This window comes from Lissotriton helveticus, chromosome 5_1 (genome assembly GCF_964261635.1).
Source record: "Lissotriton helveticus chromosome 5_1, aLisHel1.1, whole genome shotgun sequence".
Classification (NCBI taxonomy): domain Eukaryota; kingdom Metazoa; phylum Chordata; class Amphibia; order Caudata; family Salamandridae; genus Lissotriton; species Lissotriton helveticus.
The window spans coordinates 545,115,878-545,187,966 of NC_136065.1; positions in this window are offsets into that span (position 1 = coordinate 545,115,878).

Genomic DNA, 72,089 nt, shown 5'->3' on the forward strand with positions numbered 1-72,089 from the left:
AGCAAAGCAACAGGGCCAGTGTCCATGGCAGGGTGCACAGCAAGCCCATGAGAGGCTGCACAGGGGAGAGTCCAACACAGCAGAGCAACAGGCCCAGTGTCTATGGCAGGGTGCACAGTAAGTACATGAGAGGCTGCATGTGGGAGAGTCCAACACAGCAGAGCAACAGGGCCAGTGTCATTTGCAGGGTGCACAGCAAGCTGCACAGGCATAGGGCAGAACAGGAAGGCCAGTGGGCATGGCAAAGTGCAGAGTCAGGACATGATAAGCTGCACAGTCAAGGGCAGAACAGGAAGGCCAGTGGGCATGGCAAAGTGCAGAGCGAGTACATGAGAAGCTGCACAGGCAAGGGCAAAGCAGCAGTGAAGGACAAGGTCAGTGGGCAGGGAAAAGTGCAGAGTATGTCCACGAGAAGCTTCACAGGCAAGGGCAAAACAGCAGTGAAGGACAAGGCTAGTGGGCATAGCACAGTGCAGATTCAGGACATGAGAAGCTGCACAGGCAAGGGCAGAACAGCAGTGAATGACAAGGCCAGTGGGCATGGAAAAGTGCAGAGTCAGAACATGAGAAGCTGCACAGTCAAGGGCAGAACAGGAAGGCCAGTGGGCATGGCAAAGTGCAGAGCGAGTACATGAGAAGCTGCACAGGCAAGGGCAGAACAGCAGTGAATGACAAGGCCAGTGGGCATGGCAAAGTGCAGAGTCAGGACATGAGAATCTACACAGGCAAGGAAAGAGTAGCAGTGAATGACAAGGCCAGTGGGCATGCCAAAGTGCAGAGTCAGGACATGGGAAGCTGCACAGTCAAGGGCAGAAAAGGAAAGCCAGTGGGCATGGCAAAGTGCAGAGTCAGGACATGAGAAGCTGCACAGGCAAGGTCAGAACAGCAGTGAATGACAAGGCCAGTGGGCATGGCAAAGTGCAGAGTCAGGACATGAGAAGCTGCACAGTCAAGGGCAGAACAGGAAGGCCAGTGGGCATGGCAAAATGCAGAGCAAGTTCGTGGAAGCTGCACAGGCAAGGGCAGAACAGCAGTGAATGACAAGGCCAGTGGGCATGGCAAAGTGCAGAGACAGGACATGAGAAGCTGCACAGGCAAGGGAAGAACAGCAGTGAATGACAAGGCCAGTGGGCATGCCAAAGTGCAGAGTCAGGACATGGGAAGCTGCACAGTCAAGGGCAGAAAAGGAAGGCCAGTGGGCATGGCAAAGTGCAGAGTCTGGACATGAGAAGCTGCACAGGCTAGGGCAAAACAGCAGTCAAGGACAGGGCCAGTGGGCATGGGAAAGTGCATAGGCAGGACATGAGAAGCTGCACAGTCAAGGGCAGAACAGGAAGGTCAGTGAGCATGGCAAAGTGCAGAGTCAGGACATGAGAATCTGCACAGTGAGTGTTTTTGACTGTACCCTTCCATGGCCAGCAACACACTCAGGTGGTAAACAATGGGCAGGACTAGTACACCTGTATGAGAGACAGGTGTGTGACGGGAACTACCCCTCACTCTTGGCTGTCAGGCGCACTTGGAACTGGCTGTGTGTTGGGGACAGCTGGACCATTGACTGGGGAGAGAGAGGCCCAGGTGATGTAGGGCTATCAGTGGCTTGGCAAGCTGAAGGGCTGTGTCGACCAGGTGGTGTAGTGGCACGTGGCGGTGGAGTCATACAGACCTGTGACACAGTAAGGGTGGGAGAGGTTTGAGGGTTACCTTTCCACTTCTTGGGAATTTGAAATGCCTTCCCTGTACTGGGGTTAATGGGAACTGGTGATGACACAACAGGCACACACACCAACAGACCCGCATCAGGTACAGACACTGGCACTCCCTCTGGTGACGTGCTGTATCCTGCGGAACGCTTTTGTCTGGCTACACCTCTGGACCACCTTCCCCTGTTAGCCAGGTGTTTCCCTACAGTGCCCTCCTTCCCCTGTTTGCCAGGTTTACCCCTTACAGTGCCCTCCTTCCTCTGTCTTACTGGGCTTGGAATGTGTTGAATCGGAGGTCAGCACCTCCGTAGCAGATAAAAGTGAGGGGAAAAGGCACAGCAATGGGCGTGAGGTAATGGGGTAAAACAAAGGGCACACGGACACCAGGGTATGGGTCGGGAGAGTGCTGCCCCCTTGCAGGCCACCTCCTTTTATTCTCTCCCCGCAGGCCACGCCTGGCCTGCGGATGTCAGGATGGGTGAGGGGTGACGTGTCACCAACAACTAGAGTGGGGACATTACATCCCTATCCAACTATAACTTTTTTTTTTTTAAATGAAAACAGTCTACAACAAAAAGTTCAACACATGCAGAGTCTCCCAGGTTGCTAGCATGTTGAGGGTGTCGCTGGTATGTCTCTTGTTGAGAGATCAGCTTCTCAGCAAACAGGCGTAGTCTCTAAATCTTTGACTAGGCTGCGGGCTTGGCGGCAATCCATATCTCTGCGACCGGGATCCTCCGGTTGGGGCGCCCTGGCTCACGCTGTTTTCCATGGCCGCCGGTATCAGTGGGCCTCCTGCTTCCTCTTTTTCCACTTGTTGTTCAGCCTCAACTATTTCGCCTCCGCCCTCAGCTGCCCGCTCTCCTTCAGCATTCCCTTGCCCCGGGGGGAGGTCCACGTTTTCGCTTGGGGTGATCTTTTTGAACCAGGATGTGTTCCGGGACACCTCTTCTTCTCCTTTCCGAGCTGTCACCATGGTTCCTGAGGTTGAGGCTACAGTCCAGGTGCCTGGTTGAAAACTTGTCTGAAATTTTCCTCCTGGCCGCCTGTTCTTGATGATCACACGTGTTCCTGGTTCTATCCTGTTGGGCTTCGCTCTCCGAGTGTGGCTAGCTCGCTGGTTTCCCCGTGCTCTTCTTTCCTGGATGTCTTCCACAGGAGCTGGAGTTGGTGTCCATCCTGGGTTGCTAGGAAGGAGGTCTCTTCGGGGTCCCTGAAACATGAGGCTCCATGGGCTTCTCTGGGTGGTGCAGTGAGGGGTGCTCCTGTATTCACGCAGGAATTCGTGTAACCTATGTTCTGGGTCGGCTTGTTCCACCAGAGCAATGCGAAAAGTTTTATTAAGGGTGCGCATAAACCTTTCCACGTCACCATTAGCTTGGGGCCATTGTGGGGTGATGCGGCGGTGATGGATTCCCCTCTGTTGTAGGAATATGGCAAACTCTGTACCTTGAAAAGGAGGGCCATTGTCACTGCGTATTTCCTGAGGATACCCAAACATTGCGAAGATTTTTTCGAGTGCCGGGCTCACGTGGCTGAAAGCCATGGATGCCACTATTTCCACTACCGGGTACTTTGAATAGGCATCGATGATTACTAGGGTGTGTCCACCTCTAGGGAAACTTCCAAAATCGACACTTATCTTGGTCCAGGGCTTCACACATGCTTCTTCAGTGATAACAGGCTGGGGCCTGTCTGGGGCGCTTGTCAGTTGGCACGGCATGCAACCCCGCACATGTTCTTCGACTAGCTTATCTAGGTCCATGAACCACATTTTCTCTCTTATCCTCGTCTTCATCTTGGTTACCCCTTGGTGCCCTCCATGGGCAAGTTGTATCACCCGATGTCGCAGAGTTTGGGGGATGACTAGTCGAGATCCTCGTAGGAGTATGTTGTCCTCAGTGGCACTTAGCTCATGTCGGATCCGCCACACTTTCGTAAGTGCTTCTTTATCCTCTACAGTCCACAAATTGGTGTGACGGAGATATTCAGCCCAGGATCTCTCCTGCACCGCTTTTAGTGTCCGAGCATACACAGCATCAGTAGTGGCGGCCTCTTTGATGTCTTCGAGTGTCATGTTCTTTGGGCATGAGGTTAGGGCTACCCACTGAGCGAATTCGTCACAGTTTTCATCTTCTCCCACTTGGTCTTGCTCCCCGGGGTGGCGGGACAAAAAATCCGCTGGGTTTTTAGCGCCTGGCCTGTAGACCACCTCCATTTCATAAGGTTGTAACTGAATTGCCCATCTCTCAATGCGCGGAGGGGGGTGTGGTGCAGTCCCCTTGAAAAGGGATACCAGTGGCTGATGGTCAGTGACCATAACAAATGGGTGTCCTCGCAGATACAGGTGGAAGTGACTGCATGCCCATTTAATGGCGAGCGCTTCTCTTTCAATTTGCGCATACCTCGTCTCCGTTGAAGTGAGGGCTTTGCTTGCAAATGCCAGTGCGACCCATTGTCCTGGCTCTTGTTCCTGTGTGAGTACCGCTCCCAGGCCTATGGGACTGGCATCAACCAATACTTCTGTTCTTTTGTCCGTATCGAAGTAGGCCAGGGTGGCTTTTTCCAACAGTGCGTCTTTGATTCCTTGGAACGCTTCCTCTTCCTTGGTTCCCCACCGCCAAACTGCTTCTGTTTTGGTCAGCGCACGTAGCGGTTCATTCCAGGTGGCCAAACCAGGTATGAACCGGCCACAATAAGTGGCCATACCTAGGAAGCTCCGGATTTCCGTCGGGGATTTTGGTGCTGGGGTGTCTTTGATGGCTCTCGATTTTCTGGGATCCACTTGTATGCCTTCTTGACTGAAGACGTATCCAAAGAATTTGATTGTTGGCTGAAAGAATTTACACTTCTCTCTGTGGAGTGTCGCCCCGTGAGCACTTAGTCGTTTCAAAGTGTTTCGGAGATGTTTGTGGTGTTCCACTGCTGTCTTGGAATGTATCAGGATGTCATCGCTGACATTGATGACGCCCGGTAAGCCGGAGAGCAGTTCTCTGATGGTGTTCTGGAACACCTCGGCTGCAGATGATATGCCGAAATTGAGCCTTTTGTAGCGCCGAAGTCCTAGATGCGTGCTGAAGGTGGTAATGAAACGACTCTCCTCTGCCAGTGGAAGTTGATGGTAGCCTGCATTTAAGTCAATTTTGGAGAACCATTTTGAGCCATTGACGTCTGCAATGATATCGTCCATGGTGGGTGTCAAGTGGCGCTCCCTTCTGATGGCCTTGTTAGGGAGGCGCATATCGATGCATAGACGGATCGCTCCGGGTTGTCGAGGCTTTTCAACTATTACCATTGGGGACACCCACGGGGTAGGTCCCGACACCTTTTCAATGACACCTTGGCTTTCCAGTTTCTCTAATTCTTTCTCCACTATTGGTCTCAGATGAAAAGGGATACGACGGTGTCGTAATGCAATGGGGGTGATTGTTTTGTCAATATGTAGCTTCACAGGCTCACACTTGATGCAGCCTAGGCCCCTGAAGAGTTCAGGGAACTGATCCAGCAGTTCATCAACCTGATTGGTTCGGATCCGATTGGCAAAAGATATGAGTTTCAAATCTTCAGCTGTGTGGCTGCTCAGTAGTGTGTCAGCTTCCCTGTCGATTATGTGGGTGGTCGCCATCACCTCCAGGTCATCCGCTTTGATCGGTACTGTAATCTTCCCTTTGAGGGGAAGTGGAGTGTCTGCCCCATAGGCGAAAATACGAGTTTTTGAGGGAACCACCGGCGGGCGAGGGCGCAACTTTTTGAACTGGGGTAAACCCATGACATTTACTGTTGCCCCGGTGTCAATCACCGCCTTGACTTCATTGCCTCCCAACTGGACGATACACGTAGGTTGTGGCCGTCTACATAGTTTTAATTCCCGTGCGAATGAGATTACATGTACCTCCTCATCTTCTGAGTCTGATGATTCATCTTCCGCTGGTAGGAACGTCCCCGCACTGCGATATGCTCCTCCTGGAGGGGTTGGGTCACTCACAGACAGTTGTCTCACCGCCTTGGACATCGACTGAGGTCTCCTTGGAGTTTTTGCATAATTGCGTCTCCGACATACTGACGCAAAATGATTTGGAATCCCACAGTGTGTGCATATCTTCCCTTGGGCTGGACAGTCTTTTGCAGCATGAGGTTCATGCCCACAGTATCCACACTTCTTTCCGGGACTTCTTCTTCGGGTCTCCTTAGAGTAGCGACCTCGTGTCGGCGTTCTCACTGAATCTGCTTGTTCTGTCTTCACAGCTTCAAGTTTTCCTGGAGGCTTGTTCAGTGCTTGGTCCATCGCCGTGGTTCTGACAGCTGAGAGCTCATGCGACCTCGCTAGGATTAAGATGTCTTCTAGCGTAATTCCTGGCTTCCTCAGGATGAGTCCTCGCAACGTCTTGTCTCTACACCCTTGGATGATTTGCCTTCGTATAGCTTTGGGTTGGTCTTCGTCAGTGCAGGTGCTGGCAAGTTCCCTTACTCGGGCATAGAATCTGTCCATGGATTCACCCTCGCGTTGTCGTGCTTGACCCAACTTGAATACCTCAAAGTCTTGGTTCAATTGCGGGTCAAAATGACCATTGAGTGCCCTCACCGCTGCGTCGTAGTCTCCTGCAGCTCCCGTGTCAGGCAGGTGTTTAAATAGCTTGAAGATTTCATCCCCTGCATAGTGGGTTCGTATCCCATCCTCGTCGCCAGTGTTGAATAGGAGGTCAGCACCTCCTTAGCAGATAAAAGTGAGGGGAAAAGGCACAGCAATGGGCGTGAGGTAATGGGGTAAAACAAAGGGCACACGGACACCATGTCATGGGTCGGGAGAGTGCTGCCCCCTTGCGGGCCACCTCCTTTTATTCTCTCCCCGCAGGCCACACCTGGCCTGCGGATGTCAGGATGGGTGAGGGGTGACGTGTCACCAACAACTAGAGCGGGGACATTACAGAATGGGAGTCGATGTGGTGGGTGAATGTGGCTCTGAGCCCTTCCTAGGTGTACCCTTTCCATACAACACCTCCTCAGTGGGCATAGAAACTGCATGCTAGCTTTTGCGTGAAGTTTTAGGGACAGGAGAGTCCTTCGCTAGTGATGCCTCTGAGGCATGTGAGCCTGATGTCTGCTCCCTTGCTTTTTCGGCCTTGCTCTTCCCCGGCCTGCTCTTGTCTTTGCATTCTGGGGTGACTTTGCTCTTCTGTGGGGATGGTTTCTGCGGGCAGGCCCACTTGGGTTGTTTCTTCTGTGTGCTTCTTGTGCTGTATTGTGACTGTGATGCATGTGAACCGTGGTCACTATCATCAGATGCGGCCACTGACTGGGGGGTGGACAAAGGCCCTGGAGCAGGAATTGGAGTATGTGCCTGTTGAAGGGCAGACGTCACTGTGGATGACAAAGCCTGGACAGTATGGTTTAGCCCACCCACATCAGAGTATATTCCCTCTATATAGGCAACCACCTGGCCTAATTTTTTGCCATGGTCACTGAAGGCATTGAGCAAGGCTGTCTGGCCCACACAAAGCTGGTGCAGGAGATCAACAGACTCAGCACTGAGGGCAGCAGGAGGGGCAGGGGCAACGGTGCCAGGTGTAAATGTGACTTGTCCCCTCCTACTGATACGGGCAGCACCAGAGGAAGTGGATGGGAGGGTGGGCACTGGCCGCTGTGTGGTAGAAGATGATGCAGAGTCCCCATCCCTATGCCTGTCAACATGGATGCATTCCCACAGGCATCAGATGAGGTTGCACTTTGTGTCTCAGGCAGGGATTCCTCCTGCATACTCCAGCCCCCCTCTGATATGCTGGTGACCTTTGTGTCACTGGGCTCCTGTGCAGCTATAATGCTATTCTCACCACCACTCCTGTCCCTCCTTGTTCACTGGCGAATCTGCATGAGAGAGAGATGCAGGGTTGTGTTAGTGTCATCAACAAGACAAAGCAATTCAAAAAATGCAGTACAGAAGATGACCAAATCTACCTGTTGACCACCACACTCTGCAATCACATTGCAGCAACTCTCTACATAGACCACAACAGTGCCTGTAACCCTTAATATCTGCCATGACTGAGCCATGTTAAGGCCACACAGCACAACACCCTGCCCGTGGATGAACTCTACCAGACACACAACTTGCTCTGCCCACTCTTAGGGACATGATGTGGGCACACCACTTCTTGCCAATGACAGAACTTGAGGGAACAGGAGGGGACAACACAGACACCTATTAAAACATGACCATCCACAATGGCAAGTAGCCCATGCCAAACACCATGTTGCGCTCTGGGGCACATTGTTGTCAGATGTGTAGGCCTCAACAATCATGGTGCATGCAATATAAGCATACATGAAGTCACACTCAGATTGTGGACACTGCTGTTCACCCCAAATAGGTTCCCCACAACATCCCAATTCTGAATGACCATAAAGATCCTAACACATACCGCTATGGGAATGCACAGCAGGGAGGATCACTTTTGTAAGGCCAGTTTGGGCTAATGCATGACACTTGCACCCATCCCAGCAGCCACTCACATGACACAGCACAGCACCACCCCACAAACATCACATAGGCCACCGCTGCCACAGGCCCTATACACATGCATCCGCTCCCTGCCAAATTCACCCTCCCCAAATACTCACCCCAGCCTTGCTGCCAATGCTCCTTCAGACGTGCATCCAGTACATGATGAGTCACTGCCAAGATACGGCCCATCAGTGGTGTCATGCTGTGCCGTGCCAGATGCCCAATGCGTGGAAACAGCCCGAAGGTCATCTCTGCACATTCTTTGCCAGCCGGCTGATGTCACCCCACCTCTTGTGGCAGTGGGTGCGTCTTTGGTTAGATATCCCCTGGGCTCGCACCTTTGCTGCAATGGCCCTCCACATGGCTTTACGCTGGTGTACCTTGAGCTGCAGGCATGAGAGAAAAGAGGGGGAAATGATCAGTGACACAGTTCTCATGTACGAACATCTATCAGTACAGCAGCAAGACACAGACTCATTACCAAATGTAATCTCTGTCCATCCCACCCTGGGGTACACCTCACATGGGCACTCTGCATGGGCTATGCTTATGTGATCGCATGCACTTATGAGGGTGTACAGGGTCCCTGCTAATCTCACACACATGCAGGATGACTGCACTGAACCCCCTCTGTGGCTTGCACACATCTCCAGTCCTATGCATGTCTGGCCACTACATATATCACATATCGACCTGTGACTGTGTGTAGACCCACTGTGTGCATGACTGGGCAGCATTCAGTGAGCATGTCCTGTGAACATATCTGTATGTCATGTATGTGGCATCAGGGTACATGGACTCACCAACAAAATATAGATCTACACAAGTGTGATTGTGTGCAATTATACAGGGCTGAGATGGTGCATATTTGGATTTCAGTGTGAATGAACAAGAGTAAGGACACAGTAAGTGCAGTGATGTGATCTCGTCTTGGTGGGCAGGCACTGTACAGAACATCTGGGTTCACACTGAGTCGTCCAACAGGGGCACACAGAGACATTCAGCCAAGCAATTACTGTCCTGGCACCTGCATGTCCAACATACTGTGTCTCTGTATGGCTGACAATGTAACACACTCCACTCAGATATACAATTGCAGGCAGGCAAACCTGTGACATTGGGACACACATTCCCCCTGGAGACAGCATGTTTGTCAGTGCATGACACAACCCCACACCCTCAGGCATATACTGCAGCAGTCCAACTACATGTGTGCCCCCCTGCCCTACACCTCCCTTTTCGATGACTTGCCATGACATTTGGGGCACCATACAGCCTTTGGTACTGTGCGAGCACCTCGTCCACCAGGACCTCCAGCTCCTCGCTTGTGACTGCACTGGCACAGATCTTCTATGTCCTTGCCATCCCTGTGGACATGGAATACCTGTGGTGGAATTGGGTGGTGAGGGGGCTCAGGCAGAAGGCTCTGGAGGCAGCAGCAGAGGAAGGTCTCAGGCAGCAGCCTCTGTGAGCAGTGGAAATGTGAGGCTCACCCCACACATATATAGCCCCCTGGAGTTGTTTCTAAGGGCCATTGGTTGTCCAGGCCTGCCTCTTTCCAGAGCATTCAATGACCCCCTCCACGGTGGCGGAGCAGGCCTACTGCAATTTTCAAAATTGATTCATGCCACCACAATCATCGCTCCCATTGGCTGTAGGCAATGCTCCATGGCGGTGATGCACTGCCGAGACTATGCGGTAGCTACCGCAAGTTGGGTGGCGGAGCATGCCCACCACCATTTGGGCATGTCTCCATGCCAATGACTACCACACTTTTGTGAATGGGAGGTGCTGGTGACACACCGCCGGGGTCAGGTGGTATGTACCGTGAGTTGGGTGGGGGAGCATGCCTACCGCCATTTGGGCATGTCTCCATGCCAATGACTACTGCACTTGTGTCATGGGGGGTGCTGGTGATACATCACCTGGGCCAGGTGGTAGATACCACGAGTTGGGTGGCAGAGCATGCCCACCGCCATTTGGGCATGTCTATATGCCAATGACTACTGCACTTGTGTCAGGGGGGGTCCTGGTGACACACTGCCTGGGCCAGGTGGTAGCTACCGCAATTTGGGTGGCTGAGCATGCCCACCGCCATCTTCACATGTCTCTCTGGCTAGCACTACTGCACTTGTGTCAGAGGTGTGCTGGTGACACACCGCTGGGGCTAGGCGGTAGCTACCACAGGTTGGGTGGCAGAGCATGCCCACCGCCATTTGGGCTTGTCTCCATGCCAATGACTACCACACTTGTGTCAAGGGGGGTGCTGGTAACACACCGCCGTGGCCAGGCGGTAGCTACAATTATTTGGGTGATGGAGCATGCCCACTGCCATCTTCACATGTCTCTATGGCTAGCACTACCGCATTTGTGTCAGGGGGGTGCTGGTGACACACCGCCAGGGCCAGGCAGTAGCAACCTTGAGTTGGGTGGCGGAGCATACCCACTGCCATTTGGGCATGTCTCCATGCCAATGACTACCGCACTTATGTGAATAGGGGGTGCTGGTGACACACCGCCGGGGCCAGGCAATAGCAGCCATGAGTTGAGTGGCGGAGCATGCCCACCACCAATTTGAGCATTTCTCCATGCCAATGACTACCGCACTTGTGTGAATGGGGGGTGCTGGTGACACACCGCCGGGGCCAGGCGATAACTACCGCGAGTTGGGTGGCAGAGCATGCCCACCACCATTTGGGCTTGTCTCCATGTCAATGACTACCACACTTGTGTCTGGTGGGTGCTGGTGACACACCTCCAGGGCCAGGTGGTAGCTACAATGATTTGGGTGGTGGAGCATGCCCGCCGCCATCTTCACATGTCTCTATGGCTACCACTACCGCATTTGTGTCAGGGTGTGCTGGTAACACACTGCTTGGGCCAAGCGGTAGCAAGCATGAGTTGGGTGGCGGAGCATGCCCACCGCCATTTGGGCATGTCTCCATGCCAATGACTACCACACTTTTGTGAATGGGAGGTGCTGGTGACACACCGCCGGGGTCAGGTGGTATGTACCGTGAGTTGGGTGGCGGAGCATGCCTACTGCCATTTGGGCATGTCTCCATGCCAATGACTAGTGCACTTGTGTCATGGGGGGTGCTGGTGATACACCACCTGGGCCAGGTGGTAGATACCACGAGTTGGGTGGCAGAGCATGCCCACCGCCATTTGGGCATGTCTATATGCCAATGATTACTGCACTTGTGTCAGGGGGGGTCCTGGTGACACACTGCCGGGGCCAGGTAGTAGCTACCGCAATTTGGGTGGCTGAGCATGCTCACCGCCATCTTCACATGTCTCTCTGGCTAGCACTACTGCACTTGTGTCAGAGGTGTGCTGGTGACACACCGCTGGGGCTAGGCGGTAGCTACCGCAGGTTGGGTGGCAGAGCATGCCCACCGCCATTTGGGCTTGTCTCCATGCCAATGACTACCACACTTGTGTCAAGGGGGGTGCTGGTAACACACCGCCGTGGCCAGGCGGTAGCTACAATTATTTGGGTGGTGGAGCATGCCCACCGCCATCTTCACATGTCTCTATGGCTAGCACTACCGCATTTGTGTCAGGGGGGTGCTGGTGACACACCGCCGGGGCCAGGCAGTAGCAACCTTGAGTTGGGTGGCAGAGCATACCCACTGCCATTTGGGCATGACTCCATGCCAATGACTACCGCACTTATGTGAATGGGGGGTGCTGGTGCCACTCCGCCGGGGTCAGGCGGTAACAACCGCAATTTGGGGCACATACAAATGCAATGTCCATTGGGAACACTTCAACAGTGCACAGTGGCCACATGGTGAAGGGCACATCATTGAGCACACAATGTAAATGTTCTATCGACTCCACAGGTGCCTACATGGGCCATGGTTGTGTATGTGTGACGTACATTGGTCTGTAGTCCCTAACATGTCACAAATGCATTAGATGGTTGATGAGGTAGGACAGTGTTGTAGTGGACTCTACAATGTGTACACATATGAATGTGCTGTGGGGCAGTGATGACCTCAGCAAGGATTGTCTCACTGTATGATGTTGTTACTTACTTGTGCTTACCTGTGTGCTCATACACGCACTTGTCAATTCACCGCCAACTGTGATCATTGTGTTGTGGATGTGTGCCAAGTTTGAATGATGCATTGAGGTGTGATGAGTATGAGACAGTTGTGTTGATTTGTTGCACAATGGCTGGATTCCATGCTCCCAGGCGTTCACATGTGGAATGTGGGCATGAAATATGTGCATTCACATTGACCTATGTGGTGTTTTACGCACTGGTGTATTGTAAATGGAGAGGTGTGCCCTCTGTGTGGCTCAAACATCCACCCATGTAGCATGGTGTGTCAGATATCCCTCAAGTCAGTGTTTCTTTATTCTGTTTCATCCTGAACGGGATATGCAGTGGCCATCTCATGATGGATGTCATTGACATGTGCCCACCTTCATCTCAACTAGGAGGAGGCCTAGTGTGTTACGTCACTTGACACTGCTGGAGGACATGGAGTTTGTGGCGATCATTCGCAAATTCCGTCTCAATAGGGCTACCCGGAAGACCCTTTGTGATCTGTTGGAGCCCTACCTGCAGCCATGCCGCACATACCCAACAGCTTTCACCCCAACTTACAAAGTGATGACAGCCCTCAATTTTTTGCCACTGGATCGTTCCAGGAGACCATGGCCGGAGCTGCAGGGATGTCTCAACCCATGTTCAGCATGGTGCTGCAGGATGTTCTGTCCGCCATGATGATCCACAAGGATAGATATATAAATTTCCCCAGGGTTGCAGAATTGGCAGCTGTGAAGGGAGACTTCTATCCCCTTGGGGGCATCCTCCATGTTGTTGGTGCCATAGGTTGCACACATGTTGGTCTTGTGCCACCACAGCCAAGTGAGCATATTTTTCGCAATAGAAAACATTATAACTCGATCAGTGTGCAGGTGGTGCGCCTGCGGATATGACCATCTCGCATGTGTGTGCCAGATTCCCCGGCTCTGCCCATGACTCCTACGTCCTGAGGAACAGCATTGTGACCCGGCTGATGGCTAATCTGCTTCCCGAGCGTGCTTGGATTGTGGGTGAGTATGCCTAGTCGTATGGTGTTCTGGGTGTGTGACCTGCTGCCCTCTGCCTGTGCAACATTTCAATGTGTGTTTGTCATTCCTAGGTGACTGCATGTCCCAGCCATCCATGGCTGCTGAGCTCACTGTGTAATCCCAGGACCCCGGCTCATTTCAGATACAATGAGGCCCATGGCAGGACACATTGTGTGCTTGACCGTACTTTTGGCCTGCTCAAGTCATGTTTCCGCTGCCTTGACAAAACTGGAGGTGCACTGTCATACTCACGTGGGAAGGTGTGTAAGATCGTAGTGGCATTCTGCATGCTTCACAACCTGGCCATTCACAAGCAGATTCCCCTGCTCCGGGATGATGAGGATGAGGACCCAAGGCCCCCGCCTGCACAAGAACCTGAGCCCAGTGATGAGGACAGGGGAGAGGAGGAAGGAGGTGACATGCATCAACAGCTCATCACCCGCTACTTCACTTGAAGGTGGGTGACAAAGAACAACATGTAAATTGTATGGTGTGATTGCTGTTGTCGTGAAGGGCTATGTACAAATGGTACAGACAGCCAGATGTAAAGTCGCCTGTGTGTGGATGTGTGACAGTGACGTAATCTGTGAACGTAAACAGGACATGTTTGTTGACACTTGTTGCCCATTGTGTTCTCTGCATGTTGGGTTATGTAGATGATTTGTGTAGTGTAATGTGTGTGATGCCACACTCACACCAGTGAATTTTGGTCTGTTGTGTCTCCCTAGGTGCCTCAGATTTATCCATACCTACATGCAGGACATCTTTCTGATACATTATGGATATCTTGAAGACTGTACATCTTGCACTAAAGGCAAAGCTGACACAATGAAAGTGTGTAAGGTATTTTATTTACAAAGTTGACGTGAGGGGGGCAGGCAGATAAACATGAAGGTGGTGATGGAGCAGTGGGGTGACAGTCATGGTAAATGATATGAATGAGTGGACACCACATCGATGTGGTGACCCAGTCCAACAGACAGGTGCCATTCCCAGGGCAGTGTGGGGAAGGACAGTCCAAACAGTCAATGCAGTGGGGAAGAGGGTTGCAATCAGGGCTGGCTCAGTGACTGGCGTTTGGCTAGTGCTTTTCCTCCAGAGACTCCCAGGCTCTTCTTTGGACGGCCCCTGGTCGTTTTGCTGTGGTGGGCCCTGCTGTGGTGCCAGCGGCGTCTGAGGTCTCACCCCTCCCAGTGGCCGCAGGGGAGGATGGTGAACTGTCATCCGACAGCACAACAGAGGGGGGTGGAGTTGCTGGTTGGGACGCAGACCTGTCCCTCAGTAACGTCACTTGCTGGCCCATGAGGTCCACCATTTGTCCAATGCGGGTGTCGATGAACCTCATCAGCAGGATGAGTTTGCGTAAGAGTTCATCAGACCGGCCACTTTGTCCCTAGACCTGTTCATAGGCCCCAATGATTCTGGTGAAGTCGTCCAGGGATGGGGTCCCAACCTCCTGATATCTGGGGGTGACCCTGGCCCTCCCACCTGCCCTGCTGCCACGGACTTGTTGCCTCACCACTGTGGGTCTACGCACACTCTCCCTGCTGTCCACAGTTGTTGATGTGACCTGGTCATCCCCTGGGACAGGGAGGGTTTTGCAGGTAGCACTGGTGGTGGTGGTGGTGGTGGCAGTGGATGCACAGGCCGTAACAACAGGGCTCTGCTGTGCTGTTGTTGTTGCAGCAGACATAATGGTGGGGAGGATAGGGTCCTGGGACCTGGTGCTCCTTGGCACACCAGATGGGGCAGCCTCGAGCTCATTGTCCTGAAAATCCTGGGAGTCTACATCTGAGAGTCCATGTACTGGCTTTGCTGGTCATTGATGTTGTCCTCGGTAGTGAGTTCTTGGTCACCTGTGGATTAGGTGGGGAATGGTCAGTGTTTTGCACTCAGCAAGAATTCTATTAGCTGTGTGTCTTTCAGTGTCCGTACACTACACAATTGACTGATATTCACATATTTTGCTATGTGCAATACTGTGCCTCATGACATGATGCAGGGATACATACATTACTCGTACATGTTGTCAGATGTCGATGCATTGCATGCAAATCGTGCTGTGATCATGTTCACAGGGACCAGTTGCCATGAAGGGACCAGCACAAATTAAGTTAATGGTTCTCTCAATGTTGATTCATATGCCCTGGCTGACGTCACATCTGGCCATGGAGTGGCCATTGTATTGTACTGCATGACTTTGACCTGTAATGTACATATTAGGATTTATGAGCCCTCACATGCTTTCTGTAATTTGACATGCTCCTTACTGATTGGGCCACATGGCAATGCACTCATCAGTGTTTGTTGTGCATGGTTGTGCATGGTCTTCCTTGTGCATGTCCATTGTTCTGTGACTCTTTGTTAACTGTGACCGTTCCCTTTGCTTACTGTGTGCACACTGTGCGTGTCAAGCGGGGTCGGTGTGCATATTTGTGCATGAAGAGGGCTGGTGTTTGCATATGGCACTATTTCATTGGTGACAGATGTGTGGCTGCACGTACATGCTACCTATCTGTGAAGCAGAACAATGCAATGACTGCCACATGCTTGAGGGTGGGAGGGAGTGATCCATCCTGCTGGGGTGTGGGAGAGGGGGCATGGTGGGAGTAGTAGTGCAGGCCTCCCACCCACAAACATCCTGCCTGTGAAGATGGCTACCTACCTGTAAGTTTGATGAGAATAATGCAAGGGCTCCCAAGTGTTTCTGGGTGGGGTGGGCTAGGGATCCATCTTAATGCTGTGGGACAGGGTGCATGGTGGGAGTAGTGGTACAGGACTCCCTCTCCCAAACAGACTTCCCATGCAAGATGGCTACCTACCTGTTAGGTGAGGGTGAACAATACAATGGCTGCAAGCTGCTTCTGGGTTGGTATGGAGTTCTACATCCTGCTTAGAGGTGGGACAGGGGGCATGGTCAGATTAGTGGTACAGGCCTCCCACCCCCAAACAGGCCTCCCAGGCAAGATGGCTACCTCCCTGTTAGTTTGTTTAGTGTACTGCAATGGCTTCCAAGTGCTTCTGGTTGAGGGAGTGATCCATCCTGCTGGTGTGTGGGACCGGGGGCATGGTGGGAGTAGTGGTACAGGCCTCCCTCCCACAAACAGGCCTCCCAGGCAAGATGGCAACCTACCTGTTAGGTGAGGATGTACAATACAATGGCTGCAAGCCGCTTCTGGGCAGGTGTGGAGTGCTACATCCTGCTTAGGGGTGGGACAGGATGCATGGTAGGAGTAGTATTACAGGCCTCCCAGGCAAGATGGCTACCTACCTGTTAGTTCATTTGGTGTTCTGCAATGGCTTCCAAGTGCCTCTGGGTCAGCGAGTGATCCATCCTGCTGGGGTGTGGGACACGGGGCATGGTAGGAGTAGTGCTACAGGCCTCCCTCCCCCAAACAGGCCTCCCAAGCAAGATGGCTACCTACCTGTTAGGTGAGGGTGTATAATACAATGGCTGCAAACTGCTTCTGGGTTGGTGTGGAGTGCTACATCATGCTTAGGGATGGGACAGTGTGCATGGTGGGAGTAGTGGTACTGGCCTCCCTACCCCAAACAGACCTCCCAGGCAAGATGGCCACCGACCTGTTAGATGAGGGCGTATAATACAATGGCTGCAAACTGCTTCTGAGTTGGTGTGGAGTGCTACATCCTGCTTAGGGATGGGACAGGGTGCATGGTGGGAGTGGTGCTACAGGCCTCCCTCCCCCAATCAGGCCTCCCAAGCAAGATAGCTACCTACCTGTTAGGTGAGGGTGTACAATACAATGGCTGCAAGCTGCTTCTGGATTGTCGTGGAGTGCTACATTCTGCTTAAGGGTGGGACAGGGTGCATCCTGGGAGTAGTGGTACATGCCTCCCTCCCCCAAACAGGCCTCCTAGGCAAGATGGCTACCTACCTGTTAGACAAGGGCGTATAATACAATGGCTGCAAACTGCTTCTGGGTTGGTGTGAAGTACTACATCCTGCTTAGGGATGGGACAGGGAGCATGGTGGGAGTAGTGGTGCAGGCCTCCCTCCCCAAAACAGGCCTCCCAGGCAAGATGGCTACCTACCTGTTAGGCAAGGGCGTATAATACAATGGCTGCAAACTGCTTCTGGGTTGGTGTGGAGTGCTATATCCTGCTTAGTGGTGGGACAGGGTGCATGGTGGGATTAGGGGTACAGGCCTCCCTCCCCAAAACAGACCTCCCACGCAAGATGGCTACCTACCTGTTAGGTGAGGGTATGCAATACAATGGCTGCAAACCGCTTCTGGGTTGGTGTGGAGTGCTACATACTGCTTAGGGGTGGAACAGGGGGCATGGTGGGAATAGTGGTACAGGCCTCCCTCCCCCAAACAGACCTCCCAGGCAAGATGGCTACCTACCTGTTACGTGAGGGCGTACAATACAATGGCTGCAAACTGCTTCTGGGTTGGTGTGGAGTGCTACATCCTGCTTAGGGGTGGGTCAGTGGGAATTGTGGGAATAGTGGTGCAGGCCTCCCTCCCCCAAACAGACCTCCCAGGCAAGATGGCTACCTACCTGTTAGGTGACACATGAGCCTACTTCACAGTCAGTGCGGTCAGTGCGGTCAGTACGGTCGAGACAGGGCACCGGCAGGAGGTGAAAGTGCCAAGGGGCGAAGCAGCGAAGCAAGGAGCCAAGTAGCGAAGCGAAGCAAGGAGGTGGCAGGTGCCCCCCCTCCCGCCCCGACCTGATCCAACCCGAGCTGAACCGAGCAGCAACAGCGGCGGCAGCGGTGAAGCGGGAGGGCTACCCTTGTTACCGCGGACCACGAGCGGCAAACCTCGAACTCTGAGCCTCTGCTCCTGCGCCGATAGCCAGGCACCTAGAGCCACGGTAGGAGCAACACGGCTGGAACGTCTGAATTGACCTGTGTGCTTGGCTTGGTAGTCATGCTCCTCAGTTGTGCTGTGCTGGGAGCCACGTAACCCGCGATTCACAGCGGGAGGTGCACAGAATCGCTCAGCACAGAGCATAGAGGTGCTTAGCGGCTGCAGCTGCGTGGAGAAAAGACTGCAGGGAGGGATTGTGAGTCGCTGCATCAGTCCTTGTTTTGCTCCTGGACCCCCACCCGGTCTCCCATTACAGCTGACAGTACCTTGACGCTGTTCCCCCCGGCCACGGCGAGAGAGTAGCTTTGCTTCTGCTGTTCCCTCTCCTGTACCTGCTCTTTGACCTGCTCCCGCTGTCCTAATCTCCCGCCTTCATTAGCGGCCGGCGGGATCTAGGACTGTGGAGGATTGCAGAGGACTACAAGTGGACTATGGTGTTGCGGGGTTGTGGTGGTCTGTGCAGTGGCCCTCTCTTGGGACCCCTCCTCGTGACTCCTGAGCCCCCATTGTGGCCGCGGCCGTGAATTGTGGCTCATGGGGGCATGGTTGTAGTCCATCACCATTTCTTCTCGATCCCAGCCCCCTGCCCCTCTTCCACCTTCTTCCTCCACCCAAGCCTCTCACCCCATGCCCCCAGTAGCATCCACCGCAAGGCTGTGAGCTGGGCTGCGGCAAAGGGGGGCAGGTGGGGCGAGGAGGGGCAAGGCAAGGCGAGGGTGAGACATGAGGGGCCTAGGCGCTGCAGCCGTGACCTGGAAGCCACGTAACCCGCGATTCACAGCGGGAGGTGCACAGAATCGCTCATCACAGAGCATAGAGGCGCTTAGCGGCTGCAGCTGCGTGGAGAAAAGACTGCAGGGAGGGATTGTGAGTAGTTGCAGCGGTCCTTGTTTTGCTCCTGGACCCCCACCCGGTCTCCCATTACAGCTGACATTACCTTTACGCGGTGCCCCCCGGACACGGCGAGAGAGTAGCTTTGCTTCTGCTGTTCCCTCTCCTGTACCTGCTCTTTGACCTGCTCCCGCTGTCCTAATCTCCCGCCTTCATTAGCGGCCGGCGGGATCTAGGACTGCGGAGGATTGCAGAGGACTACAAGTGGACTATGGTGCTGCGGGGTTGTGGTGGTCTGTGCAGTGGCCCTCTCTTGGGACCCCTCCTCATGACTCCTGAGCCCCCCCCTGTGGCCGCGGCCGTGGATTGTGGCTCAAGGGGGCATGGTTGTAGTCCATCACCATTTCTTCTCGATCCTAGCCCCCTGCCCCTCTTCCACCTTCTTCCTCCACCCAAGCCTCTCACCCCATGCCCCCAGTAGCATCCACCGCAAGGCTGTGAGCTGGGCTGCGGCAAAGGGGGGCAGGTGGGGCGAGGAGGGGCAAGGCAAGGCGAGGGTGAGGCATGAGGGGCCTAGGCGCTGCAGCCGTGACCTGGAAGCCAAGACCCAGCAGGTGTGGCAAGACACTGCGGGACCTCTGGATCTCTGAAACTTCTACCATCCTCCACCACTCTTCACAAATTACCCCCAAACAAATATTGGAGAACAAAAAAGAATAAAAGCCCTTTGCAAATTAAAATCATCAACAATGGCCATCTGTTCCACCAGCATCAGCCCTAACATCACCTCACTAATACATAGGAGTGGCAGGAAGGAAAGAACAATAAAAAGACACATGCAAAGAATGAATAAGGAAAAACTAGGAAAAACGAGGTAAAACCAGGAAATATAATTCACCCCGTCTGTTCTGGACTCTAGAAAACCGGATACCCAATAATCTTCTAAGGACAACCGGAGGGTCGTCTGGTATTGGTAGACCTCTTCAAATCATCAACTCAGCGACTAACCTGTAAAAACAAGCCAATATTTAATAACATCAAATTCCAACATAACAGAACTACAGTAAAAAATCAAGGGCCCACATTAATTTAACTTGACTGCCCCGTTCCACTAATCTGGACCACTACTCAAAACATCTGACTGGAATTTCTAGGATCAATTGGGAAGCCTTGGGGCACCCGGGATGAGGTCAGGACGAATAAGGAAAGCCCCATCTAAACTACAGAAAAAAGGTGCAAAGAAAATGGACCTCTGTGATCTTCTGACTGAACCCTCTGTGGCATTGTCGCCTCACCAAAGGACAGTATCCAATCCAGGGCCTGCATACACCTATCCAACTGCAGAGGAACAAATATCTGGCCCTAAAGAACAATCTAAACCAACAAAAATCAAGGCCTCTCTAAGGGACTACTTTAGGACCACAGTCCCAGCTACTGCAAGGAAGAACCCTACAAGCACCCAGGACAAACAACAGTCACCACCCCCCGGCAGGTACTCGCCCCAGTAGCCTCCGAGCTATGGCCACACCAAATTACGGTTCTGCCAATGATCCACAGTGTTGAGGGAGGGCATATCGACCTAGGGCAATCTAGCACTTTATTATCAACAACAGAATCTCTCCGCAAAAGCGGCCTAGAAGCCCTGGATCTCAGTCAACCTCAACAGGCTCCCCTCCAACCTTCAGCCCATGATTCGACTCTGCTAGAACAAGCTTCATCCTATGTAACATCACGAAGCAAAGTCGATCCACCAACTTTTCAACCATTATTATATTTAATGCACGTTTTCTCCATCCGTACTTTACTCTTCAATCGATCCTAAATAGGACAAGCCACAAAAGAGTCCAAAAGCCTCATTACTACAGGCCGGGGCCCAACCACACAAATTTTTTAGCATCCCAGTTCAACGAGAACCAGATTACTCTCTGGATAAGGTAAATCAAGGGGAAGAAGCCAACCAGAAGGTCACCCGAGAAGGGTCAAACATTAACATAATCAATAACTCTCTGGACTTATCGTTCTTCAATACCGAATCAAAAGAGTCCGAAAGGCAGGACAGTTCTCCTTTGGCTAACCGTAATAATCTATGGTCCCAATTATTACAAACCTTTCAAACAACGTCATCTGCACTAACATATCACTCAGACAAGATGGACATGCAGGTGCACCTGCTAAATACACTTACGGTGTACACTGCCGGGATCGACCAAAAATTGGAGGCGCTCAACGCTCTTATCAAAAAAGCCCAAACTCAACTGGTGCAATCAGTGTGCTGTTGCTCCCATATAATCGACTCCCTCTCATCTCTGCCCCAATTCCTTTCAGCCGTCCTAACGGAAATAAAGAAACCCTCAGAGTCCAAGTTGCCAGACTCCTCAACTCAGGCCCCAAGCCAGGCATATGAGTCACCCTGCCCAAAAGTACACTCCAGTCCATCTTTACCAAACCCCACAGAGTCAGTAGTAGCTAAACTACCCACCATCGAACCATCTAGAAACCATAATTTACACCGGTTGTCGAAAAGGGAAAAGAAAAGACAACGAAAAAGCCGGAATAAACTAAAAATTTGTATAACAACCTCAAATATGAGCAACTCTCCTAGGAGCGACGCAGCACTTCCAAGAAACGTTCCATCGGCCGCATCGGCATTACTTTTGAAGAGAGATCTGACAAGCCCACAACTATTATTGAACCAGTTGCCCACTCAGACAGAACCCTCAACCGGGACCACTCAGCTGTCAGTGCTACCTCAAGTTCTGGGATACCCTCTCCAGCCATCCATACAAGTAAAATCTAGTTCTAAACAACCATTTCCCAAGCACCCAGTATCGGAAGCAGAGCAACATAGTCCTGCAACTATTCACATGCCAGCCTAGGAAACCAGTTTCCCTTGTCTTCTTATCGTCGAGGAGAACAAATTACATACACAGAGCACAGCTATAGAATCAGGTCGTGAGCACGATACAAACTCAGCAAGCTGTCGCAAGTTGGTGCTCACAAATAAGTAGTCTACCACAATCCTTAAATACCAACTATAAGGAATTGCCCCTTTTAGCATTCACTACACCCACATATTCAAGAAAGCACCCCGAGGAAAAACTAAAGCAAAAACCGCCAGTAATGGACAATGAGCCCAGTGAGTCACTAAGCAGCAACGAGAACACCAAATTGCTGCTTATCCCAGAATTTACTTTGAGGGGCCCTCAGGACATCCTTAGCCGAGGGAATATACTGAAACTTTTCAAAACCCTACCAGATCTAAATCATCTACAATCGAGAGATATATTCGCTATCAAATTTGTTCCATTTACCGGATCCAACACGGGCAAAGCTACACAAGTAACATAGGTATCACCGGCAATCCGGGATTTGGTCTTGACGAAAACCGACAAATTTAAAACCTGGGGTATAACAATAACAATACCAAGTGCCCCTTGTTACCCCTCAATATTGGAAAACAACCAGGCAGGTACTTTTAGCTCCTCCTCAACCCCCTATTCGATATTGAGGTCCGCAAGAAGCAGCTCTCCAACTGGAACCACTGAGCAAGCAATTGACCGTCTGGGAATGTGCTGGACAATAAGCATATATAATTTACTATTCCCACTCCAAACTACATTAAGTCAGGGAAGGTGCTGGAAACTAAATATATATAATGTACTATTCCCACTCTAAAGAACATTAACTCAGGGAAGGTGCTGGACACTAAACATATATAAGTTTCAATTCCCACACCAAACTATATTAACTCAACAAAAGTATTGAAAAATATAATTTTTAAATATATTACCTAAAAAATGGATATAAACATATACAATAATACACATTCTACATATATTTACATATTCCCATTAATAACTAATTTCCCCCAAAACATGTTATTTGTAAATAATTTTATATCATAATCAAAATCGTTTTTTTTAATTATTCTCAAAATTTGTCATTTAAAAACAATTATTTAAACATAACTCAACATTATTTACAATTTTCACAAACTAACAAAACATTTTTCATTTGCTTTTAATTGTAAAAATTATTTAAATTATATTGTATTTTTGTATACTTTTAAATTATTTACAAAAAACCCAGTGACCAACTATAACCACAACAGCCCACTCCAAATAAAAAATACTATTTTGTAAAATATTTTTTACATTTGTAAACAAATTAAAAAAATATTTTTTTAAATATTTCCCACCCCTTTACCCTATAAAGCCAACATCCTGCTCCTAAAACACACACACACACACACACACACACACAATTTAACATTTCATAAATATTTTTTACAATTTTTAAAATATTTAAAAAAAATTAAAATACTCCTCATCCTTATCCCTTATAACCCCAACATCCCACTCCTAAACACAATTTAAAATGTCATTAATATATTTTTATTTTACATTTTAAAAACAAGATTCTTAAAACACTTCCCACACGTATCCCCTATAAAACCAACATCCCTCTGCAAAAACACACATTTAAATTTCATTGATATAAATACAAATGATAAATTTAAAAATATATATTTCTAAAACACAATTTAAAATGTCATTATTATTTTTTAAAACACTCCCCACCCTTATCCTCTATTAACCCAACATCATGCTCCCAAAACATATTTTAAGATTTCAATCATAATTTAACATTTTTTTAAATATTTAAAAATAAATCTTAAAACACTCCCCACCATGATCCCTTATAAACCCAACATCCCACTCCTAAAACTCAATTTAAAATGTCATTAAGATTTTACATTTTTCTAAAAATGTTAAAAATATATTTTTAAAACACTTCTCAGCCTTAGTCCCTATAAACCCAACTCCTAAAACACAAATTTAAATTGCATTTATATTAATACATTTTTTATATTTAATTTTTTTTTTTAAACACCCCTCATCTTTATCCCATATAAACCCAACATCCCACTCCTAAAACACAAATTTAAATGTAATTTATATGAATAAAATTTTTTAAGTAATTTTTTTTAAAACACTCCCCACCCTTATCTCCTATAAACCCAACATCCCACTCTTAATACCTTTTTATATAAAACATACACAATGTATTACAAATTATTAATACATTTAAAATTATATACTATCTTAGAAAAATTCACATTTACAAAATCGATGTTTTTTAATAATGATATTTTAAAATTCGATATTTTTAACAAAAATATTTTATACAACACAACAAATTGATATACTGAAGAAGGTCAGTGAGGGTGTGCTTTGTCGTCGAGGTGGGAGATTGAATGTCCTCCCAAGGGGCATATAAGTGGTATCTGTGCGAGGGTGAGTGTGCAGAGCGGAAGCTCCTAGTCGGTAGGTAGAAGTACAGGCGGTGGTTCATATATGTGGGTCCATGGTCATGGTGGGCTTTGTAGGTGTTGGTTAGAAGTTTGAACTGGCATTTCTTCTGAATAGGGAGCCAGTGGAGGTCCTTCAGGTGCTGGGCGATGTAAGTATTCTTGTGGGATCAATCTGCTAGCTGCATTCTGGATCGTTTGGAGTCTTTGAATGAGTTTGGTGGTTGTCCCTGAATAGAGTGCATTGTTATTGTACAGTTGGCTAGTGATGAGGGCCTGCGTCAGCCTTTTCCTGGTGCTGATAGTGAGCCAAATTGAAGACTTTGTAGAGCATGCAGAGTATGTGGAAGACAGCTGAGGAAACAGCGTTAACCTGATGTTTCATGGAGAGTTTGCTGTCCAGGATGATGCTGAGGTTGCGGGCATGGTCTGTCGCTTTTGAAGCGGGTTGGAGCTGAGGAAAGTGACTCAACTAGGGTCACTCTGGTCACTCTTGATCTCCTCTAGCATTCCAATAATGAAAAGTTGATAATGCAGTAGAGAATGCAGGAAAACTAGTTTATTCACAAAGTACACTGCAGAGGAGTCCAATCTGTCCAGCCTCCTATGAGGGCTGATGAGGGACAGACTTTAACAAGCATAAAGTTACATTATGTATGTTGCAGAGCCCACAAAGACCCGCCTACTATGGAAAGATACTGCTAGCTGTCGTAATACAATGGGGGTACAGAACTTAAGTTTTGATTCCGCAACCTCGCACAAGTTATCTACTATCCAAGGTTGTCTGGCCTATCCTCCCATCTACACAGGTGGGAGAAGGCCTCTATGTAACAGAAAAGGCATGCGTTAATGAGCAAGTTTCAACAATGCAGAAACAAAACTTACCAAGGACCATTTCTCGTAAATGAGCAAGTAACAGTTTTAATTGTAATACAAAATGGCGTCTTAGAGAACTAAAATGGTGGCACATCTGCATCTACTAGTTGCGTCTACACACAGTATGAAAATATAATGTATTATCTAAATAAATGCTAACATAATATTGAGTAAAATACGAGTAATATGACAATGTTAAGTTTCAAATCTAACAGACCCTCCTTTTAGCATTATAAGCTAATACGGATACCTTTATTAAAAATACAGTCATACACACCACAATATATCAGGGACGAATATGTATATAGGCATAACCAACGTAAGAAGAAAATGACACTAAACATTAGCAGTACAAGTATCATCAGGAATAGAACCTGCAAGTAGTTGAACCAAAAACCCCTTCATCCACTACATGATAGTATCAAGCTTTTTTTGAAGCATTATAGTTGCATTTGTATCATGAACTGAAATACGTTTGGGAGTGAGATGAGTAGTACAATATGAGCAACATAAGGGAAGACACTGAATCAAAACACAGCAACAAATTAAAAAGACAATGAAATATATTACTTTTTCTAGAATCCAACCCCAAACACCAAACAAAGAACAGCTCCAATTACTGCTCTCCATCCCTATAACATTTTCCAAAATGTCCAAAAAATTTTGTGTAATAATATTTTCCATATTTGTGATACCAACCATACACTGCTCTCCTGCTATTGTGCTTGCACCACCATTTTTAGCTAAATAAAATCATCTGCATATCTTGTTTGTTCAGAGTATGTGTGCATACTCTCCAACTGAGCGGTGATGTCCCGTAAAGCTGCCACTGTAGAATTAGATACAATTTGAAACTTACACCTAAAATACTCTCTAGCGCGTTAGCCCCTGGTCATGGCCGTGCCACCAAATGTAATAATAGAAGAAAGGATATATCCAAAAGTAATACCATTATTATAATTATTAACTTCCAAATCGGTAATGCCCTCACAAAATTCCTTGGTCAATGTTCTTTTTACCCATCTTCTTTTTGGTTTGCTATATCTGCAAGGTACCCCAAGAGTTACACCATTCCCAAAGCCACGACCTCTATACCGTTATACATTTTAGAATACGCACCATTTGATAAAAAATAAACACCTGGATGAACATAGAGTGGACCTTGATAATCTAATGGAGCATATCTAGTATTGATTCCCTTCATATGGGATCATCCTTTCTCCCTAAAAGCATTACATTTTTGTACACTACTTCACCAGAACAAATGAGATACAAATAAGTATCAGTACTATTTATTACAGGGCAACACACAGGATAAATACCTACCTTTTGAGTGACAGTCAGATCTTGGTAGTGCCAACCTGTCAGGGTGATATTTAAGGTACAGATCACCACAATACATTTCGGGCATGCACCCTGGGTACACTGTCCGCCTTGGCTTGCTATAGTATAAACAAGGGCCGGGATATCCTAGGCCAAATTCAACTTTTGCCTCTATGAAATGGGGAGGACGAACCTATGTATAATTCACTAATGAAAAGGGATTAGTGCTCCATAAACTTGTAACAGAATAAGTTGGGTAACAAGCTGTGTTATCCCTAAAAGAATTTCTGGTGTGTGTCTAAGAAAACATGGCTCTTTTACCATGATATGAGGAAACAGCCTGATATAAGACACATGATGAGGTACCTTCAGAGCAATCCAATGCCCAGAACAGCCCCCCTCCCACCAATAGGAAGAACAATGTAACTACAGCCCAAAATGTTTTCAAACTGAGCAACCATTCAAAACTAATCGGCACCGGTCGCAGAACATCAAAAAACTGTTTGTCTTCTACAAGGGGACGACCAAACAGATACATGCTTGCTATAATTTTTCAAATAGTATCACCAGAGAAAGAGACATCATGTAATGGAACCAATGAAAGGAAAGGACACAAAAAAAGAAAAATATATAAAAATGTTAAGAAGATCAGGGTCCGTCACAAGCCTCTTTGGCAGGGTTCTAATATTCACTCCTCGGTGTGACTATTTCCTCCTTGGAAAATACTCTCAGATTATCCTGTCCTATGTCACAGGCAGTGCACCAAACCTTCCAATCCCTAGTTTTAGGACTTGGCCTTTTTGGTTAAAGTACCCTAAACCTTTTGCTTTCCCCTAGACCGTTTTCCTGACCTAGAGATGCCAATTTAGATGCTTTGGGTACTTTGCCACTGCTGATCAGTGTCAAAGTACAGGAGTTCTCTATGTAAAATGTAATGTGATTGGTTGGCCATAATTGGCATGTTTGCCTTACTGGTAAAAGTTCCTAGTGATGTGCACTGTGTGTGCAAAGGCGACTAATGCAAGGGCGCGCAGAGACGGGAACTCAAGCTTTCAGTTTGCCCTGCGCGCAGAATGCTAAGTTAGCAAGTAGACCTGACAAGTGCAACCACTTGTCAGGCCTGACTTTCCCTTTTACATACACATGGGGCACACCTGTGGTAGGTAACAGGTAACTCCTGGGCAGGGTGCAGAGTAGGTAAAAGGCAAAACATAAACCGAGGTGTGTGTTATGTTCTGACAGCAAGCAAGCATGCCGTTGAGCTCTTGGACCTGCTCGACAAAATATTCCCGGATGTCGCCTTCCTGACAGAGACCTGGTTTAATGACTCCTCTGCACCCGACATCACCATAGCCATCCCAGATGGCTACAAGATCACCCGCAGAGACTGCACCAATGGAGTCGGAGGAGGAATCGCCATTGTCCACAAGAACAGCATCAGGGTCTCGACTAGCACCGACGTCGCGCTCAGCACTGCCGAACACATGCATTTCCAGATCCCCACAGACCCTAACTCCGCCCTCAGAGGCACCCTCGTCTACCGACCCCACCCCCAGTTCAGCAACTCCATCGCCGACTTGATCAGCACACACGCCCTGACCTCCACCGACTACATCCTCCTCAGAGACCTGAGCTTTCACCTTGATAACAACAACAACAACAACAACAACTCCATATCCCTGATTGATAACCTCGCCAACCTCAGACTCAAGCAACTCGTCACAACGCCCACCAACTCTGCTGGCCACCCGCTCGACCCCGTCTTCTCCTCAAGCTCGTACGTCTCCGTCAGCCACACCACCAAACTCCTCTGGACCGACCACCGCTGCATCTACTTCGCCTTACAGAAGCACACCACACACCATCGCTCCCAACAGATCCCCGCCGCTGCTGGAGGAAAATCACCAAAGCCCAACTACACGCAAACCTCACTCTAAGCCCACCCACTAAACCCTCCAACACAGACGACGCTGCCCAGAGCCTGGATCGAGGACTGCGCCAACATCCTCGCCCTGCGGAAGAAACCCCCCACAGAGACACCAGCAAGAGGGCCAGCTGGTTCACCCCAGAACTCCCAGCCTCCAAGCAGGCCTGCTGGAAACTAGAGAAGAAATGGCACAGTGAACAAACTCCGGACAGCCACGCAGCACACAAGGACGCCATCCGCAACCACCACCGCCTCATCAGGGCAGCCAAGAGGACCTCCTTCAAAGGCCGCCTCAACAACAAGGCACACAATAGCAAGGAGCTTTTCAACATCGTGAAGTAACTCTTCAACCCCAGCTCCAACACCAACGACATCCAGCCGTCGCAAGCTCTGTGCAACTCCCTCGTCACCTTCTTCCACCGCAAGATAGCAGACATCCACGACAGCTTCAACACCCAGACAACCCCAACAGACAGCAACACAACAGACCCCCCACACACCATCGGCCAGGGCCCCCTGCTAGCCTGGGCCAGCATGAGCATCAATGACACCATCAAGAACATGCGGACAATCCACTCCGGCTCTCCGTCAGACCTATTCCAGCACCACGTCTTCAACAGAGCAAGCAGCTCCATCACACCCCACCTGCGCAACGTCATCAATCTCTCCCTCGAGACCGCGACCTTCCCAGAGATCTGGAAACACACTGAGATCAACGCCCTACTCAAAAAACCTAAGCAGACCCAAGAGACCTCAAGAACTTCCGGCCCATCGTTCTGCTCCCCTTCCCGGCCAAGGTCATCAAAAAAAACGTCAACAAACAGCTAACCCGATACCTTGGAGAAAACAGAATCCTGGACCCTTCCCAGTCAGAGTTCTGCAGCAACCACAGCACTGAGACTGCCCCCATCTCCGCCACCGATGACATCAGGACCCTGCTGGACAACGGCGAGACCGCAGCACTCATCCTCCTTGACCTCTCTGCTGCCTTCGGCACTGCCTGCCACCGCACACTACGCGCACGCCTCCACGCCACCAGGTATCTGGATTGGACCACCTCCTCCTCTCCAGCAGAACCCAGAGCATTCGCCTCCCCCGGATCATATGAGGCATGCCCCAGGGATCCTACCTCAGCCTGATGCTGTTCAACATTTACATGGCCCCGCTCGCACACGTAGCCCGACAGCACGACCACAACATAATCTCCTACACCGATGACACTCAGCTGATCCTCTCCCTCACCAAGGACCCCATCACCACCAAAGCCAACCTTCACAAAGGAATGAAGGCCATTGCCGACTGGATGAAGACCAGCCGTCTGAAGCGGAACTCGGACAATACGATGGTCCTCATCCTTGGCTCCAACTCTTCAGCCTGGGACGACTCTTGGTGGCCGATGGCACTGGGGGCAGCCCCAACACCCACCCACCACTCACGCAACCTGGGAATCATCCTTGACTAAACGCTCTCAACGACCAAGCAAGTCAACGCCGTCTCCTCCTCCTGCTTTACCACCCTCCGCATGCTCCGCAAGATCTACAGATGGATCCCAACAGATACAAGAAACGCAATCAAACAGGCCCCTGTCAGCAGCAGACTCGACTACAGAAACGCACTCTATGTGGGAGCCCCGGCCATGCTCATCAAGCGACTACAACGATTTCAAAATGCCTCAGCACGACTGATCCTCGACGTACCACGCCACGGCCACATCACCCCCACCTGAGAAACCTGCACTGGCTCCTCCTCAACAAGAGGATATCCTTCAAGCTCCTCACCCACGCACACAAGGCACTCCACAAGACCGGCCCAGCCTACCTCAACAGACGGCTCTCCTTCTACATCTCCAACCACCAGCTATGCTCGGCCGACCTCTCACTCACCACCGTCCCGCGCATCTGAAGAACAACCACCGGTGGTAGATCCTTCTCCCACCTCGCGGTCAAGACATGGAACACCCTCCCACTGAGCCTACGACAGACCCAAGACCTGCTGACCTTCAGGAGGATACTCAACACCTGGCTGTTCGATCAGAAGCACCTCCCTAGGGCCTTGAGACCCTCGCGGGTATGTAGTGTGCTTTACAAATGATTGATTGATTGATTGAGAGTGAAAAACTCTCCACTGCTGAAAGGCCATTCTGCCTATAGGACAGAATGGGGGAGGCTGGGTGTTGTGTTTGTTAGCCTAGTTTCCTGTCAGTTTATAATGTAGAGGTGAAGTTTAGTATGTATGGACTCAGTGTCATAATGCATCTTTCTGTGGAGGTGGTTTTGTCACTGTGTGTTTATAAACCATTCTTTTAGAAAGAGGCTGAGTTATGTGCTCTGAGCATTTATGTGTGTCTCTGAAATGTGGATTGTCTGTCTGGAACTGAAAGGTGAGAGGGGCTGGGAGAGGTTTTGACCCAGGGAGGGGTTGAGATGGTACCAGGCTGCCCTGCATCTGGAGAGTAGGGGGTGGAGAAGGCCGGAATGTGAAAAGGCCCGAACTGGTGCTATGAACCAATTGACCTGCTGAGTGATTAAGGATCCAGACCCCGAGTATCAAAGGGAGAGAGGTGACACTGGGAGGGAGACACCCAGAACTGATTTAGGGAGGGGTCAGGGACCCCTTAGCACATACAAACTTCAAAGACATTAAGGGGTATGACTATGAGAGGTGAAACCCCTGAACGTTGGAATTAAACATATATGGATTGAGACTGAAAAGGCTTGGACCCATTCTGTGGTCAATTGGAACCTCTGCTAAAGAAGGAACAACTGAAGAGACTGCTGTAGCTAGAACAATCCCTGCTTTGTGATCTGGGGCTGGTCTGCAGTTTGCTGTTCTAACTAAGGAAGAGGCTGTTGGGACGGTGCTTGGAGGTGCTGGGTCCCCCTGCTTGAAGAAGACTGTGCGTTGTGCTGTGTCTTGTAACCCCAAGGGCCCGAGGTGAGCTGGTTCCCTGTATGGAACTACAGGCTCATAAAAGTTTCCGGAGAAGTGCCAAGCAACATGCTTTTTGCCGCTTGAGACCCTCAGAAGTTGTGCCTTGTGATGGTGGGCAGGCAGGAGTAAGCTTAAGTCTCCAACGGGCAGAGTGCGTGTCGTGGACCAGGTTAAGGCGTTCAAGCGGAGCGTCTGGTAGAGGTGTGCACGGGGAGATGAGGCTCGGCTCGGATGCCCATTGGTGCGTGTCGTGGTGCAGCCAGGGTGTTGGTAAAGAGCGCCTGGGCCTCGAGTGCACCAAAGGAAGAAGTGAGACTCAGACACGCAGTGTGCGTGTCGTGGTGCAGCCAGGGCATTGGTTAGGAGCACCTGCGCATCGTGTGCACCAACGGAGGAAGTGAGCCTCAGATGCGCTGGGTGCGTGTTGTGGTACATTCCGGGTGTTGGTGAAGAGCGCCAGGGCCTCATAGGCACCAAAAGAAGAAGTGAGTCTCCGACAAGCAAGAGTGCATGTCGTGGGGCAGGCAGGGCATTGGGGAAGAGCGCCTGGACATCGTGTGCACCAGGAGAAGATGAGAGACTCATAAGCGCAATAGTCCATGTCGTGGTGCATCCAGGGCATTGGTGAAGAGCGCCTGGACATCATGTGCACTGGGAGAAGAGGAGAAGCTTGAACGCGCAGTGTGCATGTTGAGGTGCAAGGGTAGTGTTGGTGAAAAGCGCCGGATCGTCATGAGCACCAGAGAAGAGGCGAGTCTCAGGTGAGTGGTGTGTGTGTCGAAGTGCTACCTGAGGTGCTGGTGAGGAGTGCATGGTTAGGGTATGCACCAAAGTAAAGGAAAGTCTCCACAGTGCTGAGGGCGGGTCTTGGTGTGGACTGAGACCGCCGGAGTGAGGGCCAAGTCATTGGGGCCCTTGGAGTCAATCAGCATTGGCCTGGACCGGCAGCCATGGAAGAACTGAGCCGCTGGCCCGAGTCCATGGCAGCCAGTGACAGAGTTCAGCATCAAGGCTCAAGTCGCTGACATCAGGGAGGAGAGTGGCATCGCACCCCCCCAGGTAACATCCACCAACACCTGGGGTGGGGTGCAGGACAGGCGGGACACTCTCTCGCCTCCCGTTTAAGTCAGCTGCACGATCTGTTGCTTCAGCTCGGATCCTGCCCCATGCTGACCCAAGATGGGGCAGTACTTGGGCCGGAGTGGGAAGCAGTACTTCTTGTGTCATCATTTGATCCATAACGGGGGCACTGTTAACGGAGCATGTAAAACTATCATATTACACTTTGCATTATTGCTGCTAACGAACTTTCAAACTGTCGTATGACGCCTGACCTCATTTGTGCTGGACGAACTTCATGCTTGATGCGTTACGCACTGCATTACTTCTCCCTTACATATTACCTGATTGTAACATGGTGCATTGCATTATTTCTTCAGTGCACAGTATCTGAGTATAACGAGGCACAGTGTATTATTTCTTCATTGCACCGTACAGGATTGTAGCGTGACGCATTGCTTTGTTTCTTCCTGTTACAGGGCATTCTGGTGGTGATACACATTGCATTAGTCCTTCAATTGCAAAGTACATGACTGTGGTGCTACATATGGCATTGTTTCTCTAGTGCACAGTATAAGAGAATATTGTTATGCATTGCAGTATGGTTTCCTTTTGCAACATGTGTGATCCTAGCAATACGACGTGCCTAACCTTTTAGAAAACGGGTAGAAGTGAGCTTAACTGTTGGTTAGAAGCAGTGGTTGGGATTAGAACCTACCAACCCACCGGAAAGAATACTACCCATTGTTATATGTTGAATTTGCATTGTGTGGTTGTATTGTATAATTGCTTGTATAACGATTATACCCATTTTATCAATACTCGTGTTGAGTCTATTTATGATGACATCGTGGGGTTGCTGTGAGCATTGTTGTACATACTGAACACTCGTGCCTTGGAGATAAGCCTCATTATCAACAACAGGGGCATCCCAATGCACCTGAACCAGGGGCAATCAATATTTAGTCCGAACAGCGGTTCAAGGTAATATGAAAATATCCATTTCACCAACAATCAATAACAATAAATTGAGCTTTTTAGAAAAAGAGAAAACTATGCAATAAGCGTAAATAGAAGAAGAAATAGAAAAAGAAGAACCCATATGAGAACCAGAAACATGGCAAACAGAAGGGATTATATAGCACGGGAGGGTCAGAATATAGAATTCAGCTTTCCGTTGTTTTGTACAATTTTTGTACACCACTCAAACCTGTGAAATCATCTGGGGGTCGCAGTATATTATTGAAATAGATTTTCTTGGAAGCTCAGTTAAAATTAATGTCCTGATGATGACCATGTAATTATACAAATGTTTTACTTGTTCGCATTCTTAAATGCGTGTTCGTGAGATATTTCCCCCAAGCACACAAGCAGCGATTGCGAACAGTAAAAAAGCATCGCGAACAAGCAATTCTGCGAACACGCAGAATTGCTTGTTTGCGGAATTTCTGCGTGTTCGCAGAGATATTTTACCGTTTCGGGGAGATTTGCGTAGCGTGATTACGCAAATTCCACCCATCCCTAGTATGGATCCAATGCTTCCGGCCGTCCACTCACACTGCCGTCCTTGTCGTGTTGAGGACTAGATATGGTCCTTTCCACCTGAGTTCCAAGCTGGCTTGTCTCTGGAAATTTTTCACAAGGATGTAGTCTCCAGGCTGTATGTTATGCCCGGGCCCCTCTGGTGCTGGAGGCAAAACCTCATGAATAGAATGTTAACTTTTAGTGAGATCATATAAATAATCAACCAATAGAGGATAATCATTTTCAGAAAACCTTTTTGGTCTAGGGACGGCCCACACATTTGTGGGTATGCCGAAGACCACCTCATACGGTGATAATCCAGTTCTAGAATGAGCTGTCATTCTGGTGGACAATAGAGCAAGGGGTAATGCATCTGGCCACTGCAAACCAGCACTTTTCTTAATCTTGGCCAATATTAGCTTGAGAGTATCATTGTACTTCTCAACTAAACCTGCTGACTAGGGATGATTGGCTGCGTGGATTTGTTGCTTGATGTGCAAACCATCGCACACCAATTTGATCACTTTTGCGTTACAATGACTTCCATTGTCAATCCAAATCAAGCGGGGAAAACCATACCGCGGGAAGAACTCCTTCAGAAGAGCCATCCCGGTTGCAATTGCTGTGTTTTCTTTTGTTGGGTAAGCCTCAATCCATTTGCTAAATTCACAGAACACCACTAATACATATTTCAAACTATTAACTCCCTGTAGCTCTATGTAATCCATCTGAGTGTACCTCAAATGGGAAAGAAGGGGGTCCAAAATTACCAGAAGGTGTAGGGGTACCCTTCCCAGGATTGTGTTTCAAACAAACCATACCGTGTTTCACCAAATGAGCAGCAACCTTTGAAATATTATAATTTTGCCACACAGGATCTAGTAATTTGCTTATGCCTTTGGCGCTAATGTGAGCCGGACCATGTGCCATGGTAGCTACAGGAAGTACATATGCATCTTGTAGCACCATCTCCGTTTCTCAGACTTGTCAGTCCAACATCCTTCGTCATCTAGACCCCCTGTGCTCTCCTGCCACACTGCCAACTCCTCCACTGTTGCCTCACTCTGGATTTCCCTAACACTCTCCAGCGAATTCTCAAACATAGCAACATCTGGTACCCATCTAGAAGGTCCTGCCACAAACATTTTCGTCGTTCTCGAACTGGCTGTCTCTTGCTACCTGATCTGAAAAGGCATTTCTCCTCCCTGCATCATGAGCACTATATTATACTATTGCCAGTCTTTTGGAAAGAGTCAAAGCTGTCAGAAGCCTATTTATCTACGGACCATGTTCTATTTTGGTCCCACTTGAAGTTAAGAATCCTCTCTCTGCCCAGGGGTGTCCAAAATTTTGGGCCACCCCGAAGGCACACTGGCTGTCAGTATAAATATTGACAGTCAGTCCTTCACTTAATTCACATGCTCGCAAAAGAGCTATTCACCCTGCAGTTTGCGCTGATTGGTGAGGAACACACAATGTCTCAACTACAGTGCGCAGCGTGATAATAGCATACGCCACTGTAGTGGTGCCATCTGACTATTTGAAACAAGAGCCATCATCATATAATTCCCCTTGAGGGTCAGATAAGGGAACATCAGTCAGGTCTACCCATCCCTTTGTCTCCTCCTCAGTACGAAATAAACAATCATGGACATCTTCATCCTCTTCTTCCGAAGGGAGGGGTAGTAACGTGGCTGGATTCAATGTGGCACATCTTTTGATAGTAATATGTGGTGTGAATAATATCAATTTATAACCAGTCAGACGAGCACAGGTAAGGTGTTGAGTCTTTGTTTTGTTCAAAAGTACATCCACAGCATGAGGTAATATTACTGTGAGTTCATGATTAAGGACGAGCCCTGACGATTGTCGAATAGAGACCGCCGCAGCGGCTCTTAAACAACTCGGGAGGGCCCTGGCGACAGGAACAAGCATATCAGAAAAGTAACCATACGGCCTCTGCTCACCTCCAATTGTTTGTTTTAACACCTAAAGCGCACACCCAACCATTTCTTGATGTACAGCACAAAATGCTTCTTATAATCAGGCGTACATAGCACAGGTGCAGAGCAAAGTGCAACTTTTAATTGTTCAAAAGCATGCTGACATTCATGCGTCCAAGGCAAATGTTCATGCACATCTTTAGTTGTCAAGCGAAACAGAGGCTGTATTATTAAAGAATAAGCAGGTATCCAGTGCTGACAATATGAGGTGATGCCTATGAAAGCACAAATGTCCCTCTGAGTCAAAGAGACAGACATCTTAACAATTGCATCAACTTGTATAGGTGTTAACCTCGGACCCTCCTTCGACAGCAGGTGACCTAAATAGGTGATCTGCTGTTGACAATATTGGAATTTAGAAAGGGACACTTTGGGGTCCATTAGGATGGCGGTCGTAAAACATTCCCCAACGGCCATGGTAGCAAAAAATAACCGTCTGCTGGTACCGCGGCAAAACCAGTGGTCCGATTACGATCAACCACCAAAATATTCCGACAGCGGAGGAACGATGCCATGAAAGCCCGCTGGTAGTGGGCGGAGCTGGTGAAAATTCATCTGCAGTGGTCGGATTCGTGGCAGAAACACACAAAACAGCCGCTAGGCCAGCAGAGTGACCACACATAAAATTAGGATTCCATTGAGGAGACAGTGGGACGATCCGCTGTTTCCGACTGCCGAGATTGCAAACAGTGATGAATGGGAGTGGCGGCAGAATGGCTGTTGTATACCCACCGCCGCAGACGCCCCGTGACAAATATGGTGTTCGACAATAAAACATACAAAAAGGCCATCAAGTGCACACATCAAACTAGCTCGGCCCGCAAAAAAACCTAACTCACCCCAATGACACACCCCCATAGCAACTTAAAAAAGAAAAATCTCAGGACAACCCACACAACACACCTGACAGCAATACTCCATTTTGACACACCCACATAGCTGAGAATAAACCAGACCCTTCCCTGACAACAATCCTTTGCATTACTCCAGCCCTGAAAGAACTAATACCCTGAGGCACATTGGATAGGCAAAACATCACACATCTCACCAGCACAACGAACACACACACACACCACCTACACCCCCCCCCACTACCCTCACAACTGCATCTCAAACCATTTGCACACCACACACCATGGCACAAAAGAAAATGCCCAAATTCACTGACAGTGAGTTGTCAGTCATGACAGATGAGATAATCAGAGGACAACCACAAGTGTTTGGTCATCTGGTCCAACAGACACCATTAGCCACAAGAGCACAAATGTGGAAAAGGAAAGTCGACAAGGTCAATGCAGTATGGACCAACCGCGCACCAAGAACGAAATCATGAAGGGGAGGCATGAACTGTAGAGGCTGGCGAAAAAGAAGAACTACAAGAACCATCAGCTGGCTCAGATGACTTGTGATGACCCTCCCATTCCACCAAGAACTTTCACTGCATGGAAGGAGAAGGTGCTTGCCATACTGCATCCAAAGAGTCTCACAGGAATAGCCGGGAAAGTGGAGGCTGGTAAGTATAAACAAATGTCTACCATTACACTGCTATGTACTGTCTTGTACAACTAAAAAGTTACACCTCCTAGGAACAATTCTATTCATCTGCACCACACACTACCCAACACATTTCTCACTGATGTAACATTCACTCCATCGGAATCACCCCAAAGGCAGCCAGCAACATTGCCAGGGTTGCATGTGTACAGGCAGCCAGCACTACAACTCCCACCAGGCACACTTGTCCCACCCCTGTGCAGGATGTAGAACTCCCCCCCACTCAGAGGCATGTGGCAGCCATTGTATTACAACAACCAAACTTACAGGTAGGTAGCGATTGTCCCAGGGAGGGGTCTTTGGGGATGGGTGACCTGCACTTCAACTCCTACCAGGCCCCCTTGCCCCACCCCTTAGCAGGATGTAGCACCCCCACCCAGAAGCATGTCACAACCATTGTATTACAACAAACAAACTTACAGGTAGGTAGCCACCTTCCCAGGTAGGGGTGTTTGGGGATAGGAGGCCTGCACCAAAACTCCCACCAGGCCCCCTTGTCCCACCCGTGAGAAGGATGGAGCACTCCCCCCCACTCAGAAGCATGTGACAGCCATTGTATTACAACAACCAAACTTACAGGTAGGTAGCCATCTTCCCAGGGGGGGTGTTTGGGGTGGTGGACCTGCACTACAACTCCCACCAGGCCCCGCTGTATTGTTCACCTTCACCTAACAAGTAGGTAGCCATCTGCACAGGGAGGGGAGTTTGTGGGTGGGAGGCCTGCACTAAAACTCACACCAGGCCCCCTTGCCCCACCCCTGAGCAGGATGGAGCACTCCTCCCACCAGAAGCATGTTACAGCCATTGTATTACAACAACCAAACTTACAGGTAAGAAGCCATCTTCCCAGGGAGTGGTGTTTGGGGGTGGGAGACCTGTACTACAACTCCCACCAGGCCCCCCTGAGCAGGATGTAGCACTTCACCATATCCAGAAGTATGTGGCGGCTACTGTATTGATCACCTTCACCTAACAGGTAGGTAGCCATCTTCCTAGGGAAGGGTGTTTAGGGGTGGTATGCCTGCACTACAACTCCCACCAGACCCCCTTTTCCCACCCCTGAGCAGGATGGAGCACTCCCCCCTACCTAGAAGCATGTGGCAGCCATTGTATCACAATAACCAAACTTACAGGTAGGTAGCCATCTTACCAGGGATGGGTGTTTGGGGGTGGGAGGCCTGCACTACAACTCCCACCAGGCCCCCTTGTCCAACCCCTGAGCAGGATATAGCACTCCCCCCACCCAGAAGTATGAGGCAGCCATTGTATTACAACAACCAAACTTACAGGTAGGTAGCCATCTTCCCAGGGAGGGGTGTTTGGGGGTAGGAGGCCTGCACTACAACTCCCACCAAGCCTCCTTGTCCCACAGCTGAGCAGGATGGAGCACTCCCCCCCCACCCAGAAGCATGCGGCAGCCATTATATTACAACAACCAAATATACAGGTAGGTAGCCATGTTCCCAGGGAGGGGTATTTGTGGGTGGTAAGCCTGCAGCACAACTCCCACCAGGCCCCCCTGTCCCACCCCTGAGCAGGATGGAGCACTCCCCCACCCAGAAGCATGTGGCAGCCACTGTATTGTTCACCTTCACCTAACAGGTAGGTAGCCATCTTCCCAGGGAGGGGTGTTTGGGGGTGGTAGGCCTGCATTGCAACTCCCACCAGGCCCCCTTTTCCTACCCCCAAGCAGGATGGAGCACTTCCACCACCCAGAAGCATGTGGCAGCAATTGTATTACAACAAACAAACTTACAGGTAGGTAGCCATCTTCCCAGGGAGTGGTGTTTAGGGGTGGTAGGTGTGCACTACAATTACCGCCAGGCCCCCCTGTCCCACTCCTGAGCAGAGTGTAGCACTCCACCACCCAGAAGCATGTCTCAGCCACTGTATTGTTAACCATCACCTAACAGGTAGGTAGCCATCTTCACAGGGAGGGGTGTTTGGGGGGTGGTAGGCCTGCACTACAACTCCCACCAGGCCCCCTTCCCCACCCCTGAGCAGGATGGAGCACTCCCCCCACCCAGAAGCATGTGGCATTCACTGTATTACAACAGCCAAACTTACAGGTAGGAAGCCATCTTCCCAGGGAGTGGTGTTTGAGGTGGGAGGCCTGCACTACAACTGCCACCAGGCCACCCTGACCAGGATGTAGCACTCGATCACACCCAGAAGCATGTGGCAGCCACTGTATTCTTCACCTTCACCTAACAGGTAGGTAGCCATCTTCTGAGGGAGGGGTGTTTGGGGGTGGCAGGCCTGCACTACAACTACCACCAGGCCACCTATTCCCACCCCTAAGCAGGGTGGAGCACTCCCCCTACCTAGAAGCATGAGGCAGCCATTGTATCACAAGAAACAAACTTACAGGTTTGGTAGCCATCTTACCAGGGAGGAGTGTTTGGGGGTGGGAAGTATGCACTACAACTCACACCAGGCCATCTTGTTCTACCCCTAAGCAGGATGTAGAAATACCCCCACCCAGAAGCATGTGGCAGCCATTGTATTACAACAACCAAACTTACAGGTAGTTAGCCATTTTCCCAGAGAGGGGTGTTTGGTCTTGGGAGGCCTGCATTGCAGCTCCCTTCAGGCCCCCTTGCCCACCCCTGAGCAGGATGTAGCACTTCCCCCCACCCAGAAGAATGAGGCAGCCATTGTATTACAACAACCAAACTCACAGGTAGGTAGTCATCTTCCCACGGAGGGGTATTTGGGGGTGGTAAGCCTGCACTACAACTCCCACCAGGCACCCCTGTCCCACCCCTGAGCAGGATGGAGCACCCCCATCCAGAAGCATGTGGCAGCCACTGTATTGTTCACCTTCACCTAACAGGTAGGAAGCCATCTTCCCAGAGAGGCGTGTTTGGGGGTAGTAGGCCTGCACTACAATTCCCACCAGGTCCCACTGTCCCACCCCTGAGCAGAATGTAGCACTCCACCACACTCAGAAGCATGTGGCAGCCACGGTATTAAAAGAACCAAAGTTACAGGTAGGTAGCCATCTTCCCAGGAAGTGGTGTTTGGGGATGGTAGGCCTGCACTACAACTCCCACCAGGCCCCCTTGTCCAACCCCTGAGCAGGATGTAGAACTCCCCCACCCAGAAGCATGTGGCAGCCATTGTATTACAACAACCAAACGTACAGGTAGGTATCCATTTTCCCAGGGAGGGGTGTTTGGGTGTGGGAGGCCTGCACTACAACTCCCACCAAGCCCCCTTGTCCCACCCCTGAGCAGGATGAAGCACTCACCCCCACCCAGAAGCATGTGGCAGCCACTGTTTTGTTCACCTTCACCTAACAGGTAGGTAACCATCTTCCCATAGAGGGGTGTTTGGGAGTGGTAGTCCTGCTCTACAATTCCAACCAGGCCCCCTGTCCCACCCCTGAGCAGGATGTAGCACTCCACCACACCAGAAGCATGTGGCAGCCACTGTATTGTTCACCTTCACCTAACAGGTAGGTAGCCATCTTCCTAGGGAAGGGTGTTTAGGGGTGGTATGCCTGCACTACAACTCCCACCAGACCCCCTTTTCCCACCCCTGAGCAGGATGGAGCACTCCCCCCTACCTAGAAGCATGTGGCAGCCATTGTATCACAATAACCAAACTTACAGGTAGGTAGCCATCTTACCAGGGATGGGTGTTTGGGGGTGGGAGGCCTGCACTACAACTCCCACCAGGCCCCCTTGTCCAACCCCTGAGCAGGATATAGCACTCCCCCCACCCAGAAGTATGAGGCAGCCATTGTATTACAACAACCAAACTTACAGGTAGGTAGCCATCTTCCCAGGGAGGGGTGTTTGGGGGTAGGAGGCCTGCACTACAACTCCCACCAAGCCTCCTTGTCCCACAGCTGAGCAGGATGGAGCACTCCCCCCCACCCAGAAGCATGCGGCAGCCATTATATTACAACAACCAAATATACAGGTAGGTAGCCATGTTCCCAGGGAGGGGTATTTGTGGGTGGTAAGCCTGCAGCACAACTCCCACCAGGCCCCCCTGTCCCACCCCTGAGCAGGATGGAGCACTCCCCCACCCAGAAGCATGTGGCAGCCACTGTATTGTTCACCTTCACCTAACAGGTAGGTAGCCATCTTCCCAGGGAGGGGTGTTTGGGGGTGGTAGGCCTGCATTGCAACTCCCACCAGGCCCCCTTTTCCTACCCCCAAGCAGGATGGAGCACTTCCACCACCCAGAAGCATGTGGCAGCAATTGTATTACAACAACCAAACTTACAGGTAGGTAGTCATCTTCCCAGGGAGTGGTGTTTGGGGGTGGTAGGTGTGCACTACAATTACCGCCAGGCCCCCCTGTCCCACTCCTGAGCAGAGTGTAGCACTCTACCACCCAGAAGCATGTCTCAGCCACTGTATTGTTAACCATCACCTAACAGGTAGGTAGCCATCTTCACAGGGAGGGGTGTTTGGGGGGTGGTAGGCCTGCACTACAACTCCCACCAGGCCCCCTTCCCCACCCCTGAGCAGGATGGAGCACTCCCCCCACCCAGAAGCATGTGGCATTCACTGTATTACAACAGCCAAACTTACAGGTAGGAAGCCATCTTCCCAGGGAGTGGTGTTTGAGGTGGGAGGCCTGCACTACAACTGCCACCAGGCCACCCTGACCAGGATGTAGCACTCGATCACACCCAGAAGCATGTGGCAGCCACTGTATTCTTCACCTTCACCTAACAGGTAGGTAGCCATCTTCTGAGGGAGGGGTGTTTGGGGGTGGCAGGCCTGCACTACAACTACCACCAGGCCACCTATTCCCACCCCTAAGCAGGGTGGAGCACTCCCCCCTACCTAGAAGCATGAGGCAGCCATTGTATCACAACAAACAAACTTACAGGTTTGGTAGCCATCTTACCAGGGAGGAGTGTTTGGGGGTGGGAAGTATGCACTACAACTCACACCAGGCCATCGTGTTCTACCCCTAAGCAGGATGTAGAAATACCCCCACCCAGAAGCATGTGGCAGCCATTGTATTACAACAACCAAACTTACAGGTAGTTAGCCATTTTCCCAGAGAGGGGTGTTTGGTCTTGGGAGGCCTGCATTGCAGCTCCCTTCAGGCCCCCTTGCCCACCCCTGAGCAGGATGTAGCACTTCCCCCCACCCAGAAGAATGAGGCAGCCATTGTATTACAACAACCAAACTCACAGGTAGGTAGTCATCTTCCCACGGAGGGGTATTTGGGGGTGGTAAGCCTGCACTACAACTCCCACCAGGCACCCCTGTCCCACCCCTGAGCAGGATGGAGCACCCCCATCCAGAAGCATGTGGCAGCCACTGTATTGTTCACCTTCACCTAACAGGTAGGTAGCCATCTTCCCAGAGAGGCGTGTTTGGGGGTAGTAGGCCTGCACTACAATTCCCACCAGGCCCCACTGTCCCACCCCTGAGCAGAATGTAGCACTCCACCACACTCAGAAGCATGTGGCAGCCACGGTATTAAAAGAACCAAAGTTACAGGTAGGTAGCCATCTTCCCAGGAAGTGGTGTTTGGGGATGGTAGGCCTGCACTACAACTCCCACCAGGCCCCCTTGTCCAACCCCTGAGCAGGATGTAGAACTCCCCCACCCAGAAGCATGTGGCAGCCATTGTATTACAACATCCAAACGTACAGGTAGGTATCCATTTTCCCAGGGAGGGGTGTTTGGGTGTGGGAGGCCTGCACTACAACTCCCACCAAGCCCCCTTGTCCCACCCCTGAGCAGGATGAAGCACTCACCCCCACCCAGAAGCATGTGGCAGCCACTGTTTTGTTCACCTTCACCTAACAGGTAGGTAACCATCTTCCCAGAGAGGGGTGTTTGGGAGTGGTAGTCCTGCTCTACAATTCCAACCAGGCCCCCTGTCCCACCCCTGAGCAGGATGTAGCACTCCACCACACCAGAAGCATGTGGCAGCCACTGTATTGTTCACCTTCACCTAACCGGTAGGTAGCCATATTCCCAGAGAGGGGTGTTTGGGGGTGGTAGGCCTGCACTACAACTCCCACCATGCTCCCTTTTCCCACCCTGAGCAGGATAGAGCACACCCCCACATACAGAAGCAGGTGGCAGCCATTGTAACACAACAACCAAAATTACAGGTATGTAGCCATCTTCCCAGGGAGGGGTGTTTGGGGGTGGGAGGCCTGCACTACAACCCCCAGCAGGCCCCCTTTTGACACCCCTGAGCAGGATGTTGCACTCCCCCCACCCAGAAGCATGTCGCAGCCATTGTATTACAACAACCAAACTTTTAGGTAGGTAGCCATCCTACTAGAGAGGGGTGCTTGGAGGTGGGAGGCCTGCATTACAACTCCCAGCATGCCCCCTTTTTCCACCCCTGAGCAGGATGTGGTACTCCCCCCACCCAAAGCATGTGGCAGCCATTGTATTACAACAACCAAACGTAAAGGTAGGTAGCCATTTTCCCAGGGAGGGGTGTTTGGAGGTGGGAGGCCTGTACTAAAACTCCCACCAGGCCCCCTTGTCCCACACCTAAACAGGATGGAGCACTCCCCCCACCCAGAATCATATGGCACCCACTGTATTATTCACCTTCACCTAACAGAAAGGTAGCCATCTTCCCAGGCAGTGGTGTTTGGGGGTGGTAAGCCTTCACTACAACTCTCAACAGGTTCCCCTGTCACACCCCTTAGCAGGATGTAGCACTCCACCACACCCAGAAGCATTTGGCAGCCACTGTATTGTTCACCTTCACCTTACAGGTAGGTAGCCATCTTCCCAGGGAGGGGTGTTTGGTGGTGTGAAGCCTGCACTAAATCTCCCACCAGACCACCTTGCCCCCCCTGAGCAGGATGGAGCACCCCCCCACCCAGAAGCACGTGGCAGCCATTGTATTACAACAACCAAACTTACAGGTAGGTAGCCATCTTCCCAGGGATGGGTGTTTGGGAGTGATAGGCCTGCACTACAACTCCCACTCCCCCCCCACCCAGAAGCATGCGGCAGCCATTATATTACAACAACCAAATATACAGGTAGGTAGCCATGTTCCCAGGGAGGGGTATTTGTGGGTGGTAAGCCTGCAGCACAACTCCCACCAGGCCCCCCTGTCCCACCCCTGAGCAGGATGGAGCACCCCCCACCCAGAAGCATGTGGCAGCCACTGTATTGTTTATTTATTAATTTATTTTGAAGGTTTTATAGAGCGCGAACAAGATCCTTGCAGGTATCAGAGAGCTTTCCAGTATTCAGAGTTGCATAACACATAGGGAATAGTATGAAAAATTATACAGGTAATAGAGGAGGGGGGCAATACTCATGGGATAATAGTATGAGGGCAAAGTACAAGACGTGGGGTATAGAAACATGGGATAACATTAAAAACACACCAAAGGAACAGTCGTAAAGAGCTTAACGTGAGTATCTCGATTTCTTAAATTCCAGGGCAGGATATCGTGCCTAGGGAGAATGGATGGGCCCCCAATCACGGTAGTACGGGAACTATTGTTCATCAGATTTGCTTAGCGTCTAGTCAAGTAAATTTTGCCATGAGAATCGCTTTTACTTCCTTTTTGAAGGAGACAGTGGGAGAGTGCAGTCTGGTTTCTGGGGGAAGAGAATTCCAGATCCTAGGTGCCATTCCGGAAAAGGATTGTTTATTTGTTTTCTTTTTGTTGAATCTTTGAGGTTTAAGTAATAGGTTGTCGGCACCCCTAGAGGACCTAGACCCACCGGAGATTGTTAATTTCTGGGCAAGGTAAATGGGAGCCTTGTGGTGTAAGGCCTTGTGTGCCATGCATGCTATTTTTAGATTAATTCTTGCTTCAAACGGGACCCAATTCAAGGATTTTGGATCAGGGGAGATGTGGGAATTTCTTTTCGAGCCCGTGATGAGTCTTGCTGCGGTGTTGATTGAGGCTCTCAGGGGAGCTGTAATGACTTTTGGGAGGCCGCAAAGAGAGACACTTCCATATTCCACCCTGGGGATAACTAGCGCTTGACCAGCGAACTTGAAGTCATTGGCTGGCAGAAAGGGCTTTAGCTTCCTCAAAGTGTTGATCTGGAAGTTTGCTCCCTTTGTGGCATTGCTAATGTGTTTCTGCATAGTGAGATTGCTGTCCAGGATTATTCCCAAGGATTTTGCAGGGTCCACGATAGTAGGATGAACATTGAGTGCAGTGAGATGGGTGCCGCTCGCCGCTGAAGGAAACTGCCACGTCAAGGAGCCTTTCCCTGTTCGTTTTTGCCCTGAACTTTGCCAAGTAACCTGGGAGCCTGTGTGCTCGGTTACAGTTTGTGCTGGGTCCTACTTGCCTGGAGCGATAACGACTGTCGGGAGCAGGACTGCGAGGACCAGAGGTGCTTGCGCCAGGTCATCGCGCGCATCTGGTGCCTCTTCCCGCCCCCTCCTCCATCCAGGCTTCATAACGCCTCGCGGCCCCCGCTCCGAGGGTGCCGCTCGCCGCTGAAGGAAGCTGCCACGTCAAGGAGCCTTTCCCTGTTCGTTTTTGCCCTGAACTTTGCCAAGTAACCTGGGAGCCCGTGTGCTCGGTTACAGTTTGTGCTGGGTCCTACTTGCCTGAAGTGATAACGACTGTCGGGAGTGGGACTGCGAGGACCAGAGGTGCTTACGCCAGGTCATCGCGCGCACCTGGTGCCTCTTCCCGCCCCCTCCTCCATCCAGGCTTCATAACGCCTCGCGGCCCCCGCTCCGCGGGAGCCGCTCGCCGCTGAAGGAAACTGCCACGTCAAGGAGCTTTTCCCTGTTAGTTTTTGCCCTGAACTTTGCCAAGTAACCTGGGAGCCCGTGTGCTCGGTTACAGTTTGTGCTGGGTCCTACTTGCCTGCAGCGATAACGACTGTCGGGAGCGGGACTGCGAGGACCAGAGGTGCTTGCGCCAGGTCATCGCGGACACCTGGTGCCTCTTCCCGCCCCCTTCTCTACTTTGGCCCTGCCCCTTGTCCCGCACGCGGGACGCGCGCGGGACAGAGCCCGGGGCTAATCCCGGGCAAAGAGCGGGCCCTCTTAGGCCCTCCGAGGCCCGAGGAGACTGGACTGGGCAAGATCCCTTGGTTGAGCGTCACGGGATCCACCCGGACCATATATCAATCTATGTTAGCTGACTGTAGAAAGATCATATCACCCTCCTTAAAAAAGCGGCGTCCCCGGGCTTGTACTCTGTGCGTACCTGGACTGGTCGATATTTGTTTGTGTCATATTTTAGTATTATTGCATTACCTGTTACTATGCCTAAGAAAAATGCCCCGGTGGTACCAGATACACGTAATACTCTAGATAATTATCTAGTCCAAGTGGTACATAAAATAAATACTGAAAGAAGGCAATCGCTAGGATTGAGCCAATCCCCTGTGCTCCATCAGGGGAGCCCTCCTCCTAGCGTACAAATGAGTGATGTATCTGAGCAAGATCACAGCATAACTATTCCTGATACTAATCCCCCTGATACTGCAAACATTGATCAAAGTGTAGAATTACTGGTCGACCTAGAGACAAACGTAGATTCTGACCTAGAGCTCCATATGGACCTCTTAGCAGATGATTTATCATCCTCTGCGCCCATGACTAGGTCGGTGAGAACCTGCAGATGAATTCAACCAAAAAGAGGGGGGTCACGGGCAGGGAGGAAAAGGGTCACTACACCACCAAAGCCCAAGGGAAAAAGATCAGAGTATGAGGAAGCGAATGTTAGACAAGTCATAGACGATGATCTTTTTAATAGGATATCAGATATGATAGATCTAAAAATAAAGACCATTATTAAGCCAATGATTGGGAAAATTGATAGGCTTACTGCAGAGGTGAAAAAGTTGGGTGGTCTGCAAGGTAAACTAGCAGAAGAAATTGAGAATGTAGTAACTATCGTTTCCAAACCAATAGACATATTGAAGGAAAATAATAACATTAGTGGGGGAGTCATCGTAGCAGACGAAGGCCCTCTAGATTCTATCCAGTCAGGACAAGCACCAGTAGATGTACCTAGCCAAGAAGTGGTGAGGGAGGCCCCTACATTGCCACCCTTTATACCAACTATACCAACATTGCCATCCTTAGAGGACGACTCACCACAATTTACAGTAGAAGCCTCACCGGTGGTACTGGTCCTAGCAAATGTCCCTACCTTATCCCCTGGCCAAATAGAATCCACCTCATCCCTGACAAGCAAGGCATTACACTGGCTGTCAAGTAATATGCAGATGGCACAGTATGGGAAAGAGCAGCTGGCCGAGGAAATCGTATTGGCAAGGAGGATGTCTTGGATTGGGAACAGGCAAAAAAAGTTTAAGGGGGACTGTGTACTGTTAAATTTTGCAAACGCGACTGTGCTCCCAAATGTCTTACAAAATATATTCCCGCCCCAACGCAGAAGTGGATCCATAATCCCTCTTACTCTAAAATTTTTCTATACAGAGCAGCAACACGCGTACCACCCAAATATTTCAAGATTAGGGTGGGCTACACGTGGTAACAGAAGAAGGGGGGGGGGTTTAAGATCGACATATAATGAAAATGGCTTTGGTTTAGCAGATAGATTTGGCATAGGGCCATGTAATCATCACCAGAACACAACATTTTTTAAAAACCCTAGACCAATACGGAATACTCTGAATAGGTGGGGGTTGGGTGTTCCGGGGACGGACCAGGGGAGCTGTGGAAATGGGTTTGGAGCCTGGCTGGGAGATGAGCAGCTCCCAATGCGCCCCAATACCCCATTACCTAGGTGGAATGCAGCAGCATTTGGATGGGGATCGGGGGCCACACCACAGGAGTGGGGGTTCGGAACAGCAAATAGGTATGGGGTTCTGGCCAATTTAAATGATTGCGATTGACGCATGAGGGGCCCAAATACGTCACAAAATGGACCAAGATTTTCATGTCTAATAACTAATTTTAATGATAGGGGTAGTGGAATTTTAAATGGTATAAATAGGCATGAGTCAACCAGATTGGCAGCCCGCAAAATGCAGGTCGTTATGGAAAGGGAAACTGCCTCCGACCAACCTCTGGCTGAGGACGTCGGTGCCTCCTTTATTGAGATTGTAAATGAAAATGATACTGCCCATGATCAGCCAATTGTAGCAGAGCTAGCGGGTATCTTTCCGGCTATTGAAATCCCTCACGTGCGAGCAGAAAACGGGGTCCCCTTGACTGATTTTGCAGTGAACAATACCACGGATACCTGCAAAATATTAAGTTGGAACGTAGCTGGACTTAACGCCAAACGGGACGATAAGGAGTGGTTACGTTTTGTTATGGGCCATAATATCATTGCCCTCCAGGAAACGTGGGATACAACTGCAGGTTGCTGGCTTGATGGGTTCACCAGTTTTGCCACGGCGGCGACTCCTAGCCTAAGGGCACTTTACAACAGATTAGCACTGACTCACAAAACATCCTTATCATAGAGAGAGTTATTAACCCCACTATGAGGTCCCTATATATTAACTTTTATAACTCACAGAACAGGGAAGATAGTGGCAGCAATATTGCCACCTTAGATGCTATATTGAGGTCAGGCAGCCAGAATTCACAGTCCGACATAGAGTATTAATTACTAGGTGATTTTAACATCCATCCCTGTACGTTAGTTTGTAGTCTAAATAACCAGGACTGGGGCGAAGGCCCCGAGCTACCACATTTTGAACACACCACAGATGGTGAGGAGCTGGAAGACCTATTGGTAGACTTTAATTTGTATGAACCAGAGGGCGGTCTAAGAACAGTTACTTTTACCTGCACTAATCCTGGAACCATAATAGACTACATTTTTATTACACAAGGCATCTTAAACCGAGCGATTGCTTATAGCACCGTGCTATCTCACTTCAGTGACCATAACCCTGTTTTACTAGAAGTGGCATGGGGAGACCACATGGGGCCAATCCTGGGGAAAGCGAGGGCACATCACGCTTTGCGTACCTCTGATCAGGGTAGGAGAGTCAAGTGGGCTAAGGTGGCCCTAGATAACTTTTATGCAGAAGTATTCCCTAAAATCATGGAACAGGTGGAGGTTTGTCAGAACCTAAGGGCCCCGGGGAATGAAATTATAGGGGCTTTTGAGTCAATCTGTGGCCAGGTTTCGCAGGATCTCCTGATTAAATCTAAGAAGGGGGTACCAAATAAGAAGCGCTGGTTTGATACCGCATGTTCAAAGGCGCATAGATCCTTGATGGTAGCCCTGAAAAAAACACCTAGGGTAAAGGGTGAGATTGCTAGCCTGAGAAAAAATAAGTTAGCCATAAAAACCAGACAAGAAACCATTAAACGGGAAGCCTGGGTAAATCTCCTTTCCGTGGCAGTCCTAAAGGACAGCCATAAATTCTGGGAAATAATCAAACAACCTTTCTTTTCCGACCAAAATAACGAGGCCACGGACTGCGTTATCCCAGATGACAAGTGGTTGACTCATTTTAAAAATGTGTATGGTGACAACGATGGGACAACTAAAGGTACGTTGCTAGCCATTTTAGATGCTTCCCCAATACAGTTTAATAGTCCTGAAGTAGAGAAAGCTATTGTGGCCACAACTAAGCATAAGGCCCCGGGCCCCGAAGGGGTGCCAGCTGATTTTTTTATACACTCTCCAAAGCTGTGGGCAAAGGTATTGGCCAATGTATTTACTGCTGTAAATAGCAACCCTGCGCCATCTTCCTGGGACATCTCTACCATCGTACCTATTTTTAAAAAGGGTCAACGGGATGACCCCGGGTGTTACAGGCCCATATCCCTTCTGGACTCATCGGTGAAAATCTTAGGCAGAGTGCTCCTGTCCAGGTTGAGGGATAATGTCGAGAGCTGTGGAGGGTTGTCTGAGATACAGTACGGGTTTAGAGAAAGGAAGGGCACCATTGAACAATGTTCTAACCTACACTTGCTCATATCAAAATAGACGGTGGCCAAGGGGGGGTCCCTGTATTTAGCATTTACGGACCTCTCCTCGGCCTTCGATTTGGTCAATAGGTCCAAGTTATGGTCGATTTTGTTGGAGATGGGGATCGATGAGGCTCTGGTGAGATTTATGGCCTCCCTACACCAGGAGCTCTTTGCGGCCGTACGAGTCACAAATGAGGGTAGGTGCACGTCTCTCTTCAAATCCCTGAAGGGGGTAAGGCAGGGCTGTATATTGGCCCCACTGCTCTTCACCATCTATATTAACGGCTTGGGTAGATATCTGGAGGAGAAGGAAGTCGACATCCCACGTGCAGGAGCAGTTAAAATCCCAGCGCTCCTGTACGCGGATGATACCGTGCTAATTGCGCGCACGGGCACTGGCCTTCAACGCCTCCTAAATGCCTTTGGCACATTTATGGAACAGCTTGACTTAAAAATAAATGCCAGCAAGTCACATACTATGGTAGTGGGCCAAGAAAGCAGCAAAAGGAGAACAAAATCCTTTAGGTGCAGAGGGGACATGGTATCTAGGGTCTCCACTTTTCCCTACCTTGGGGTCCTATTCGATCAAAGAGGAACTTGGGGTCCTCAGGTGAGGGCGAAGAAGCTGGCGGTCTCGAGATCGTTGTCCGCCCTTATGGGCTTTGCAGGTAGGTTAGGTGCTAGACCTATGAAAGCATTGTTAAAAATATATAGGAGTAAATCTGTTTCTCTTGCGTCATATGGTTCACCACTCTGGGGCTATGTAAATCTGGAACCCATCCAGAGAGCTGAGAACAGATTTATAAGGTCACTCCTCTCTGTGCCGCAGTCCACACCAATTTACTCCATACATATGGAGGTGGGCCTAGATTTCCTTACTGACGGGCTGAATATGGCCCCCTTGATCTTTTGGTTAAAGACGTGGCTTAACGAAGACCTGCCACTTAACCATAGGATCATGTCCGACGTTTTGTCCCTTGACCATTTTAAAAAGATCCCTTGGTTGGCTTACCTGCTGAAGGCATTTACAGAACTGGGACGACCTGAGCTCTTCACCTCTCCTCAGGACATTAAGGCCCAAGACGTTGATCTTGTAAAAAAGAACTTTATGGCGAGGGCAAGAGCGTTTCGTGAAGAGAGGGAATTAACGAAACCGTCAGTGAGGGGCCATTATTTACTCGTTAACTCATTTTCCTTGGCACCGTACCTTGGTTTTGTCACAATCCCGTTCCATAGGTTTCTTTTAAATAAATTTAGGTTTAATTTGTTACATTTTTATTTAGGCACTTTTAAAAAATGGGAAAAACCGGAATTAGCTTTACCATGCAGCTGTGATTATTTTTCAGTCCAAGATACTATGCATTTTGTTATGTTTTGTCGGTTTTATGCAGAGCCAAGGAAAAAATATTTGGTACCACTTCTGAAGGAGAGTGGTATCACACAAGTGAGGCCGGCTCTGCTCTTTTTACAATATTTGACCAACATACATACCACTTTTTGTACAGCTAATTTCTTGGTAGCAGCAGTAAGGTTGAAAAAGCATTCCCATTAGTTTTATCGTTATTTTCCTTTAAAATTTTGTATGCCTAGATTTATTATAACGTAGATGGTTTTTAGTGCCGTATGTTAATAGGTATGAAATATTTTTAAACTCATGTATGAAATGTTTCAAATTCTTTGTATGACTTGTAAATGAGTCGAATAAAGACATTTTGACTGACTGACTGACTGAGTGCAGTGAGATGTTGGATTAGGTCTTGCATAAAAGGGACATTAGCAGGTGGAGCGATAAGGAGGAATTCGGTTTTTAGAGCGTTCCTTTTGAGGTGGTTTTCTGACAGCCAATTTTGGGTGTACTTGAGTGTGGTGCTAAGCCGTTTAATGTCTTCTAGGGTATTGATCTTAAGATAAAGTTGTGTATCATCAGCGTACATATGATATTGCATGTTAGAGGTCTGTAGCATTTCGGTGAGTGTCACCATAAACAGGTTAAAAAATGTCGAGGATAGTGAGGACCCTTGTGGGACGCCTAACCTTACTGGGGCTGGTTTGGAAAGGGTGTTGTTGATCTGGAATTGTGTGCGGTTATGTAGTAAAGAGGTAAACCAGTTTAATACTACTCCTGACAGACCCATCATAAGTTTGAGAAGATCAATCAGATTCTCGTCTTTGACCGTGTCAAAGTCTGAGGATAGGTCTAGAAGAATGAGTAGGCATGATCCGTTCTGGTCAAGGATTTGTAGCGCATCATCGATGATGTGAGTCATGGCTGATTCCGTGCTGTGACCTGCTCTGAAGCCTGACTGGTGATTGTTAAGAAGGTCAAAGTGATCAATATGTTTAGTCAGTTGCTGGTGTACGTATTTTTCAAGTAATTTGGCTAAGGTAGGGATATTGGAAATAGGGCGGCAGTTGTTAAGGTCCGTGGGCTTGACTGTTGGTTTCTTTAGGATGGGTGAAACCTGTCCAACTTTGAAGGTGTTTGAAATGCATCCTTGTTGCAGTGAAGTATTAATGATTTTGGTCCATAACGGAAGAAGCCACGGTGTTAGGTCGTTGACAGCGTTAGCGGGAAGTGAATTGATGAGGTGGATGGAGGGTTTCAGGGCATTGAGAATCTTTCCTATGGTCTCTTCAGTGTAGGTGTGAAAGGAGGACCATGTTGCTTCGTTCTTAAGATCATACTTTGAGGGGATTTGGAGAGGCAAAGCGGGTAGAGAAAGGGAGCTTTGCATATGCGGTAACGAGTACAGTAATCGATCATTTAGGAGATGATTCCCGATGTTGACAGTCTTCTGAGTAAAGAAGGCAGAGAATTGTTCACAATTGGGTTGCGGATAGTCTGCGTTTTGTAGCCGTTGAGGTGCTTCCTTAGATTGAGATTTGATTAGCTCTAAAAAGTTTTTTAGGGCGATTTTTAGCTTGGTCTAGTTGGTGGCTAAAGAAGTCAGCTTTGGTGCGCTTGATCTTTTTGTAATAAGCATTTCTTTTTTTCCTTAATAACTTAAGGTGATTAGTAGACGGAAATGATCTCCACTTACGTTCAAGAGCTCTGAGAGATCGTCTGTCTTCGTTGAGTAGGCCATTGTACCACGGTTTCAAGCCTTTAGTGGAAATTCTCTTAAGTTGAGGGGGGCAACCTCATTAATAATTGAGGTCATGGAGTTGAGGTAGTGGTTGGTGAGGTCATTGACGTCTGAGATGCCAGCAGGTGGCAGTAGCAGGTTGCTAATGGTAATGAGTTTGGGTTAAGGCATTTCAGGTCTCTTTTCCAGACCTTTTGTTTTGTGGCTTGAACTGAGTTAAATTTTACAGTTTCTTTGATGAAGAAGGTGATAATATGGTGGTCAGACCAGTCACAGGGTTGTATCGATTCCAGCTGAATGACGTCCCTTTTGGAGATAAGTAGATCCAGGGTTGATCCTTTCTTATGTGTAGGGCTATTGCAAGTTTGGGTAAGGGCAAGATCATCAAGGTAGTTTTTGAGGTAGTTGACCACTGAGTCTTTGTCATTCCAGTGGAGATTGAAATCGCCAAGGTATATTTGGGTGTTTTGCCGTCCGTTGTTAGTTCAAATCAGATCCATGAGTTGTTCAGAGAATATTAGGTTGTCACCTGGTGGATGATAGATGATATGAAGTGAGCACGCTGGATTGCTGTTGCTGGTAATGTCTAGGCAGAAGAATTTGCAGTCGTGGAAGACCGGAGATATGGCTCTAGTAATAGCAATGTTTCTCCTATGTATACAGGCTAAACCTCCCCCTATCTTATCGAGTCTATCTAATCTGATAATGTCCTAGTTCGGGGGAACTATAATGTCCAACCGAGGGGTGGAGGATTCCGTTAGCCACGTTTCGGTTAACATTAGAAGGTCTAGTTCCTTTGAAATTATGAGGTCAGCTATGTCTGCAGCATGTCTAGAGGCAGATCTGCAGTTTAGGAGTGTGCATTTAAGCTGGGGCGTGATGAGGGAGAAGGAAGGGTCTTGGGTGAGGGGGACGCTTTTAAGGTTGCTATCGATGACCCCTCTGTTGTTGTGTCAGAGGGCTCTGAGTGGGTTGGGGGGAATAGTAGGTATGGTTAACTGGGTGGAGGTAATGCATTTAATGAGAGACGGTTCGTATGAGTGAAGGAGAGATAGTAGATCACTCTCAAAAAAAGAATTGATGCTTCGCTTAGGGCGAGAGAGTGTATTGTGAAGGGGAACTGAGTTCCAGATGGGAGGCGTGAATATAGGGGTGTGAGTTATGTGTTGTGATCGCTCATTCAGGTTAAAGGCTCTTGAGGAGATATGGCGCCAAGGTAGTCTCGAAATCGGAGTTTTTGAAAGATTGGAGTTCCGTGGTGAGAGGGGTTGGAGGCTGTGTTCTGTATGTAGGTGATTGAAAAGGTATAGGCGTGGATAGTGTTGGAGGGAGAGTAGTGCGAGAGGGAGGGTGAGTGAAGAGAGTAGATGTCTGAGTTTAAGGGGTGGGTGGATGTAATGTGGGAGAGGGAAGGGACATTGGGGACGGGGTGAGTTTGGACGTTCTAGCATTATCAGTGCAATAGCGTGGTGTTGAGACATGTGACAAGCCAAGACCTCGGCAGGGGTGGGTGTGGTGGGGTGTAGTCATCTTGGTGTAGAGAGAGTACGACTCAGCCACTTGAGGGGGGAAAGTGATGGTGACATGATTTCTGGGTTGATTTGGTGTGGTGAGGTGTGGTGCATTGGAGGGAGGGGAAGGTTGGGTGTCGACGAGGGAATCCCATGTCGGAGGAGGTAAGGGTGGAAGGGGGCTGTCAGGTGTGTTATGTGGCGTAGGTGTTGTGAGTGCTGGAGTGTTAGCGGTGGGGGTAAGTTAGGTGGGCGTCTTGTAGGGCTCAATGCGGGAGACCGCTGTCGGTAGAGGAAAGGGTTGCTGGGGACTGTCAGGTGTGTTATGTGGTGTTGGTGGTGTGAGTTGTGTAATGTTAATGGTGGGGGTAAGTAGGGTGGACGTCTCGTAGGCTCCAGTGACGGAGGTGGGCAAGGGGGTGGGCGGGGTTGTCAAATTGGTTGGGTGATGTGAGTGAATGTGAAGTGGTGTTGGATGGAAAATGGGCACCCAAATGGGGTTTTTGTCACTAGGTTTTTGATGGTAGGGAAGATGTTATCCAGGAGATTAAGATTGCGGTCTGTGGCTTGGATACGGATGATGCCATTGTTGTATATGGTGATGGTTGCTGTTGCCTGGAATAGCTGGGAAGGGGAAATAGATAAAATGATGCCATGTGCGGTTTTCTTCGAGGAAGAGATCGAGAGTGAGGTAAGGAAGGCTTTACTCCATTGGGCTCTTCGTTTTGTGTGAAAAATGAGATCAGTGGTTGTGATCCCATTGTGTGGTGAGAAATAGGGGTCGGTAAAGAGAGTTTCAGGGCGTTGTTTCGTAAAATTGTGTTTGAAACATTTGGCTGATTTTTTAGTGTGGTTGGAGGGGTAGATGATGTTGTAGGAGTGTGTGCCTGCTAGTTCCATTATCAGGGGAGTACAGTATGTGAGATGATATGAGATCAGAAGAAATAGGAGGGGGAATGGAGCTCGTAGGGGAACGTGGTATGAGGGAGAGAGAGATAGCAGATGTTGAGCGGGGGCGGGAACTCGGGAATCAACTAGTAGTCCTCAGGGTGCTGGGTGTAGAGTCGGGATGAGTTCCCGAGTGGGCGTGTTGTGGGAGGATTATTATTATTTGTATTATTTGTGTATTTTATAAAGCGCGCAGCTACCCCAACGGGGCGTCCCGGCGCTGAAAGAACAAGTAGGAGATGGGCATAAAGTGGGACTTATGAGCCAAAGAGGAAGGTCTTGAGAGATTTGTGGAGCTCGAGTTCCGACCGGCTCGCACAAAGGGATAGCGGAAGCTTATTCCACCGCTGCGAGGTACAGACTTCAAAAGTTTTACCTCCCGTTCAAGTTTTTTTAAATCTGGGAGTCACAAGCAAAAGTTGGAAATTTGATCTCAATGTTCTGGGGCTGCAGTAGGGACGAAGGCTGGATTTAAGATAGGCAGGTCCTTTACCCTTGTGGCTCTGTAGGCCAGTGTCAGAGCTTTGAACTCGCATCTTTTCGAGATGGGAAGCCAGTGTAGTTTGCGGAGATACGGGGAGATGTGATGCCTAGGAGGGATACCCTCCACCAGGTGCGCCGCAGCATTTTGAACAGTCTGGAGCTTATGACACAGACGTGCTGTGAGACCCAGGTATAACGCGTTGGCGTAATCAAGATGGGAGGTTATCAGGGCATGGACCACAGTTTTACGGGAGTCAATGGGCAGGTAATTTATAAGCTTTTTTATTATTCTGCTCTTTGAGAAGCAAGATGCCGCAACTGTTTGAACCTGTGGTCCAAAGGAAAGATGGCTATCCCACCGAACCCCGAGATTCCTGACCGAATCATTGGGTATGGGGGCTTGACTCAAATCTTCCGGCCACCATAGGTTAGATTCCAGTGGGGAAGGTAGATTGAAAAAAAGGACATCTGTCTTTCCTACGTTGAGTCTTAGGCGTTCAAATCCATCCATTTTGCTATGTTCCTGAGGCATGATTTCAGAAGGTCGAATGCTGTGGGTGTGGGCTCATCAAAAGTGAACAGGAGCTGAATATCATCAGCATAAGAGGTGGTTTTAACACCAGCCTGAGCAATCATTTCTTCCAGAGGGGTGAAATACACAAGAAAGAGGAGCGGACTCAGCAATGAGCCCTGAGGAACTCCCCATTTAGGTGGCCTGGCTGCAGATGAGTAAGGGGGAGTATGCACCTGCTGAGTATGGTTTGACAAAAAAGAGGCAATCCACTGTAGCATGGTTCCCCGAATACCTATCGCATTCAATCTTCTCAGCAGAATCTTATGAGAGACGGTGTCAAATGCTGCTGAAAGATCCAGCAGCACTAACACCCCCTTGACCCTCGATCCCGCGTCCACCTCACAGAGTCAGCCATTTCAATCAGGGCCGACTCAGTGCTGTGGCCTGAGCGGAATCCATGCTGAGAGTCATGCAAAAGCCGATGGGACTCTATAAAGCTGGCAAGTTGTAAGTGCGCCAGCTTTTCCAAAATCTTAGCAGGGGCAGGCAAGAGGGAAATCAGCCTGTAATTGCTCGGGATATCGGGGTCCGCATTGGGCTTTTTCAATATAGGGACTAGGAAGGCATGTTTCCATTTTTCTGGGAACCTACCCGATCTCAAAGAATCATTCCAGATGGAATTTAGATAGGGATTGAGAAGAGTTGCAAGTGCCTTGTATTGTTTTGCTGGCCATGGGTCACTTGGGGACCCGGATTTGCATTTAAATAATTCCACCAGGGAAGCCTCTTCTGAAATTTCTGCAAATTCTGAGAGGGAATGGGATGGGAAGGCGATTATGGGGAGAAGGTTAGGTAATCGTGGTGAGAAAAGGGTGTGGGATCACGGGAAGAATGTTGGAGTGAGGGAGGGGAAAGACTCAAGATTGAGGCAAGTGCACCGTGGAATAAAGATCACGTAGAAAGAATGATTGAAGCAAGTGCAGCGTGGAATATAGATCACGTAGAAATAATGGGGATTCTAAAAACTGAAGTGAGTGTCTATGGACTCTCACTGGTAAAGATTGTTCCAAGATGGCCGACACAATGATATTGTATAGTCCTTTGACTATTTCCATAAGGTGTGTGGTATATCTGAAGTGAAGGTCTACATGCAATCAATGGTACAGGCAGTCTAAGATGGCCCACACAATGGACTAACATAGCCTACACCAAACTACAATGCAGTCCTTTGTCTATCTCCAATAAGTGCAATGGTAGTCAGTTTAGTCCTATTTCTATGGGCTGATGGGATTCTGATGGATAGCCAGGCTAGTCGTATTTCAATGACTAAGGGCTTGTAAAGGGTGGGCTAGTCCTCTTTCAGTAGAAAACTGTAAATAAAGCAGATGAAGTAGAAAAGTAAATAAAGGGAGAGATAGTCCTCTTTCAGTTGATACTAATTGTGGACAACAGTGAGGAATGGGGGTGGGCCCCTCTACCTATAGATTACAGCCACTGCCATTTTGGGAGAATAACAGCTATGGTCACTGGCATTCTAATAAGCCAAATGTCACGACCTGAGAAGTAACGAACATGGACTAGAATAATAAAATGCGGGCTAATAAAGACAAAGAGAGCCCCTAAGGTAGAAGGTAATATTACCTTAAAACAATGAGCTTGATGTGGTCATCGTATTTTTGGTGTCCTAACTCGTTTTCCTTGTAGGAGGAGGGCTGTAGTTAAGAGGGTTGGGCAAACTGCAGTAATTCTTTGTTTTCAGCCTTGCGAGTTTTTATTCCATTCATCCATTGTATGCATCTGAAACTGAGCGGGGGGGGGGGGGGCGGAGGCGAGCAGCGAGCCGAAAGTCAGGGAACTTTGAAGTTTGCAGACTCAGCGCAATCAGCTTGTTCGTGTCTTGCACAAATAACCCAGTGGTGTTGTGCTATACATCAATCTGCAACTATTCCTAAGAGCCCGCCACAGTGCTCCGATGACGAGAACAGCCGGTCGCTACAAGGGCACCCCGGGAGCCTTGAGCAAGGGAGCCCAGGGGCATGTCCAAGGATCGGGCTCGACCCCTGGCCCAGTGTTCAGGGAGGCTGGAGCAGGGTCCACCTCGGGGTTGTGACCCGTAGGACCTGGGTGCACGCTCGAGTGTCGGAAACCAAAACGCTGGAGGGTCCCGTGTGCGGACCGATCACTGCTGTGGCCTCCCAGATCCAACCCTTCACCGAACAGGTAGGTAGCCATCTTCCCAGGTAGGGGTCTTTGGAGGTGGTAGGCCTGTACTGCAACTTCCACCAGGCACCCCTGTCCCAACCCTGTGCGAGATGTAGCACTGCACCTCACCTAGAAGCATGTGGCAGCAGCTGTACTGTTAACCTTCACCTAACAGGTAGGTAACCATCTTCCCAGGGAGGGGTGTTTGGGGATGGGAAGCCTGCACTACAACTCCCACCAAGCCCCCTTGTCCTACCCCTGAGCAGGATGGAGCACGCCCCCCACCCAGAAGCATGTTGCAGCCATTGTATTACAACAACCACACTTACAAGTAGGTAGCCATCTTCCCAGGGAGGGGTGTTTGGGGGTGGGAGGCCTGCACTACAACTCCCACCAGGCCCCCCTGTCCCACCCCTGAGCAGGATGTAGCACTCCACTCACCCAGAGAGATGTGTTAGAAATTACACCCAAATGTGACAACAGAACATGTTAGTAGTCAGTGCATGCACCCCGCCATTAGTCTCAAAAAGCATGGAGTCATATGACAACACCAGCCCTCACATCCCACCAAAATTCACAAAGATCCAAAAGCCACTTACAGTGTGCAGCCAGCTAAGCGTATATAACTGTCACAGCAATCAAAGTGTGACTCACCAAATCACACGTTGAAGACATTCAGGGCACAATCATGCACAGCACTGAATGCGATGTGTAAGTGCCATGGGGGCAGAGCTTTAAGGACCAAATGAAAAAACAGCAAACATAGTCTGTAGTAGAAAATAAAGCAATGCACATGACATGACAAAGGTATGCATGAGATTACAATGGCTAGTTCATGCTCAGATGTATCATCAGCCAGGCAGAGTAATCAACGAAGATGCTTCACATTAAGTTGTTGTACCGCTAGTTGTTAGATGACAACATGTTCTTGTAATCACAGAATGTGCACATGGCGCATGGTATCTATTGACGTATCACACCATGGACAAGTAATTTATGTACTTCCACATCATGTCATGATGCACTGTACTGTGCAGACATATAATAACTAGTAAACTGTGTGGTGTATAACCTGTAAATAAGATACATCAAACACCAAACTTTAGGGGTGCAATTCAATGACCATTTCCGCTCTTTCCAACAGGTGACCAAGAGCTGACAGCAGAAGATGATGACACCAACGTACATAGCCAGTCTCCACCCCCAGAACATGGACTCTCTGATGATGACTCCCTGGATTTCGAGGATGCGGAGCAAGAAGCCGGCCCATCAGGCATGCCAGGGTGCAACAGGACGCAGGACCCCGCTGTTCCCGCTGCCACCACATCAGCAACAACAACTACGCTGACCCATGCTGTAACGACCTGTGCGGCCTCCACCACCACCACCAGTGCTGCCTGCAATACTCTTCTTGCCTGAGAGGATGACCACCTCACCCCACCAACTGAGGAGGGCAGGGAGAGTAGGCGGGTGTGTACAGTGGTGACGTCACAGGTCCGTGACAGCAGGGCAGGTGGGTGGTCAAATGGGATTCAAACACAACCGGACACTGGGACCGAAGCCCTGGACAACATCGCCAGTGTCCTTGGGGCCTATAAACAAGCCCAGGGACACATGGGCCGGGCTCTTGAAAGATTCCTATGAGTTCCGCCGGATCTATGATGTTACAACGCGTTATTTTACAACGCGTTCCGTTACAACGCAGATTTTACAACGCGGGATCCATTACAACGGATGTCATTACAATGCATGGCATTACATCGCAGGTGCTATTACAACGCATGGCATTACATCGTAAATATAGGTAAGTTGACTTTTTTTTTAAATTTTTATTTAGTTTATTGTAATTAAATTTTTTTAAATAATTTAATTAAAAGACATTTAAAAATTGTCATTAATTTAATTTAATAAAATAATATCTATTTAATAAATGTAAATATAATAAAAATTGTAATTAATTTAATTTAATTAAAAAATGTAATTAATGTAAAATAATTAATTTAATTTATTAAATATATTTCATTTAATTTAAAAATGGTAAATATAATTTAATTATCCCTAAAGCCAAACCCTGCCCTAAAACCTAAAAACACCCCTGTACCCCAAAACCCAAACCTTGTCCTAAAACCTAAAAACACCCCTGTACCCCAAAACCCAAACCCTGCCCTGAAACCTAAAAACACCCCTGTACCCCAAAACCCAAACCCTGCCCTGAAACCTAAAAACACCCCTGTACCCCAAAACCCAAACCCTGCCCTGAAACCTAAAAACACCCCTGTACCCCAAAACCCAAACCCTGCCCTGAAACCTAAAAACACCCCTGTACCCCAAAACCCAAACCCTGCCCTGAAACCTAAAAACACCCCTGTACCCCAAAACCCAAACCCTGCCCTGAAACCTAAAAACACCCCTGTACCCCAAAACCCAAACCCTGCCCTGAAACCTAAAAACACCCCTGTACCCCAAAACCCAAACCCTGCCCTGAAACCTAAAAACACCCCTGTACCCCAAAACACAAACCCTGCCCTGAAACCTAAAAACACCCCTGTACCCCAAAACCCAAACCCTGCCCTGAAACCTAAAAACACCCCTGTACCCCAAAACCCAAACCCTGCCCTGAAACCTAAAAACACCCCTGTACCCCAAAACCCAAACCCTGCCCTGAAACCTAAAAACACACCTGTACCCCAAAACCCAAACCCTGCCCTGAAACCTAAAAACACCCCTGTATCCCAAAACCCAAACCCTACCCTGAAACCTAAAAACACCCCTGTACCCCAAAACCCAAACCCTGCCCTGAAACCTAAAAACACCCCTGTACCCCAAAACCCAAACCCTACCTTGAAACCTAAAAACACCCTGTACCCCCAAACACCTATACATATACTCCTATACTCATATTTATTTAAAAAATTACTTAAAATAATAAATATTAATTTATAATACTTAAAATAATAAATATTAATTTATAATATTTAAAAACATAAATAAATATTTGTATTTATTTTTATTTATAATTAATATTAATTAAATCATTTATATAATATTAAATAAAATTAAAATAAATTATATACTTACCAATACTTACGATGTAATGGTATGCGTTGTAATAGTATCTGCGATGTAATGCCATGCGTTGTAATGCCATGCGTTGTAATGGATCCTGCGTTGTAATAGCTGCGTTGTAACAGCATTACGACGTAAAAGTTGCGTTGTAAGTGATACACACCCGTTCCGCCTGCTGCCGAGGACCATAGACACCCGCATGGGCCAAATTGTGGACCTCTTGGCCAAACTTGTGTCGGTTCAGAGAGACAGGCCTGCGTCCCAAACAAGAGCTCCACCTCCCTCCAGTGGCTCATAGGATGACAATCCCCTCACCTCCCCTGCGGCCACAGAGGAGGAGGAGTCCTCAGACCCCACTGAGCCTGCAGTAGAGGCCCCCCTGCCAAGTGATCAAGGGGCCATCCAAAGAAATCCCAGGGAGGATCCTGTGGCAAAGCACCAGCCAATGCCAGTCAAGGAGCCAGACATGATGGCCCCTTTCTTCACTATTGCATTGACTTTGTTGACTGTCCTTAGCCACACTGCCATGTTATGGCATGCGTCTGTTGGACTGGGTCACCACATCAATGTGGTGACTACTCGATTTTCTCATCTTCCATTCACTGACAAATCGTTGATTCCCTATTCACCATTTTGTAAACATTCACTTCCATGTCACCTATATCCATTGTATATAAACACTCCTTACACACCTATGTTTTCGTGTCTGCCCCATGTTTATCACAGGATGTACAATGCTGACCATGATTACAATGTACCAGAAGCACAGATTGTGGCCAATGAGAGGCTGAAGGGACCTAGGAAAACACAAGAGAACAATATTCACTTGCCAGGTGATGGCATCATAGCCATTACTCATTACTTATCATCAAGGTACTCCAATCTGCACACAATACAATGAGCAACTGTACCGACATAGACATCCTGTATCTGTGCATAACTACCCTGTCCTAGAAACTTCAGCAGTCAATGGCCCGATTGTACATTTTCACTCACCTTCAAGGGAAGTAGCGGTTGATGAGCAGGTCGACACCTTCCTCCTCTCCAATATCCTCGTCACTGGACATGTGTGGGTATGCAGGCGGGGCCCTCGGACGCTCATCAAAGTCCAGGAGCAGGGGGATCTCCTTGTGCAAGGTTAGATTGTGGAGCATGCAACTCCAATATGACACACCTTTTTGGGTGAGTACATCAGTGCACCTCCGGTCTAGTCCAGGCAGCAAAATCGTGTCTTTTGGAGACCAAAAGTACGCTCCACCACACAACTTGCCCTCCCATGGGCATCAGTGTAGCGGACTTCACTCGGAGTCCTGGGATTCCGCAGTAGGCTCAGCAACCAAGGCAGTTTGGGATATGCAGTCACCTAGGTGTGAGATACACATACAAATTTTGAGATATAACTGTGGCAGACAACTGCATGTCACACATACAGCACGCTAATTGATTCTGCGTACTCACCCATAATCCATGCACGCGCTGGAAGCAGATTTACCATCAGCTGTGGCACAATGCTGTTATGCAGGATGTATGAGTTATTGGCAGAGCTGGGAAATGTGGCACTGACATGTGAGATTATCATATCTGCCCACCACTTGCACATTGATGAAATTGAAATGTTTTCTATTCCTGTAGATGTGCTCCCATGCCTGTGGTGGAACCAGGCCAACATGTGTGCAGTCAATGGCACCAACAACATTAGGGAAGCCAATTCACGTCTCCTGGGGAAATTAATGTATCTGACACTGTAGGTCATCAAAGCGGACATGACATCATGTAGCACCATGCAGAACATAGGTTGCGACATCCCACATGCGCTGGACACGTGTACTGGAATGATCCAGTAGCAAAAAAATGCAGGTCCGCCATCACCTTAGACATTGGTGTGAAAGAAATTGGATATGTTCTGCGAGGCCGCAGGTGGGGCTCCAACAGAGCACATAGGTCTTGTACGGTGGGTCGACCAGACGGAATTTCCATATGAGGTCCTCATCCTCCATGTCCGCCAGCACTGTGAAGGGACAATGCACATTTGGTTGCCTCCTAGGTGAGATGAAAGGGGACACATGTAATTGCAATCCACCATAAGATGTGTCTAACATCTTACATTTTGACTGATGCAACACCAACAATGACTGGCATCACAGTTCAGCTTACAGCACAAATTACATGTAGGGACACCTTCAGCTACACTAGTTTTACATTTGTCCACTTTTCACACAGTGAGTACCTCCAAAACAAAATCTGACTATGTGAATGCCCAAAGGTACATGTCCACATCTTGCGTAACCAGCCCTGAGAGTAGTTCATACAGCATATGTGTGAAACAGCACCACTGCTGGCTCCTACCTAGCTGCTGTATCTGCCACACCTTCTTGCATAAGCCAAACAGGGCACACATCACAACATAATGAGCACAGTCTGTGCATTACTATCAAGTATGTACATGAGCAAAGCAAACTACACAGTGAAATATGCACATTGTGTAGTCAGACGTTTATCACTGTGTGTTGCTTAGCCAGATCACACATTGACATGTGTACATATTGGAGAGTCCATCACAACAATGATCTGTCAGAGAGTGCTTCACATTTCCACTGATTTTAGACACTTCTGCCTGACACTCTTCACCACCAACTACTGCTGCTCCTGTCTCCTGGACCCAGTGATGTCGAGGACTGAGAACATCAGGGCCCTTCCCTTCACCACAGAGGAGCTGGAGGTCTTGGTGAATGAGGTGCTCACACAGTATAGGAGGCTATATGGTGCACCTGATGTTATGGGAAGTGTTTCATAGTAGAAGTGAGAGTGCAGGAGTGTACACATGAAGTTGATCAGCTGCAGTATGTGCCTGAGAATGTGGGTTTGTGTGATACACTGCCTGGCATGCTGACTTCATGGAAATTGGGTTTGTAGCCCATTTTACACATTCCCCGGTCTGCATTACTGGATGGGAGGGACATGCTGTCTTTTTGCAGCCATACAGTGACACTGCAAGTATGGAAAGTGGGAGTCAGGACAGACTTTGCCTGTGCTAATGGATCTTTGAGTCCATGAGGTTTTGCAAGGGCTCATTTGTGAAATGAGACAGACTTTGCATTCAGAGTGTACTTTTGGAAGTGTGTTTGACTCTATATTGCCATAGTGGATATCTAAGCATTATGCACAAGAGTGAAATGCCTGGGGGTGACACTCTTGGCGAATAATTCACATATGATATATCAGATTGCTGTACTTAGCTAACATCATCCTTCCATTGTTTTAATAATGTGTTCTGACCCGCATGTGTAGGCACTATTTGCCTTCTCGTATTGTCCCTGCATGTGACATTTCTGATGCCAGACTTTGAATCTCAGTGTGAGCCCCTCTGGCCTGCACAATCACTGCCCAATTTGACAAGGACCCACCACTGAATGGACAGAGTGAGACATATGGGGTGTCTGCTACCCTATCCATCAAAGAGCTATCTCAGGTCTGTGGAGTGCACAAGACAGACCTTGTTCGAAGGGCGTGAGATTGTATGATCATGTCCCTAAATGTGACCTCCATGATACAGTGAGCCATTCACAGGGCAAGGCCATTGAGGGGTATGTAGTGTTGGACACAGTGAGTCTGCCCCACCACATATTTTCCAATGTAATGTAATGTATGTCTTGCTCACTCACAAACTGGATAGCAGATGTGGACCTCCTTCACATTGCTTTCTGTGCTGGCATACTGCATGCATATGAGATGGGCAGGTACTGTATCCATCCTCATACCTGCTTGCATTTTGGTATGATTATCCCATGCTTAAGTACTACGTGTCATGCTGTATTGTCTCTGCTAAACATATATGTGAAGTTGTGCTGAGTTTGTGCATGCTCCTGTACTGAATGATAGTGGTATATAACCCAGTGTCACTGACATTTCCTCCTCTTGTCTCCCATGCCTGCAGCTCAAAGTCTGCCAGCGTAAGGCCGTATGGAAGGCCATTGCACACAAGGTGCGGGCTCTGGGTGTCTCCAACCAATGACACACACACTGTCACAAGAGGTGGGATGATATCTGCCGGCTGAGCAAAAGCGTGGCAGAGATGATGCTGGGACTGCTTCCTCGGACTGTCAGGTTGGTGTGCCGGAGCATGACACCACTAATTGCACGCATCTTGGCAGTGACACAGCCAGAGCTGGATGCATGTATGAAGGACCATCAGCAGCTAGCTGGGGGTGAAAATTCTGGGAAGGGTGACTTTGGTTGTGAGTGACTGCATGTATTCCAAACCTGAACTAGTGCTGAGCTCTGTAACGTTGCTAGTGTGATACAATGGCTTGTAAGTGGACTCTGTGTTGGGTGCAGCTGTCATGCATTTTCACTACATGTACGTTCTCATGTCATTGATGTAAAAGCCCTTGATGTTGCATTCTGAGTTGTGGCCTTATGACATCGGCTGCACTGGGGGAGTCATGGACATCCTATGGCAGTGAACGGCAGTGTGCCTCATCTGAGTGTGCTTTCATCAATGTGTACACTGCCTGAACTAAAAATTGTGAGAACTACACATCTGCCACCAATGTGCAACTGTAGTTGTGCCCAAAAGTATGACTTGGTGGATGGCATGAGCTCTTGGCCATTGCGAACTGATATTTTGGAATCTGTATCTGTATTTTCCCCTTATGGTGACTCCATATGCGACTGTGACAACATGTTGGGAGGTACATCTTTTTCACCCACTGGGACCTAGGTATACTCGAAGGGATCTGTATGTCTGGTTACACAGAGGCACGGGCAAGCTATTTGGCTGTGTAGACATCACATGGGTCAATTATGCCAAACTTGCATGATACCATGCAATATTTGAATTTTTAATTAGGTTGCACAATTTGGCTGCACAGGGTGGTGTGCAACATGGGGGTATCATATGATGTCTGTGTGAATGGCACTAAACTGAACCTGCGACTCAGTCTCTTGCAGCATCTAACAAGGGACAGGGGATGGATACCAGTGTGGTGAGGCTTCAGACACGACTGCTTCACATGAGCACGCTGACACAGATGTGACCAGCACTTCGAAGGGGGACAGAAGTGTGCTTGAGGAATCACAGCCAGAGACACCAACATCAACTTCATCTGACACCAGCGGTAACTCCTCTATGTTGGTGGGCACAGGGAGTGGTAAATCTGCCTACTCTTCCACCACACATCGTCCAGTGCCCACCCTCCCAGCTACTTCCACTAGTGCTGCACATGCTTGCACCAGTAAGAAGGGAAGAGTGTCCTTCCCCCCGGCACCGCTGCCCCTGCCCCTGTCTCCCCTGCTGCCCTCAGTGTTGAGGCTGTATACCTTTTGCGCCAGCTGTGTGTGGGTCAGACAAATCTCCTGAATGCCTACCTATATCATGACAAGAAGTTGGCACAGGTAGTTGCCTTCATGGAGGGCATTCATTCAGACATGGGTGGGCTACACAGGACTGTACAGTCTTTGTCCTCCACAGTTACGACAGCCATTCAGCTGTCACAGGCTCAAAGTCCAGCTCCAGTCCCTTTGGCCACCACCCTGCCAGTGGCTACATCTGACGAGAGGGACCACACACCACAGTCCTCAGGCTCAAGATACACCAAAAGCAGCACACAACAGCATCACCCCAAGTGGGCCAGAGTGCAGACACCATCCCCTAAACAAACCAAAGTTACCCCAGAGCTCAAAGGAAAAACACCTTCAAGTGACACTCAGGGGTATCAGGCCAAGAAGCAGGCCTCAGGCTCACATGCCTCAAAATCATCCCCATCCAAGGACACTCTCATCCCAAAAGCATCTCCAAAAGACAAGCAGACAATTGCCCTGCCTGCTGTAAAGCTGGTGCCAACTAAGAGTCTGCAGACAAAAAGCCCTCTAAGGCAGATTCACCCACAACCACAACTCCCATCCATACCCCTGTGAAGCTGGGAAAGGAGGGCACTGTAGGGGGTTCACTTGGTCAACAGGGGATGGAGGGTTAAAAGAAAACGCCTGGGCAAGTACACCGCCAAAACCAGCAGATCCTTAGAGGGAGGGCCACCACCAGCACCTGATGCACCTTTGGTAGAGAGTGAGTCTTTTGTGCCCGCCCCACTTCCCACTCCGCCAAAGACAGCAATTCCCTATTGAGTCCCCAAGAAGTAGAAAGGCACCCCTCCACATTCTTCCTCCTATACTGTGTTTCACTGCAGCATGTTACTGCCTCCACAAGCCACAATACCACCCGGTCCAAGCAGCCCTCCGGCACCCAAAGCCACTGATGACTCTACCGCAGCTGGAACTCTCTCTCCAAGGTCCAGTCCTCCAACTGGCCCGACAGTAAGTCACCTCCCAGTCTAACTGACTGCCAAGTCTGAGTCAAAGTCCCCCTCACGCACCTGTCTTTCCCACAGAGGTGCCTGGACTGCCCATTGTTATCCTCCTAGCTGTGTTGGTGACCATGGCAGTGCACTGTCTTACCCACTCCCTGTGCAGGTTTTGAGTATGCGCTGAAAATCCGTTCCGTTCGCCGAATTTGCAGATTTTTGGCAATTTAGCGGTCCGCAAATCGCGCAAATTTGCCCAAAAATCAGCAATTCGCAAGCTGGCGAATTTTTTTGCTTGGTCGCGCTTCAAAAATACAATCTTGCACGCGTGGCGTTGGCTTACCGTGATTCTGAGTTCGCCGAGTTGTTTTTCCTCCTGGTTTGCGTGCGCTGTGCCATTTTGGATCTTGCTGCGTGATCGTGCGAGACTTTTCGACCGCGAGTACGTCATTGCGGCCTGCCATCTTACACAGCGAGAGTTTGAAAACACGAGCACGTCATAAGGGCCCGCGATCACGCGTCACAAGAGTAAACAATTGCAAACACGTAGATGCGGCGCGCAGCTCACTTCCGGCGGGAGATTTGAACATCTTGCTTTCCCGAACTTGCAAAAATTGCAATTCTGCACAAGAAATCCACCGCAGGCAGCATAAACCTTCAGAATATAATGATTTTGATCAGAATAACTCCTGTTCCTGTCCAGCAGGCTCCTCCCAATGCTTTGTCCATGTCCTGGTCACTTTTCATTTGGATCTGGTGCTGGAAGGATTACTTTTTGTGGCTGCTGCTGGATATTTGTATTTGAGGACTTTTTTGATTTTGGATCACTTTTGGATTTGAGATTTTACAAGTAAGTTGGTGTTGTTTGTTTGGGGCATTGCAGTTGCTGCAACTACAATTTGTAAACTTTTTCACAACTTTAAAAAAAAAATATTGTGGGTAGCCACAGTATCCAGTAGGCACAGGTTTAGTCATGGGTGCATGATACAACTGTTTCTGTGAGTTTTGTTGAACTTAAATCTCATTTATGTCATGGAATTTTAGCTCACAGTTATATGTGGATTTTTATTTTATTTTGGGGTGCCTGTAAAGCCACACTAGCCAGTAGGCCCAGGGGTATTCAGTGGTGCATGGACCAAGTCTTTCTGTGGGGTGTCTTGAATTTAAACAACATTGAGGGCATGGATGGCATTGGATTGTAGTGATTTTTGTGTGTTTTTTGACTTTTTGGGGTGTTGTTGGGGCCTGGCCATGTGGGTGGGGGCTATTTTGAGGCCTGGTACAGGCAGGGCCTGGCCATGTGGGTGGGGGTCAAGGGGCCATTTTGAAGCCAGGCAGTGTGCTGAGGCCTGCAACCAATTTGCCTTGCTTTCATCCATTATGCCCAGGGGTTCTCAGTGGTGCATGGACCAAGTCTTTCTGTGGGGTGTCTTGAATTTAAACATCAATGAGGGCATGGATGGCATTGAATTGTGGTGATTGGTGTGTTTTTCAACTTTTTGGGGTGGTGTTGGGGCCTGGCTATGTGGGTGGGGGGCATTTTGAGGCCTGGTACAGACAGGGCCTAGCCATGTGGGTGGGGTCAAGAGGCCATTTTGAAGCCAGGCAGTGTGCTCAGGCCTGCACCCAGTTTGCCTTGCTTTCGTCCATTATGCCCAGGGGTACTCAGTGGTGCATGTACCAAGTCTTTCAGTGGGGTGTCTTGAATTTAAACATCATTGAGGGCATGGATGGCATTGGGTTGTGTTGATTTTTGTGTGTTTTTCGACTTTTTGTGGTGGTGTTGAGGCCTGGCCATGTGGGTTGGGGCCATTTTGAGGCCTGGTACAGGCAGGGCCTGGCCATGTGGGTGGGGGCCATTTTGAGGCCTGGTCCAGGCAGGGCCTGGCCATGTGGGTGGGGGTCAAGGGGCCATCTTGGAGCCAGGCAGTGTGCCCAGGCCTGCACCCAGTTTGGCTTGCTTTCATTCATTATGCCCAGGGGTACTCAGTGGTGCATGGACCAAGTCTTTCTGTGGGGTGTCTTGAATTTAAACATCATTGAGGGCATGGATGGCATTGGATTGTGGTGATTTTTGTGTGTTTTTCGACTTTTTGGGGTGGTGTTGGGTCCTGGCCATGTAAGTGGGGGCCACTTTGAGCCCTGATACAGGCAGGGCCTGGCCACGTTGGTAGGCACCATTTTGAGGCCTGGTCCAGGCAGGACCTGGCCATGTGGGAGGGGTCTAGGGGCCATTTTGGAGCCAGGCAGTGTGCTCAGGCCTGCACCCAGTTTGCCTTGCGTTCATTCATGCCCAGGGGTACTCAGTGGTACATAAAACAACTCTCTCTGTGTGGTCTCTCTTCTATTAATGTAAACATCATGCCAATGCCAATCATGATCTTGATCATGATTGGCACCCACCAGTGCAGTCTAAGAGGGAGGCACGCCATGAGCCGACAAATTTTGGTAAAAGGAAGGTTCCCGCAAGGCTTTCACTTATGGGTGAAGAAGAAGTAGAAGTGATGTATTCTGCCGCTGATGAACAGTCTGACGATGACGACCCAGTCATCACAGTCGTCACTCCAGCCGCAGCGGGCATGCAGCAGACAAACATTTTTACCCTATCCCGAAATGCTGCCCTGCAGGATGTGGGCGGCGAGGCACTGGTACCACCACCAACACAGGTACTAACTACTACACCAACACGACCTACAGCTGCCATATTTTCTCGTCAGAAGGGCTGGCAGGGACCTCCATCAAGCTTGACTTCCATTACCTCAAGTAGTGGTGCTGTAAGTGCACAACAGAGTCAAATTCCGCCACGCCCATCCTCCACTTCATCTGGCATTGAAAGTAGCATCTCCACCACCCCCAGTAAACTCGACTCCCTAATTTGGGACTTCTTTAGTATTAGCAAAAATGCGGAAAACCTAGTCATTTGTTTGATTTGTAAACAAGTAGTTAGTCGGGGTAAGCTTGGTACCAACTATGGTACCGGAGGCCAGAGAGGTCATCTCCAAAAACACCACATTATCCAGTGGGAGGCGCACCTAAGTAACATCCGGAAAGCCAAAACTACAAATCCAAATGTATCCATTGATATTGCATCTGATGATGACGAGGAGCTGATTGTGCAGGGGGGAGGTGAAGAACCGGGAGACATTTTTTCTGGTACACACAGTACCCCTGGCAGCAGCACTGCAGTGGTAGCTCCCACACCCTCCTCTACCCCAGCAACATCTAGGAGGCACAGTAAGAGTCTGGTAGAGACACCAATGCGAAAAAGTACATCAATGAGCCTAACTGGGTTGAAGAAGTCTGGATCATCATAACAACGGTGGCAGAGTTCCCCGACCCGCTAGTTCTACTGAGGTGCCTAATTTGCGCTCTATGCTGTGCTTGTGTATTTTAAAGTACTATCATTTAATTTGCTGCTGTTTTAAAATTGGAATTGAATCAAATTGCTGCTGATTTTAAAAATGTAATATCGGAAAACTGAAACTGCTAGCTTGTTAGGGCTAGCCTGCACTTGAGTAGCGCCAGTGTTTATATCTTCTCCTTAACCTGATTCAATAGGGGGGGGCGATACCTGCAGGACAGCTAGGAAAGCCTGGGCTCGATCTTCATTCCTGACCACCCCGTTCCCACGAGGTAGCTAGTACCTTTGTGCGGA